This window comes from Drosophila suzukii, chromosome X (assembly GCF_043229965.1).
Source record: "Drosophila suzukii chromosome X, CBGP_Dsuzu_IsoJpt1.0, whole genome shotgun sequence".
Taxonomy (NCBI): Eukaryota; Metazoa; Arthropoda; class Insecta; order Diptera; family Drosophilidae; genus Drosophila; species Drosophila suzukii.
The window spans coordinates 31,429,419-31,501,507 of record NC_092084.1 but is presented as its reverse complement, the minus strand read 5'-3'; the positions used below and the strand labels follow the sequence as shown (position 1 = coordinate 31,501,507).

The 72,089-nt window shown below is 37.8% G+C and overlaps 4 protein-coding genes and 1 long non-coding RNA gene across 6 annotated transcripts; 3 read left to right on the top strand and 2 right to left on the bottom strand.

Moving 5' to 3' along the window:
• Positions 1-12,495: 12,495 nt before the first annotated feature.
• Positions 12,496-50,784, bottom strand: LOC118878273 (uncharacterized). Its single transcript, XR_005014777.3, has 3 exons — positions 49,329-50,784; positions 18,553-18,927; positions 12,496-18,458 (listed from the first exon to the last, which is right to left on the bottom strand). It is a non-coding gene; the product is annotated as an uncharacterized lncRNA (long non-coding RNA).
• Positions 37,487-43,550, top strand: LOC108011207 (uncharacterized). 2 transcript variants are annotated; one of them, XM_017076298.4, is made up of 4 exons: positions 37,487-37,702; positions 42,441-42,759; positions 43,023-43,173; positions 43,294-43,550. In XM_017076298.4, the coding sequence occupies exons 2-4, from the start codon at positions 42,466-42,468 to the stop codon at positions 43,446-43,448; spliced, it is 600 nt and encodes a 199-aa protein (XP_016931787.2). In that variant the 5' UTR covers positions 37,487-37,702; positions 42,441-42,465; the 3' UTR covers positions 43,449-43,550. The 2 variants fall into 2 exon arrangements, with proteins under 2 accessions (XP_016931787.2, XP_036676056.2); XM_036820161.3 differs by lacking the exon at positions 37,487-37,702 and having other exon boundaries at positions 41,145-42,759.
• Positions 50,785-59,602: 8,818 nt separating the features above from the next.
• LOC108013840 (NFU1 iron-sulfur cluster scaffold homolog, mitochondrial) lies at positions 59,603-60,270 on the top strand. The gene has a single exon (XM_017079827.3). The coding sequence runs from the start codon at positions 59,618-59,620 to the stop codon at positions 60,164-60,166; it is 549 nt and encodes a 182-aa protein (XP_016935316.1). The 5' UTR covers positions 59,603-59,617; the 3' UTR covers positions 60,167-60,270.
• Positions 60,271-61,409: 1,139 nt separating this feature from the next.
• Positions 61,410-65,352, bottom strand: LOC108013839 (double-stranded RNA-specific editase 1). Its single transcript, XM_017079826.4, has 4 exons — positions 65,209-65,352; positions 63,487-63,847; positions 62,623-63,206; positions 61,410-62,568 (listed from the first exon to the last, which is right to left on the bottom strand). Exons 1-4 carry the CDS (start codon positions 65,269-65,271, stop codon positions 62,368-62,370), a joined length of 1,209 nt encoding a protein of 402 aa, XP_016935315.3. The 5' UTR covers positions 65,272-65,352; the 3' UTR covers positions 61,410-62,367.
• Positions 65,353-67,884: 2,532 nt separating this feature from the next.
• LOC118878272 (double-stranded RNA-specific editase 1) lies at positions 67,885-71,826 on the top strand. Its single transcript, XM_036820159.3, has 4 exons — positions 67,885-68,028; positions 69,390-69,750; positions 70,031-70,614; positions 70,669-71,826. Exons 1-4 carry the CDS (start codon positions 67,966-67,968, stop codon positions 70,867-70,869), a joined length of 1,209 nt encoding a protein of 402 aa, XP_036676054.2. The 5' UTR covers positions 67,885-67,965; the 3' UTR covers positions 70,870-71,826.
• The last annotated feature ends 263 nt before the right edge of the window (positions 71,827-72,089 follow it).

The following is a 72,089-nucleotide window of genomic DNA, read 5'->3' as shown; positions in this document are numbered from 1 at the left end:
ATTCCGATTGTTCAAATCGGAGCATTCATTAAATAGTTACAAGAAAGGAAGCTAACTTCGGCAAGCCGAGGTTTGTATACCCTTGCAGTTAAAAAAATACAACAAATGATATTCCCAATAGTATAGATAATACGTCAAGAAACACCGAAGCTTTAATTTGTTTCATAATATTTTCCCACCAATTTTTCGACCCTTCCTATGGCAGCTATACGATATATAGTCCTCCGATTTTTAAAAATTAAATTCGAAATTCAGAACTAATTAAAAAATGTTAATTTCCGACCGTAGGAGGTCAAATGTTAAAGAACAACAAAGATATAATTTTTTAAAATTTTTTTTCCGATTATTCCAATGGGAGCTATAAGACATAGTTGTCCGATCCGAATGGTTCCGACCTTTATACTACCTGCAAAAGAAAGAAGACTTTTGGGAGAGTTTCAGGCCGATAGCTTTAAAACTGAGAAACTAGTTTGCGTAGAAACGGACGGACAAACGGACATGGCTGATCAAGAACATAAATACTTTATGGGGTCGGAAACGTCTCCTTCAATGCGTTGCAAACTTCTAACTGAAATCGTAGTACCCTCTGCAAGGGTATAAAAAGTGCAATTCTGCTAGCTATAGGAGCTATGGGAATATAGCGATTCCTCTTGCTTTGTTTGTCAGTTTGTCTTTAAACGTTATTTTAGGGTCCTTTTAATTTAGGATAATGCTAGCCAGCTTAATTTAAGAAACTTTAGTTACACCCTTTCTTTTGGAAAAATTGTCTAGTTTGTCGGAAAAACAGCTATAAAAGGCTATATGTCATTGGAATGGTATTTTGAAACACTGTTGACGTCTTCCTAACATGATTTGTCTAAATACCATGGTTTAAAAATTATGGGAAAAAGTGTTTTTATTCCGATTTTAAAAATTTGTTTTTTCATTAGTCAAAAACGGCTTTACCGATTTTAGTTTAAACTTTAGAATGTACAGCCCTTGAGATTTTTCAACTATTGACATACAACACATTGTAGTAAAGAGTAACGTTTAAAAGTAATTAATCAACAAAAATTTAAGATGACTTCGCATCTGGGGATGTTATGCTTAGGTAACCCGACTACAAAAAGGCATTTGATCTAACGACAGATGCCTCAGTCGATAGCATTGGCGCAGAACTTTCCCAAGACGGGCGTCCAATGACAATGATTTCAAGGACATTAAAAAACAGAGAAATAAACTATGCCACTAATGAACGGAAGCTTTAACCTAAAGTATGGGAACTGTTAAAAATATAAACATCCATACATCAAGGCGGAACGTAAAAATAAAAAAAAGTGGATATCGACGAAACCGGGGCAGGAATCTACTACAAAACAAAAGTGAAATACTCATTTGAACTTACTTGGTGTACATTTTGGAATCATTGGAAAGGTCATTTAGGTTACTGCAATAGTCAATCATATTTTAGTGTCAGCCAAAATTTCACAAATTAACTCTGGTCACTGTTATGAGGCATTGCTCAAGACGAGCCTGCTCGGAATAGGATGATCATGATAGGATTAAAGAAGTTAATGCTCGCGATAGCGCTTGGAAAAATCAACGTAGTTAGCCCAGCATTTTTGAGAGAACTATCCACGACATCCTACGGGATGCTATGTTTACGTTGACGACGTAATCATACTTTCAGAAGATGAAAACTCTCACATCAAGCACGTAGATTGGGTTCTAAAGAGCCTGTACGATGCAAACATGAGAGTATCGATAGAAAAAATCCAGCTTTTTTAAAAAAAAGTGTGAGTTTCCTCAAGTTTAAAGTCACTTATAATGGTGCCACAACAGACCCAAAGAAAGTAAAGGCTATTAAAGAATTTCCGGAACCTAAAAATGTTTTCGAGATACGGTCACTTCTAGGCCTAGCCAGCTACTACCGATGTTTCATCAAGGACTTCGCAGCAATAGTAAGGCCTGTTACTGACATCTTAAAAGGGGAAAACGGAACAGTTGGTATACACAGGTCACGAAACATTCCGGTCAAGTTCTCTAAAGCCCAAACCAAGCGTTTCAGGAACTACGAAATATCTTGGCGTCCGAAGACGTGATGCTAAGATACCCCGACTAAAAGGAGGCATTTGATCTAACGACAGATGCCTCGGCCTATGGCAGTGGCATAGTGCTGTCCGAAGAGGGACGTCCAAAAAAATGACGGCACATTGACGAGTCCGGTGCGCGTATTTATTACAAACCCGGTAAAGAAAATCTTGTTGCCGATGCACTTTCTCGGCAACAACTTAATGTCGTGGGGGAACAAGAAGATGAATGCGCGCAGCCACTATACACAACGAACTCTCCCTGACCCACACAATTAAAACAACGGATACGTCTTGAATTACTTCCAGAATCAAATAACTCTGGAGGAGGCACGCTTCCCATTAAAACGCAGCTTTGTCCTCTTTGGAAACAAGAGACAGCATGTGATTAACTTCTCCTGCAAAGAGTCAATACTTGATAAGCTTTCAACCATGACCTGCACACGCAATGATACAGGTCGAACTGGTTCGCCAATTGCCAGCCACAACATTTTGGCATTGCAAAATCGTGTGACCGATAATTTTGCAGTCGCGGAGAGACGAGAAATCCTCACTGTCGAATACAATAAGGCTCACAGGTCGGTTCAAGAAAATGTAAAACAGGTACTCCCCGAATACTACTTTCGATCGTAGCGAATTGCAAAGCACGCGCAAAAGCCAAATACGACAGGCACCCAAAAAAACATGAGCTCCGCGAGACGCCATATCGACATTTTTTCTACGGACAAAAAATTCTTTCTCACCTGCATTGACCAGTTTTCGAAGTTCGCCGTCGTGCGGCATGTCCACTCAAGGACAATTGAAGACCTAAAACCGACCATACAACAACTCATGCATTTTTTCCCTTGGGCTATGGTAGTCTATTGCGATATTGAATCATCATTAAATTCGCACACAATATCAGCCGTGCTGGACAACCATTTTGGCGTTAGCACTGCAAATGCACCGCCACTCCATAGCCTCTCAAACGGACAAGTGGAGCGCTTTCACATCACCCTGTCGGAAATTGCTCGATGCCTTAAAATCGACAAGGATTTAACCGATACTGTGTGAGGAAAAAGCCATTGAAGCGAACCTGGGGACCACGGTCCTCATTAAGGGGAGGGGGTCCACAAAGACAACATCAAATAGAGTTAGTTTTTCTTACACTTTTTTCATCTTCTTTCCTTTAAGCCACTTGGCAATTTGTTAAATTATTTAAGTCTTAATGCTATACATTGTTTAAGTTAGATTAAATTTGCTGGATGGTTTTAAAAAAAGAAAAAAACATTTTCGGAAAAGTATACATGTAAGGTTCATTCCACAGGTGCGGATTTATTATCCTACTGTCCCTGTCATTGGCGTCGGCGCACATCTCTGACTATTCGCAAGCGAAATATATTCCCATCATTGATGATACGTAACACACACGGAATCAGCAAACATGTGGGATATGTTTTCACAGTCGCATATCAAAAAGTTGCTGGACGTAGACACCGCACATATACGAGAACTTCTGGAATCTTTAGGCTTGCACCACAGGATCGCCAGAAACTTGGGGTCGATACTAAAGGTGGTAGCAGCAACACCGGACGCCGGTGATTTGGAGAGAACGAGATTCATGAAAATGCAGCTAACAAACGCAAATAACGGACAGGTATCGATTAATACTAAAGTTCAAAACAAAATCAACCAATTTACCATCACAGTAAACCAGGTTCTCAAAATTGCAAAAAATTCACAAGTCGACACAAGTAATTTATACAAAACTCTCCTCGTCAGAAATAGAATGCTAGTGATGGAATTGCAAAACCTAACGCTTGACAATACACTAGCCAAAGTTAACATTGTCAGTCCTAATATACTTGATCACACAGACCTGAAGTCAGTTTGGCTTGAGGAACCCACTAACACCCCCATCGGGGAATTTTTGTCCGTAGCATCCGTAAAGATATTGCAATCTACCAATTCCTTACACTTTATAGTTAAATTTGGGTATATGGTACTTACCGCGTTACATTCGAAGATCGTGTCTCCGTCAACGAAATCCTCTACGCTAATCACAATAAGGCCCAAAAAAGAGCTCCAGGAGTTGCAAGCTGACCATTGCTTAATATCACCGTCAACCAAGATATACTTAGTCTCCCTTACCTTCGACGATTGAACAAACATAACGTGGAGCTTATCTGGAGTGCGACAAAGACATCGACACCAACCTGATGTACCGTCTAGCACTCATTGTGGGAATACTCTGCTGCGCGACGATCTGCATCGGTATGACCTATCTGCATTTGAGCATGGCAAGAAGATTTACAGCCCAACTGAAAAAAGTCATTGCTGAGATAACGTCGGGCGGCATTAATCCTAAAGGGGGAGTAGTTAACATAAGCAAACAACGGACTAGCCGCTGACTTCTGTCATTCACTTTACTCCGGATGAAGCACTCGGGCCGGACGCTCGTGCACAGACGGCAGACACTGCTTATTTGGGTAATCGCTGCGAGTCTTAGTTAGCTTTCTTTGATTTCTTAAAATAGTTCGTTTTTGCATTTCAATAAAGAAGGAGCACTCAGCTCTTAAGTCGATACTCCGGCATCGCCGATATTTATTATTTGAAGTTGGTTATCGTGATGATAACGGAGGTAGTTTCTCCCATTATAGACTTCTACCAACAGAAGGTAGACAGGGTATCCGCCTGACTCACCAGTTGCAGAAAATGCATTCGCAGCAAACCCTCCCCGACCGCTGCAATCCCAACTACGGCGCGGGACTCCATAATTTGTATATGAGTGCTTCTTATATAATATAAGAGATTGCGTTGGTAAAATCATCCAGGCTAACAGTACTGGCGTTTATGAACAGGGCAACGTGAACTACATGGGCCATGGCAACCTTGAAGGCCAAAGCAACTGTGGCAACCAAACACAGAAATGGAGCGTACACCCAGGTAACCACGAACATGGGGAACAACAATAATCCCAGAAACCTCAATAATAGGGGCTAACCCGAGATGTTTCAAGCTCAAAATACCCAGGAAGTAAAGGTGACCAAAGAACGCAAACAAAACAGCGATTCTTTGGATGAGTATGAATTCATTGCCTTGGCAAAAAACACTGTGGACGGCATTACACGTAGTGGCGAAGAGAGAGACAGTGTGCCAAGGCGAATACCATATGATAATAATAAAGTGATAATCCAGTCGTGTAGAGTGCCGAACAAGAAAAATGTAGAAAGTCTATTTATTTCGTGGATCGTAGGTATAATAAATTTCCGTCTCAAAAGTTGATATCATAACTTTTGATTGTTAAAGGTACCATCGGCACTAGTTTTTTAAATCGTTAAGAGGTGTTTTTGTATGATATATTCTTGACATATTCCTAGAGCAAATATAAACATGGCTCAACAATTAAAAAAGATTGTTAAAAGTCATTAATATTTGACCCCAACGTAACTCGATTTTTAACAACTGTTTTAGCTGTCTATTTTTTTGACTTTACCTTTAAAAAATATATTTTGAAACGAGAACGTGTGACAAACTTTTTTTACTGTTTGCTCTCGGCTAGCTTATAGAACTGTGTGTTCCCACCAAATCTGTATTGCGTGACTGCCCGGGACCCAAGAAAATGCCAGATATCTGATTGAGACAAATCGGAAAGCGTTATGGAATTGCTGGAATTGTTTCACGCCTGATCGGGGTCGCGTCTTCCTTGGATCGTGTCTCACTAGTGTCTCCTGCGGAGGAGTTCCTTAACGGCGTCGCTACTCCGGCATTGTTCCGATCACGCAAGTCTTGAAGGATGCAAGGTGTTGTGCAACCTTCCTGACCGTGTTCGTCCAGCATAACCGTTAGGTAACCTGTATCGCTAGACTCCCGAATACGGATAGTCCGGCAGGGCGATCCAAGGATTCTCCCTTCATCGTGTCGCCAAACACCACGCATGGACTCCACTTCCACTCTTACCCTGCCGGAATGTCGTTCTCCTCAAGGACTCGGCTGTTGCTCCAGTCTGAGCATGGTAGCGTATTGACTCTGGTATCTTGACCCTGGTGGCTAGGCACACGGTACTATTGCGACCACGCACTCGATTGACTCCTCGCACTTGTACATTGTTCTTCTTCTCGCACTTGTACATTGTTAATTAACTGCCCCTAGGCGCGCTTGCGCCGTCTCTTTATAGGCCGAGGCGGTCCCGTTATTCCCCTTTTTCACACGGCACGAACCGGGTCAAAGATCCACCAACGTCCAGTTGGTTCACGGTACATCCTCTTTGTGCTGCCCTAATGCCGCACATTTACCGTTCTACTTTTCTGCCCTTGTCGGCGAGAGTCCAAGGTCTAAAGCAGTACCGCTATTTCACGGTATATTTGCTTGCTTGGATGCAAGGTCCATTATTTACCGGTGGACCTGGATGCCCTTTGTCTCTCCCGCATTCTCGGCTTCTTGCTGTTGCGCTCTCCTGCCTCGAGATTTGTAAGGAGTTTTACGACTCCTCACAAGCGGAAGGTTACTTGTTAGTACACTTTGAGATTTTGTGACGTAAAATGAGACTAAAATAAGAGGTTAGTATTTTTGGCTAGGCAAATATCTTGAAAACATAAAACTTGTACCTACTTAAGCCTACAGTTCTTATGGTAGCTATAGGATATAGTCGCCCGATCGGTCATATTTTTAGTTATGTTTTAACTTTTTTTTTACTAGGAAGATTGGCTTATTTTAACCTATCGTTTCAATGTGATACAGTCTTCCGCTCGGCGCACGCTACTACCTTGATCAAGGTGTGCATAAAAATTACGAATTTTAAACATATCAATAAATGTATCACTGCTCAAAATTTCATCAAATACATAGGATTAAGTCCTCTGATCGGGGTGGTTTTTAAACTTGACCTGAAAAAAAAAGATTAAAATAATTGATTAATAAATTTCTGATTGGATTTTTTATGCCACTTTGATTTTTTTGTGAAATGACTATTATAGACGGAAATTAAGAAATTCCAATTCGATTTTGGTCCAGCCATAAAAGGGAAATTAAAATGGCAAATAAAATTAATTTAATGCAACATCACAAATATTCCTTAGTTTTGCAGTTTGTTTCTTTTTGGCGTTCCAGATGCGCGGTAAAGTTCTAGATTAGTTGGCGAGTCTCGCAATCGCAGACCCTCCCAAACCCACGGCCATGGACCGCGACCAGCTTAAGATTGTCATAGCCGTCTGCCGTTAGCAAAGACCTACACCGAAAAAAATCAAATGTCAATGAGTGTCAAAAAATCTCTGATGCGAAATTAATCGAATTGACCCACACGCCATTTTCAGGCTGTCATAATTATTAAAAGCAAAGTCAGGGGTGTTACAGTGTTTCCTTTGGAACGCTATTGAACGGGCAATGCATATCATCGAGCAGGAGCTTTGCACCTTAAGACAAGGGGTAAAACTTACTACAGTATAATGACGAGGTAGAGAAAATACTTACCTTGCTAACCAATAAGGTAAGCATGACCTATGATTCAGGGATGCCAACAATCTTATGCGATTATTTATATCAGGACTTAGACGAAACTTCACGGATGTGCTCTTCGCAGAAAAAATGCCATACAATTTTTAGGGAAAAATCCTTGCTACCTGTCATCAGACGAAGAGTAGCGGAAATATAAATACAGTTTTTCATCGACACTGGGGCGTCAAAGTACTTTATCCGACCCAATGAAGTGTTGCGAGGTGTCGGCTAAGTGGAATACCCTTTTCGATCCACTCAATTCATGGTGCAATAACAGGAAAGTGCTATGGCTCTGTATTCAGCGTTCTTTATACTACCAGACTTATCGTCTTTTGGTGGAATAACCGGCATCGATATGTTGAAACAGGCAGGGTTATCTCTATACTTGGCTTCTGGTCATCTCAAATGGGGCACCGAAGTTGAGGAAATTTCATTTCACAAGGGCCCTGATGTCAACTTCACTTACATGTATTGCTCAAATGCCGACACATTGGTAAAAAATGCATTCTTAGAAATGGTAAAAATAAGAAAAATGCCTTCGCAGACCCAAGCGAAACTCTACCCTGTAAAACCTAGTTGGTAGCCACCATCAGAACACTAAAAGCTAAATAGTTGTAATTTCCTTAGCTTCTCATTCAGCGCAAGATTTTTATCCGAATCTGCCCACTCTAACGCCCACAATCCTTTACAACGCTAAGGCTTGCCATGTTTCGGCTTCCTAGTGCCACGCCCACTCTAACGTCCAAAAACGCCCGAAAGTTCTGTCCATTTGCATTTTTCACGCTGGATACAATTTTACATTCAGATTCTACATGATCAAGCCCATGTTTGCTTCCGCCTAGTACCGCGCTCTCTCTAACGCCCACAAATTGATTATTCCATCAGCTTTTCGAATTTTCGTTGACTTTGTGAAGTACAGGTACATTTTATATTTATTCAATTTATGTTAAAAGGTGTACGGCTAACCAAGAACCTACGAGTCACAGACGACTATACTTATAATATTATTATTATATATTATTATATACTAAATACGCCTGCTAAAATATAATGAAAATTAATGTTGTTAGGAAAAGGAAGTTGGGAATGGGTCTATGTTTAAATGTTGCTTATCCTCCGACTGCACTATTCCGCAGTTTCAAGAAAAGTGCCTAATAATATTATTTGCTCACATTTTACTTTGTTAGTATAAATTAGCATGCTGCGACAAATAACTATACACTTCTCAGATACAAAGCATCAAAATTGACTCGGGAAAGGGAAAGCATCGCAACATTAAATTTGCAATTTCATCCCTAGATTGCATTCGCAAATCTCAAATACTTGTCTTTTAGACTGCGCTGTTCAAAGGAACTAATCGCTTAATATATGCATATTTGCAAGAAATGCATTACAAATTTACTCCAAAGCAGAAAACTATTTTGCAAATAAGTTATCGTGATGTACCAGGCCACTGCAAGTTATGTTTAAAATGATCTTTTTTAGTGCCTTAAATGACCCATTTTTTGCCCACGGAGTGTCAAGGCCTTGTGTCATTGCCGTGCACTAATGAAATGCGGTTTCCACTGTAGTCCCGATTCAATTTGAGCGCTTGATATAAAGGAAGCGAGAAAATACACCATCAAGGCCAAAAAGAGTGTTGCAGCTTCCATCTGAAGGCCACTGCTATTGCTAGAGGCCAGTTATGTTAAAATATACTCACCACTCAAACGTTATATAACAATATACAGATTACGAGTATACCCGTTACTCACCTAACAAAAAAAGCGCCACCTATCGTTCAATCCTATTGACTGAGATTTCACTAACACACCGCATAACGTGGCGCTAATGAAATATCGTAAGCAACTGCTAATTATTTATTACTGTTTGGTTATAACTTTTTAATGAATGGTCCGATAAGAATATTTTTAAAAGGATATGGGTATTGATAATAAAAACAAAATATCATTTAAAGGTTTACAAAATATTACAAAGTGTGGGCGATGGACGGCATTCTGCTGAAACAAACTTGCGCTACGCAGGAAGTCCAATAATCTGAATGCTTAATCCCAATATTCTAGCTCTTATATACTATGCTTATGCTAAAAGTTTCATGATTTCTTGAAAGCGTGAAATAAAATTTGCTCCTGTTTATGCGACGCGGCCGAATTCATGCATTTTATCAATCTCAGCTGACAGAGATGCCGGACCGGTGGAAAAAGGTGTAAGCGATAAATAAACCGAAAATTTTTTTAGATTCGCGTGAAATAATCTTGCTAATATTAAGGATAAAGTGTGTTCAAGCCAGTATAACATTTTTTCTACCATCAAAATAAAAGGCACTGATTGAAAAAATAATTTGTTAAAAGTAAGGTGAATTTATGTATTTATATCGATCTGGCAACTCCGGTAATTATATAGAGTTACCGGATTTTAATTGTGACCATTTCACGCTTTCAGGTTGAATTCATAGTCAACTTTCGTGTGTTGCCGAATTCACAAAATGGCGTTTATGCACACACGAATCGGCTGAAATCGCGAAATGAAAGCGTGAATTCGGCTTCGCATAAACACAGTAATAGTTTCCGAAATCTCAGCGTTCAAATGGGGTCAGAAACGATTCCTTCTACCTGTTACATATTTGCCGACGAATCTTGTATACCCATTTACTCTACGAGTAACTGGTATAAATACAACATTTTGAAAATCCGACAATTTTGACTTAAACAAATCCCGCGGACACCTTTAAGCCGAGATTCATCTCTCCAATATTATGCAACCTCTCACAAAAACATTTTCTTCTGGAACAAGCGCGTCTTCTCCAAGCTTCCACTTTCTGTCTCTTCGTAATATTTGTATTTATTAAATAAAATATTCCGTTTTTAAGCTAACCAAATGGACGCTATGGTCGAGTCCCCAGACTACCATATACCGTTCCTTAGATATCCAATAAATCTTATTAAATAATGGTCCGACTTAATGGACTTCTAGAATCTACACTGAACATGTTAAATTTCTAACCTTAAATGTGTGCTCCTAACTTTTTAATAAATAGTTATGAGTATTGATAAACAAAATCTACAAAATCTATTTATACTTTTACAAAATCTTAAAAATCTGGCGCTAGACAGACTTAAGCGTTGGGGCTGTAGAGTGGGCAAGGCAACCTATTTTTAGGTCAGTCGAAAAGTTTTAACGAAGCCAATACATTTCTGTTACATTTTTCATTTTATAACTGTGGGCGCCATAAATTTTGACCGTTTGTGGGCATTGAAGTGGGCGTGGCACATTTGGGTTTAACGGTTATAATAGTTGTTAAAAAAATAGAGTATTTTGGCTGACTTTGCCATTTTTGGCACTTAGTCTCTTAACCAACTTAAAATTAAATATATTTTCGATTAAGTGCGGGGGAACATCCACTTTTACATGTTTAGTTTTTTTACATTTTTACATTTTACACTTTACATTTTTATCCAAAGGAAGTTTTTTGTTTGATTATGGGGAAAAAGTTTCAAAATCGATACGGAAACAATATAAGACAATACCGTGGAAGGATAAGATAAATTTAGGTTGTTAATCACTTTTGGAAAATAATTTTATTAGAACAAAGTTTGGTTTGATTCGAATGTTAGGAATACTGTTTCCAGAGCCTTCATTCGATCAGCTTGCTTTGCCAACATTTATCAGCTCTGTTTCTTGAAATCGCACTTAATCATAAAAATGCGATTCTTTTTCTGCGACAAGATAATTGTTGAACTAACTAAATGTTTTAACATTTTCGATTTCAGATAAACCAAGGACTTTCAATCAATAGGTGTCCGACTGTTTGGCTAAAAAAGTTGAAAAAAACAGATTTGGATTTTTTCTTAAAAAAAAAATAACAGAATTCTATCTACTTTATTGTGGTGCAAGTGTGTATAATTTCGCAACAAAACAATAACGAAAATTTATTTGAAAAGACTGAAAACAAGTCAAATAAAATTCAATATTTATTCCATATTCGAAATTTCTGGAATGAAAAACAAACTCGTCTCAAACTCGTCGACGTTTTCCTAGGCACCTGTATACTCTATCAGCTGGGATTTCATTCCTCTGTACTAAATTGGATTAAATCGTACCTAAATCAGCGGAATTGTTGGCTCAATATAATTTCTTTCATACCATTTTCATGCTATTTCTGGCTTTGATAAATAATAATTGGCCCAGTGTCTTATGAATTCTGAGTACCTCCTCTATGCTGATGATAAGCAAATTATTAGATCTATTCATTCAGTGGCAGGCACTGTTCTAAAGTGATTTTAATTCAATTAGTACATTGTAAGTGCTTTTCTAATTTCGTGTCGCACAATTTAAAAATTTTCTACAATATTAAGTACAGCAAGCGTATTTTTATGTTTTATTGAGGTACCTACGTAATACAATTATTACCGCATCAACAATAGTTAAACAAAGAATCATATATCACAGTACTTTCTGCCAAATCTTCAGCAATCTGCCAGTACAGCGAAAGTGGCTGACACTATAATTTATGTATACCACTTATGACCTACTACGAAATATGAGTGTTAAAAATCTTTTATTTTCCTCTTTCTATTTATTTTGTTAGCCCAAGCACTCTTTCACCTATAAAAACAGTTATGTTTGTTCAGTCAATCAGTCTCCGAACTACCAAGATCTGTCCTACATCTAAAATCCCAATTAACAGAGGCTGTCGCTGTGTCTTCAAATCCTTACTTTGCACACCAATTTTCAAGGTCTGCCTAGTTACAGCCAACGAGTAGGCAGTTCATGTGCTGTACGCTTACCAAAATACCTACAAAGATATCCAGTGAGAAGAAACTTAATCGTTACTCACACATATGATCCTTCATTTGAAGCAGGACGCATTTTCGTAAATTAGTTAGTATTTTCCAAAACAAATGAGAAAAAATCCTCAGGGCTTAGAATAAGCGAGTAAATATAAGAACATAAAATCGAATAAAAGACTCTATGCTATCAATAAGTTGCTACTATGGCTAGTAACAATGATACTTAGTTGATGGCTTACCTCAATGGGTCGTACTGCAGAGCTTCAAGAAGGACCATGTAATGCAAGTTATTAACAAAGATCAAACTTAATTTGACACTTTGGCTCCACAGGCAGAGGCGTAATATAATCCAGTACTCAAGTAATAGACCTCCTTCACCTGTCCATAATACGATAATTAGTCCCTCCGAGTTGTTTAATTGAATGAGAATCCCCAACGTTATCTGCTTAATGCCATCTTATGATGGAAACCATATATTTTACAGGAATTTTGTAATAGCGTTGTGGAAGTAATGTTGATGATTAGGATGACTGATCAGACACCTTATTGCCAAATATTAATAAGGGCAATTCGCCAAAAAATTCAAGGAAAGGCCAATGAAGCGGTTATAGTATCCGGAGCAGGTCTAAACTAGGATGAAGTCAAGGCATTTTCAATTCCAACTACAAGGAAGGAGATTAAGTTCTTCTTAGGATTATTGGGTTACTACAGAAAGTGTATTAGGGATTTTGCTAAGATTACTACGCCCATGACAAAACAATTAAAGGGCAAGGCGGTAGTAAAAATTACGGATAAATTCAAAAAATCATTAGAGATGTGCAAAACGTTGCTATGTAATGACTCTTTGTTAAATTACCCAGATTTTAAGAAACCTTTTATTCTGACAACAGATGCCAGTAATGTGGCAATAGGCGCAGTGCTGTCACAAGGGACCTCAGGGTCAGATCGACCTGTATCTTTTGCTAGTAGGACTCTAAACGACAGAGGAGCCAATTGTTCTAAAATAGAAAAACAGATGTTAGCAATTACTTGGGCAACCAAATACTTTAATCGATACTTATTCGGACAAAAATTTCAAATAATCACAGACCACAGACCCCTAACGTGGTTAATGAATTTTAAAGAACCTAATTCAATTTACTACGTTGGAAACTTCAACTACTAAATAACGATTACGAGGTATATATAAAAAGGGGTCACAAAACGTAGTGGTGATGCATAAAGTCGCATCACAGTGGACCCAAACTGTATTTCTAATCTTCAGCAAAACCAACCCAAAAGTCCGAAACCCATTATTTTATACGAGAAACCATTAAACGAAACCATCAATTCGCAATAAATCTTTGAAATGTGTAAGGAAAGTGATTCCGAGAGGGTGGCTCAGAGTTTGAGCTTAAAAAAATTGCATATGAAAAGTATTTTAAACATAGCTATAACTACAAGCTAATTAGGTGTAAATTGATGTTAACGGACGTGACCACTAAAACTTTCTTTGAAAAACTATTTCAGTCTTTTTGGTTGGAATTTTCCGGCAAGATATTTGTCGACTTCCTCGCACAATTCGGCAAAACGACCCATGTAACCTCATTCCAACAGTCATCAAGTAATTCCCCGGTAGAGAGACTTCATTCATCTCTAACGGAGATATACAGAATCGTTCTCGAAAACACAAAAGCTCAAAAGCTGGACTGTATCTATAAGAAAATGTTATATGAAACACTAACAACTTACAACAATTCCATAAATTCTGCGACTAAGCTTACACCTTTCGAATTGTTCTCAGGGAGAACACACATTTTGTCTAGGGATATAAAACTGAATTCAGAACACGATTTCTATCAGAAACTAAATGAGTTTCAAAATTTATTATACCGCAAAAAAAAGTCACAGTTAGAAGAAATAATGAATGCGAGAATTGACTCGATGAATAAAGACAGGACAGTTATATTGCCAGTGGAAACAAACAACAAAGTTTTTAGAAAAGAAAATTGAAGAAATAAAATAACCCCTAGATTTTACAAACAGAGGGTACTACAAGACAAAGATATAACACTAATTTCCACAAAAAACAAAAATTACACAAAGCAAAGATTAAGAGAAATATTAAAAAGAAAAAAATAGTATTAATCCCATTAACCTACCAGATGCACCATTGTATCCCAGAGTTTAAGTGTTCAAGAACTGGATAAAAATAATTCCTAGTTAAGATTAAGTTAGGCCAGGCAAAAATAATACAATCCTAAAAAATTCTAACTCACCAAATTGATTTGCGAGTTTATCAATGCGACCGTTAATTTCGAAATTGCTGTAGAGGAGCTCAAGAAAATATCATATTCCGTTGAGGCCATTGGCATACTGGACACAAAGATAAAGCAATTAAAGATCAGGGTAAATGTCTTGTTACCTAAGGCTCTACAAAGAAGAGGGTTAGTAAATGAATTAGGTAACATAATAAAAATAGTAACTGGAAACTTATTTGAGGCAGATGACCATAAATTCGAAAACAATTTCAAAGCGATGACGGATAATGAGAAGGAACTTATGAAAAAGGCTAGCAGGCAGACGATTTTAACAACAACAACATCAAAGCTAGATTTTAAAATATAACAAACCACATTAATAGATAACAACAAATTATTAACAATGTTCGTACCCAAGGGTGCTCAACATGACCAGCACCCAACAAATCAAGCAGTAGCCAAGTTGGGAACAGTACCAGGGGCTCAGTAGCACCCACTGCAGATGAGAATTGCTGATCAGCATATATACCATAAGACCTACTTAAGAATATAGCTTATTTCACTAATCATTACACTAAACTTCCGTGTTCCAAGTAGTATTAAGCATGTTTCAAATGAAGAATAAGTCAGTTATCAACGCAACTTATAACTCCGCGGTTCTACTTCCTACTTATCAATGCAGTTCGTATTAGTGGTGCGGTTTCACTCTCTTTAAATTTTCAAGGGCAGCATTATGATGACTATTCAAAATGGCCAAAACTACATATTACTATATCAAATCAAGACATAGTCCAATTATCACATGCAAATGCGATTAAAGGCGGAATTGAAGCATATAGAGTTAGTGTTGATGTTATTAATCAAGCATATATTCCTCATATAATTGATAGTTATAGTAATTCAAATGAGAAGATATTATCAGTGTTAAAAGATGGTGCAAATAAAATAATTAACTTAGATTTTACAGATACTTCAGGCAGTTTTAATTTTGCGCCATTAGTGCCAACGGGGCGAGAGTGTTTTGATCAATACATCTTTCCACTTACTGATATTATGGGTGATTATGTTATAGGTAGTTTGTCAGATATCGAGGACCAAGAGGCACCTTCCTTAACAGTTTTGCCCTCAAATTTAGCTGTTGATACGGGCACCATTGACAGTTCATATCGCTTAGTGTATACAGATGGTACTCAGAAGCTTTTAAGGCGTGATACGAGTATGTCAAGTGAACTATGTATATTTACTAAGAATCTATTGTATACCGATAAATTAGAGTACCAACGTGATTTGGCTCAAAGATTATTTGATTTTTTGTCAGTTGAGCACACAGTATCACAGGAAGAATTCAATTTAATAAGAAAAAAAATGTCCGACGACAACATCTTTAAATTACTAGAATTAGTGACATTCATGGTAGGCATTAAGATCACGTTTAGAATAAAATACCAACATTTAACAAACTCCATTACGAGTTCTTGGACATTGTTCCACTACCTATTGGTCAAACAAGATTTTTAATAATGTCCAATTATGTTACATACCACGATTCAACTGATATGAAATACCTTAACGATTGATGGATCAATATTGAACATTTAAATATTTGCGAAGAGATGGAATCTAGTGCTAGAGATTTTAAGTCGAATTGTCTCAGCGGCATTCTCTCTCTGGAAACTGCACTTCAAATGCACACACATATATGCACATTTATATTAGTATGTAAGATACATAAAATAACTATGTATAACTTTATACAAGAAATCTATAACTCATGAGAACAGAGTTATTACTAAAACTGAAAGAATTGTGTATCAATGCTGTTCTTGCATCTCAGGAAATCATTTTCAAGGATATTACCCGATTAAAAGCGCACTTAGGGCTGTGGCTACTATATTTCACAACGATTGTGTGAAATATATTTGCACTTCGACCGATCAAGTTTGTCGATTACCCATCATTAACATTACAAAACAGCAACAAAGCCAATAAAACAAATCAGCGTTACAAAACACTGATATTATATCAACTCTTTCTGAACTTACTAAACGTATTAGTTCAATGCATTCACGGCGTTCAAATTAATCCTAAAGTACACACGCTCGATACCAATTTTCCTGTCGATAGTGATATTTGCATAGGTGTGAGCAGTACATTTAAATTACATTTACAGTAAATCACTGTAGAACAGTTAGTATATTTGCTGTTATAACTAATATCACCTTTACTAATACATCTTTACCAAGCCGCATATTTTACGATGTACAGAAAACTAACAGCAACGTTTCATAATTTGTAAATATTACAGTAGTTTCCGGTATAACAAACATGTTTTTTACTATCCTGAAGCTAATAAGATAATGAATATCACGTAACCCAAGTATAATGATCTGTCTTATGACCATCGATATAATCATACACTCTTATCTGAAATATAAGATTTTAAAGTTGATCAATTCGTTGCACGTGTAAAAGAGGACTTTGTCTCATTCGAAAACAAGTGCCTTTAATAGATCTACTGAGCGTCAAAACGTTTATACATGCATAGCACATCTAGGAATTTGTAATTACCAATTCAAACTTTAAGGACTATACATATGCAAGTCAAAGCTTCGTCATTAAACCTCTGAAGTGTGTTTAAGCTAGGATAGTTGTCCGTCTAAAAGCGATCTGCCTTAAGAAACATTTTGGAAATATTCTATTCTACTCCTTTGAACAACAAAGAACCCAATTTACACTATTAGAAAATCTTCAAAAATGTGGTCGCCAGGCACATTTTTGCGCTAGGGCATTTAAGTGAGTATCGTAGGATTCCGTAGAGTCTTAATATTTAATCCAAAAGCTAGAAACTTTTATAGTTTTCAAGATCTTTTCCAATTCCAGTCCCAACATCCAAAAGATTGATTTTGACTACCTGTGCTATCGTATTTGAATTATTTTCTTAAATTTCAATAAAGAGTGTTCAATAACGGTTATTACTGGATGCGTAAGTTTTTTCAGTGCACTCAAAAAAAAATCAAAGCCAAACGGGGTCATAAAGTACGTAAGAGATTTGTTTAATTTCCTTACTTTTGTGTGTGTATTGTTAGAATTTATGTACTTTGGCTATTATGCTGATGACAAAGAATTTATTTATTATTAGTAGAGCATTTAAACATAAGAAATTATATTTTAATAAAACTAATAATTCACACTCTTTTTCTCGCATACTCGAACCTGGACCAGCTGGTCCACCAAACGAATTTTTCAAGTACGGACAATTGGGACACTAGGCCTACATACATGTTTTCATGAACGGTGTTGATAATTAGAGAACGGTGTTCTCTCCATTTCTGTCAAGGCATTTTTCAGTGATGCGTTTATAATTAAACCTGAATGTTTATGGTCAAATCATGCGGCGTTTGTTTTGTATGAATGCAACATAGCGAACGGATTGAAAAATGTATATGATTTTTTTCTTTTTCTTTTTCTGGGTGTGTTTATCTATTCCAGGACGCAATTCCGGACCATCAGTTTGGTTTTCATGTCCTGGAGGCGAAAATTTATTGTTACGGAATTTATTTAGATGATGGCTGCCGTCCGGCTTTTGAGCTCAGCCTATCCTTGCCCCAACATACTTTAGTCTCATCCATTCCTTGATGACAGAACCTTTCAGATGGATGCTCGAAGGTCTAAGTCTGCTTCACAGCCTATACCCACTGGAGTCCCACAAGGTAGTGTGCTGGTCCATGACAAATATTTTATCTACTCCTCGGACCTTAGTCTAGAAGCAGGTGGCTCCAGCAGCAACAAATGCAGATGACACTGCATTTCTGGCGACGAGTGCTCTGCGAAGAGGGAGCAGAAATGGTGCAGGACATGTTAAATGAGGTTGAAGCCTTGACTTCAAGCTGGAATATATGGAGCTGTTAGTCCTGAGAAGTCTTAGTGTGCACTCTCCATCACGGCAAAATCTCGCCTGCTTAAGGACATTTTGATGCCAACCTTTTATTTTTATCGACCGTTGGTGCACTGCAGGTATTCATCCAACATATTAATTCCTGTCAAGCTACATTTTTCAGACAAACGGTAAAAGCGAGATAAAAGGAGAATCATTCCAGACACGGACGCATAAACTGTCACACTGCCCAATTATAGTAGTGGTCTTTTCCTTTTATATTACTATAACTTTACAGTGAGTGAAAGTGAATTGAGTTTCACGTAATACATTTCAATATTCCTATTGATTTACTTATCGAAAAAAGGGTTTACGGACAAAAAATACCGTAATGTTGGTCCAATTTTTCAGTGTACGGTCACACTAAGGCCTATTCAGTGTATCCTCGTAATTTCCTCCAGTGGTAATGTGTCAAGTGTTTTCTAGAAGTAAAGAAAATTAATAAAAAAATTACGTTTTGCAATAATTTGATGAGGAGGGCTTAACTATGTTTGCCTCAATAAGTTTTAATTTAATCACTGTGGACGGCAGTACCCGTAGTGACGAATCGCACCGCAAGTGTGCCCAAGGAGACTACTATCATCAGCCAACTAATACACCGATCGAAAGGTATTGTAATTTTCTTCAATTTTTAGTGCTAAGAACTTTAATAAGTCAAATGGTTCAGGAAAAATTGCGGTACACGTAGAAAAATTTAAATTTAGAAGATTTTATCTGGGAAAACCGGAAAATCAAAAATGTAGCGATCTTTAATTTATTCATATTCTTTACCGATATTCCCGTCGGTTGGTACCAAAAACATTGCAATACGATTTTCTATAGCAAAGTTTTGTTTTTGAAAAAAAAAATTATTTAAATCGGTCGACTTTATCTTATTAATGCTGTATAATGGCTTATTTCGTAGGGAATTTCGGATCTTTTTTAAAATTAATTTATATAAATCTGAATGTGTTAGAATAGGGGCAGACGTGTGTCACACGCCGACAAGATTTGTATACCCTTGCAGAGGGTATTATGATTTCAGTCAGAAACGCAGAAACGCAGTGAAGGAGACGTTTCCGAACCCATAAAGTACATAAATTCTTGATCAGCATCACTAGACGAGTCGATCTAGCCATGTCCGTCTGTCCGTCTGTCCGTCCGTCCGTCCGTTTCCACGCAAAACTAGTCTCTCAGTTTTAAAGCTATCGGGCTGAAACTTTCCCAAAACTCTCATTTCTTTTGCAGGTAGTATATAAGTCGGAACCAGCCGGATCGGACTACTATATCTTATAGTTCCCATAGGAATAATCGGAAAAAAAAATTTTAGGAAATTATTTCTTTGGTGTTTTTTAACATATAACTTCCTACGCTTGGAAATAAAATTTTTTAATTAGTTCTGAATTTCGAATTTAATTTTATCAAAATTGGACAACTATACGATCGGAAAATTGGTGGAAAAAGAATATGAAACAAATTATAGCTTCGGTGTTTTTTTGACATATAGCCTCCTACGCTTGGAAATAACATTTTTGAATTAGTTTTGAATTTCGTATTTCATTTGATCAAAATCGGACGACTATATCATATAGCTGCCATATAAACAATCAGAAAATTGGTGGGAAAATAATATAAAACAAATTATAGCTTCGGTGTTTTCTGACATATATACTAATGGGAATATCATTTTTTGTATTTTTAAATTTAATAAATATAACTGCAAGGGTATACAAGCTTTGGCTTGCCGAAGTTAACTGCCTTTCTTGTTTTATATTTCATTAAATTCACTGTAAAGAAATACTTGATAACCATCCTAAATAAATACGAGCTCCAAACAGCAATAAAGTGATATAAGGAACTGCATTTTATACACAAAGAAAGGAGAATGAAGGATTGCAAAATTTGACAAAACGGCAACGCCACATTGGGCTAAGCAACACGGCCAAAACAAAGGCGGTAAAACGGCAGAACGGCTGCAGATGCAGCAGAGGCATCTGGACGGATGTAGATGTTCCCAGGGAATTGAATTAAAAGAAAACTTAACGAACCATGCAGCGAATACTTTTACATCATGATGGCAATTGGAAGACGAGCAAATATCGATTAGCCATCTATCAATTCTTATATTACACACGGATTGAACCAAAGCGACAGCACGAAGCTATGAACCTTCAGACATATTCAGATCTATTCAGGTCTCTGAACAATATGAAAACGTTACAAACACTGCAGTCCCTCTTCTCAGTCTGTTTACACGAAAGGACAAGATGTAGCAGGTGGGGAGGCTAATTCCAAAGGACCGAAATGATTTAATTGTAGCCAAATTGATCACATATCTGCTAAGTGTCCAGACCCGCAGAAAAAGCCACGATGTTCAATCTGTTGGGCATGAAGCTAAAGATGGCAGGGTTAAGGTACCCTCAAGTAGACGCAGCCAATACTAAAGAGTATCTACCCATAATGAAGACTTCTCAGCTCGGAGGAAAAGAGTTTCCAGCACTTGTCGATACTGGCAGCGATCATGCGCTTATTAGAGAATCGTCGATATCAAGTTGCATTTTCAAAAAGGGATGCGCTCCGATCTCAGTAAGATATCTTGCTCAAGCACAACATTATCAGTAAGAGCACCTCATCACACGCGTTAACGGCGATATTAGTCCGGAAAGCAAACGGAGAAAGTCAATTGTGTATCGACTAAGAGCTCTGAACGCAGTCACTATGAAAAAACGATATCCAATGCCAATTGTAGAGTCTAGAATCTCGTACTGCACAACTCTGGACATGACTTCAGGATACTACCAGATTCCTATGGATTATACCACCATTGGTATTTCCGGAGGTCATCATTAACTTGCTACGTCATCTAGAACACCAAAGCAACATAATAAGTTATGTAGATGAAGTCATTATGCCATCGAAAACAGTTGAGGAAGGACTTGTCATTCTAAACCAGTTTCTGCATGCTATCCGATCGGCTGGACTAACTTTACGACAAAACCATATGCATCAGCAATTATGGAACGCCTCAAAACGATGGGGATGTACGAAGATCTCTCGGTATCACTGGATTCTTTCGCAAGTTCGTCAAGGAATATACCATGATGGCAGCATCTTTGAGTAAGCTTCTGAAAAAATTCAAGAGTTCCTGTGGGAAGCAGAACAAGAAATCCGAGCTTGTAATGGTGACCGATTGCAATGGTGTAGTAACGCTCATGGAGTCTACGCTACAAGAGTTTGAATTTAAATGAAAGCATATACTTCCAGATCTCAGCGTTCAGACGGACAGACGGACATGGCTAGATCGATTCGGCTAGTGATCCTGATCAAGAATATAACCAAACTAAAATCAATTTAGATAATAAGTTAGAAAAAACACTAACCTAACTTTAAAACTTAATTTAACTTCAAAACTTAAAACCGATGCTTAAAATTATTCAATGGAATGTACATGGTTACAGAAACCATTACATAGATCTGCAAGTACTTACTAAATCCTAAAACCCGCAAATTATTGCCTTCCAAGAAACACACATTACAAGCCGTTGCTCCCTTCCTACCCCTATAAACACCCCTCTACACCAGCAAAAATTACCACAATAGTTTTGGAGGCACCGCCCTTCTAATTCACAATTTCGTGCCTCAGAACGAAATCTCCGTCAGCTCAGACTTTGATGTGGTCGGAGTTTCCATACAGTCCAACTCCAAATTTAACATTATTTCAGCGTAAATCTCCCCCTCCAATCCCTTTAACGCAAACCACTTGGCAAATATCCTTGATTCCCCGAACGCCCAAACCCCAGTGTTAGCTGACTTTAACAGCTGACACCCTTTTTGGGGCTCATCCAACAAAAGAGGAAGAACTTTAACCAACTACATTGACCGTTCTAATTTCATATTACCAAACTACAAATCTCCAACACATTTCTCAACGCACAACACATACACACACATAGATCTTTTCTTCGCCTCCGCCAGTATAGCTCCAGAAATCTCCTGGGAAGTGCTAGATAGACCTCCATGGAAGCGACCACTTTCCCATATTATTCTCAATATTCCGCAACCAAACTGTCCCAACCTTTACCGCAAAACTCTCATTTGAACTAAAAGATGCAGATTGGAACCTTTTCCTGGAAAATATCACGATATTCAGATTGGAAAGCATCCATAGTCTAAATGTCAACCAAGAAGTTGCTATTATCAAAAAAAATACTTATTCGAAGTGCCCACCAATCCATTCCCCAAACCTCTACCTTTACCCAACCCCGCACCATTCTCTGAGGAAACAGCGAGCTGTCTCTCCTCAAAAAAGACAAAATAAAAAAATGGAGGAAACTCAACAGAGAATTAAACACACATAACATTGTGGAATTTGAAAAATCAAATGCAAAATTCAAAAGATCAATCAGAGAAGTGTGGGGGCCAGTCGTAAATGAAAATAGAAAATTTTATAAGAAAGTCATTACACATGTAAATGCACATATGCAGAAGGCAGCGAGTATAGCTGACAAGCTGACCCGCTTACACATATAGTCTATCAGCAAAACAGCCAACTTCTCGCGTCAAGAGTTCTCGTTCACTTCGTTTAGGCTACTGCGGTAGTTAGAATAAGAACGGAAAATTACAACCCATGCGGTTCGGTTCCCGTTTAATTGTGTGTACACCGGGCAAGTCGATACTAACAGGAGGATCATTTACGTTTTTGCACCCAACTACTGGTAAATATAAATACACGAACTTAACCGCATAGGCAGGGTATTAAGTGGCGTGTATTTCTATGTATTTTTTTTGTAATAGGAAAAGAAAGGAGGTTCTGTCGAAGCCGGCCGAGACGAGACTTTTTCTTGGGGTCAGTTCAAGCGAACCTGCCACGGCAGGGTTGCCACCTGCGGACACGTGACTCGCTAGGTGCCCCCTGCGATCAGCAAAGGTGCGAACATTCTGGAAGGTGATCGAGGCTACAGATTGTCCGCGAACGGCGCGAATCTTTGGCCCGGCTTCCCACCAACCGCATGCAACGTGCGGCCTTGTAAGAACCGCCCTAGTCTAAGGAAGTCTACCTGGATGACAACTGTGGCTAGTGTATAACCTCACCAACACGCACCACGCGCGGCATCCACCCAGCTCTGGCTAAGCCATAGAGCGACATTTTGGAGGGTTATAGATTTATATGTTATAGGACCATAGATCGAAACCTTGGTTGTACTTGAATAAGGAAGTAAACGGATACCGGATGTGACTTTTCCTACCACACCTACATCGCCTCACCAATACGCGCCACGCGCAGCAACGGAATTCTCAGCTCTGTCTAGTCCAGTAAGCAGTATCTCGGAAGGCGGTTTGTAGCGCAGCAGACCCGGCACTTCGCCCGATGGGAAAAGCCTCTCCATAGGCGAATGTATTTGGAGGAGAGCAACGATTGAACAGACCTGCTGTCTGACATGCGAAGACGCAGATTCCTTCCCAACCTACGTAGAGTAATTTTTCGGTACTAGCTTATGTAGCGTACCTTTGTATTGATTTTGTAGTAGTTCTCCTTAAGTTCTGACAATGACCATCCGTATATGCCACGTTACTTATCTTGTCAGAAATGAATATGTTAACTTGTCTTAAAAGCATCCTTGCACAGGGTCTTCGATGGGCCCACCGAACCTGCATCGCCGGAGTTTTGCGTAAGTGAAACATTGTTACCACCATATTGATTCTTTGATATTGATATTTGTCCCATATATTAATGGTATTATTTCCGTGTGTGCCAAATCAAACGGACAGTTATTCGGTAAGCTTGAACCTTGTTATATTTTTAGTTTAATTTGATTTTTGAAGATGATAGAATTTAAGTTGTATTGAAATCATGATTGTATCTTCTGATTTTCTTTTGTTAATTGAAGTAGATAGTTCAACCATGGTTGAATAAATTTGTAACGCGGGATCGTGGTTGATCATACTATGCCGCCGCTAAATGAAGTAAAAATTTGAACAATGAAAGGGATAACCGCCAACAAATTCGCACGAGTTATCATCGTAGGGAGGGTACAGGAAGGGGCGGCAATATCATCGAGCCACCCTAACTCTTAATGATTCCTGATTCGCTTGGCCCTCAACGTCCGTCCGCGTACCTTGAGTCCGCTTACACCAGATATTTTTGTTTGAGCCTTTTAGATTACCGTTTAGTGCACTTAAAACTTTTTTTCGCGTAGTACGGTGCGTGTTATAGAGAAAACTAGGAAGATCCCACGACAATCCGACGAGCTTAGCACCGAGCAATGCTAGAAGTGCATACACTTCCTATACACTAGGTTATCCATAGTCTAGTGAACGCAGGTCTGTAAACCCTAAGGGGCAACTAATGGCCCTAGCTGTCTACTACAGAAGCCAAAAAAACAGTATACAACAATTTACCTCCAACATCAATCCATACTCAAACCCAAATAAAACATGGGCAAACATGAAAAGACTATGTGGGTTATACCCCCAAAAAAACATCCACTGCCTAAGCAACAATCGACCCTCAAGAAATCGCTAACTCTTTTGGTCAAGCCTCGTCAGAAGAAGCTAGCGGTCACAACTTCTCCGCAACTTGCCGTCTCAACAAAGAACTCCTTAATCCAACCCCAAACTACTTCCCTACCAAAACGGCAATAAAAATTAAAAAGGACATAACTTTCACAGAATTCTCCTCAGCGTTTAGCACACTGAAAGGTAGAACTCCAGGTCACGATCGCATATCTTACTGCATGATTAAAAACTTGCCCACCACTTTTAAATTCAGAATTATTAACCTCTACAATGAAATACTCTCTTCATATCCCCAAATCATTTAAACTAAGCCTGGTCCTACCCATCTTAAAACCACAAACTGGCATAAAATCTTACAGACCCATCTTTCTGAACTCATGCCTAGCCAAAATACTCGACAAAATAATTGGATAAAGATTTTGGTGGTTCTATTAAAACAAAAATCTCATTCATAACAGCCAATTCGTCTTTAAAAGAGGCAAATTTGTACTAGACAGTCTACTTTATTTAGACCACCTAGCCTCCAGATCCATTGCCCTCAAAAAACACCTAACAATTATTTCACTCGATTTTACTAAGGCTTTCGATAAAATTGGCATACACACAGTCAACCAGCAACTACACGTTTGGAAAGTAGGGTCTTGTTTATTCAACTATGTCAAAAACTTCATGACAAATTCACCTATCTCTCCAATACCTTCCCCCTTAACAATGGGATCCCGCAAGGCTCTCCAATCTCTATCGTTCTATTCCTCATAGCCTACAACTCCCTTACCAACATCATCTCTATCCCGAAAGAAATTAAGTTATGCGCTTACGCAGACGATTTTCATCTCCTTATAGAACACAGCAAACGCAAAAACCCCACAACGAACTTAACAGACACCTTTAACCAAATCGACGAGGGGTGCACTCACTCACGCTCAGTCCTTTCTAAAGACAAATGCCAGATACTTCATATCTGCCGGAAACACAATTGCATCGCTAAGATACTAACAAGAGACAACACTATACCAACCACCGACACCCTCAAAATACTAGGACTCACAATCGAACAACAGATACAAATGGAACTCACACATATCCGAGTTAAAAACCGATCTTTCCAAGTCATTAGGCATAGTTAAACACCTTTCTTTCCACAAATACAACACCAAAACCGCTTCTCTCACCCAAGTCATAGAATCACTTATTATTCCCAGGATAGACTACTGCCTTCCAATTTATGGACACGTACCCAAATCACAAATTAACGAAATTAAAACTTCCCTTAATTCAGCAATAAGAGTAGGTCTTGGAGCATTCCGTTTAACGCCAATAAATAACGTTCTCATAGAAGCCAACATATGTCCCACAGAACACAAGCGAGACTTCTTAACTGGAAAACTTGCCAAAAACCTTTTAAAATCTAATGAGACACCCTTAAAAAAGCTGACCAAATAGACTAAAAGGCACCATAGGCGCCATGCATCCAAAATCAACTCAATTCCTTACCTCCCAAAGAAAAACAATAAATGCCAAACATTTAACATGGATAGCATTATTAAAGCAACCAACACCACCCTGTCTAAATACAATAAAAGTACAACACCACCAACCATTTTCCATCAACTCTTTCGCACCCTCAAATCCTCGTATCCCAACCATAACTTCGTCTTTACCGACGGCTCCAAATCTGGAGGCATAACAACCTACAGCACCACAACCGAAACAGCAACAATCAAACTGGGACTTCTGCCTTTCTATTCCTCAGTCGTCTCGAGTGAGATAATAGCTATTCAGGAAGCCATTAAAATATACGTAAAGATGCCAGGCAAACACAGACTCCCTCTCCTCCATCTTCTCGATCACCAATCATTACAACCATTCGTACTATGCCATCTCAGTCAGAAACCTAGTTACCAAACACTTCCCAAAAATCTGTCTTGACTGGGTACCTAGCCACATAGGACTCGTAGGTAACAGAGCTCGCAAATAACCGCACCGTTTCTTACAGTCACCAAAAAACTGTTTTTTGCGCACCACTTGCGCAAAAAGTCAGACAAGAATGATCAGACTTGCAAACCATACTTGCTTTTGTGGATTCGTTGCGTTTGGAGTGCTTTAATTTTTGTGTCAAAAATGGGTCGCGATCACAACAAAAAAGTGCACTTTTTTTCAATTTAATGCAGAAGACAATAAGTCTAAGTGCAATGTTTGCGGTGTGAAGTTAGCAGGCTCTCACGCAACAAATTTAAAACGGCATTTAATTCCAAAACATGAGGAAGTATTTTATGAATTCGAGATTGACGAAGACAAAGTTCAACAAAATATGAAAAAAACAAGGAAGAACGTTATAGTCGAATACCTCGACTTTCAGATACCCGATATGCAAGCAGCAAAGCGAGATTAAAATGCTCCACCTACCGGCGGTAGACAGATTTAAGCGTTATTTGCGTTAGAGTGAGCGTGGCAAATTTTTTTTGGATCAATCGATAGGTATTGACGAGACCAATACATTTCAGGTAAAATTTTATATCTAGCATGAAAATTGTGGGCGTCACAGGCGTGGCAAACTATTTTTGGGGTCAATCGAAAGGTATTGATGAGAACAATACATTTCAGTTAAAATTTTTATTCTAGCATCAAAACTGTAGAAGCCACAGCTTTGGGCGTCTTGTGGGCGTTAGACTGGGCGTGGCACTCTGCTAAAACAAACTTGCGCTGCGTAAGAAGCTCAGGAATCTGCACGCCAAATCTCAATAGCCTAGCTCTTATAGTTTCCGAGATCTCAGCGTTCATCCGGACAGACGGATAGACGAACATGGCTAGATCGACCGGCTAGTGATCCTGATCAAGAATATATACACTTTATGGGGTCGGAAAAGCTTCCGCCTGCCTGTTAGATACTTTCCGAGAAATCTAGTATACCCTTTTACTCTAAGAGTAACTGGTATAAATAGCGTACCGTTTATTCGAGGTAAAGCAAGTAGGGCTACGTGTGTTTGAAGTTAAGGTTCTGTTTTATTGTTGTTAATTGCTGTTAAATGTTTTAACAAAGTATATTGTCCATGTCAAAAACTCACACTTATACTAAACTAACATTGCAAAAAATATGTTCTAATTTAGTTTTTATTTAAGGTGCATTCCCCAACACAAAGTGCGCCATCATGCGAGATTGATATCCAAGACCAGAAGAAGGAGCTCACATCCGACGGTGATAAATGTGCTGACAAAGAAGAGTCTCTTTCTTCCGCCTATTTGGATGGCGTACAGACAATCTCCGATATTAAAGAAGAGCCTGCATTTAAAAACTGGTCCAAATGCGAACATTTTGCAGTTTTTACCGATATAAAGCCCCACCTGAACGTTGTACTGGCTACACCGGTGACTCAGGTGTCTATTGAGAGGGCCTTTTCATCGCTTCATTACATCTTAATCGAGCGACGAAGCTCTTTAAGTGCAGAAACCCTAAATTCGCTACTAGTTGTAAAGCTTAATTCTGAACAAGTAATAAATCTAATGTTTAGATTTAATTAATACGTTCAAGTTGTTGCTAAGCGTTGTTCTCACTTAATTTTAAATTCAGCTTCTGAATCTATCTCCTTTTCTAATTTTCCTGTTTCAATCCCTTTTTTACTACTACAAGCACGCAAATTTTAAATCTTTAAAGAACATTTGAGCCACAGTTGACAGATCAGTTTGCAATTCTATTCCCACACCCTTAACAATCTGCCCTTCGAGAATTTTGACACGTTGTGTGTTACAAGCACTTTACATATGTCATATAAATTACAGTTTTGAAGTTACTGAGCTATATTTTGACCGAATAAAAGTAATAATAGTTAAGTCAATACAAATTCCCATTAAAGAAATAAAAACTGTATTTAATGACCTGAAAACAGCTTTCTCAGACAGAGAACTGCCATTACGAAAAGATCGTTGACGGTTATTAACATTCGATCTTTAAAATCTAATTGATACTGTTACACTAGCTAAAATTAATGTTTTCAATACTAAAATTCACGAAATGCACAAAATTTAATCATATTTTACCCTCTTGCTAACTAGCTATAAATTATGCCATTACCAAAAATCCAATAACATGTTCTAACTCACAGATTCCATGGACTACATTTACACTATATTGATAACATCGTCTCAAATAATTCATGGGCCGTCTTTAAAGGAACCAATAAGCGAAAGAAATTCTCACTACTGGACATGCAGGAAAGTCTTGTCCTCAGAATCAATTCCATTGCGGACTATGAGGAAAAGCTTCTGCAGCTAATTATTAAGTATTATATAAGCTCAGAAACGGTGCAGCCTTTTTTGATAGTTGAAGGTGAATGCATTGAAAATTTGACAGGATTTTTCGTATACTTTAATAAGTCATTATATAAGTTTGACTCCTTTATAGAGTCGTTATGCTTAAGATTTTTAATACATTGAACTTAAAATACCCCGTAGCGTCAAAATTTGCTTGGTTATTCATACAGCAATACATATATGATATATATACCCCATATGATAAAAAGTCTTCAAACTTAACTTCTTTGCTAAATTTTATGAGAAAGTAAACGTTATATTACTAAAGTAGAAATGTATTCCTGTTCCAAGTGCTGTCAGAGCTTTTCGCATACGGATGAATTAATACAACACTTAAAAATAAGTCACTTACTTAAGAAAGCGACCATAGAAAACCCGGTGAAATATAAATTTAAGTCATGCGACCACTTTTTTTTTAAATACGCCGTTTCAAGAAACGTACACCCAAAAAAAAATTTTTGAGGGTCAATTTGATAAGTGTGGGTGAAAATGACACTACACCTAGGATCAAATGTTTAGGATCAATTCGATCCTAAGTGAGTGTCAAAAGTATACTAGATTGTATGAAAAATCTTTTTTGATCCTAATTAGTGTCACTTTGACCAAATCCAGGGTCTCGTCGATACCAATAATTGTATTTCTATTTTCGAAATTCGAACTGCGCCTATCGTGCACCCAAAAAGAAATCGTCATCAATAGCAAGCATAGTTATCGATAAATCATTGTGAGGTCGACATTGCGAAAAAGACGTCAAATATTTCAGTGCAAGGTGCTAGTGTTTATTGATATATATATATATATATATACATTGACAAACTTGCAAATAGTTTTCTTTTTCATTAGCTCTTTTTGATTTTTTACATTAGGGTTCAAAACGTCTGGAATCTCGAAAAATTGTGTTATTTATAACTTTACAGGCATAAGTTGTATTTTCACTTCGTGAGGCATGAGTTCTGCTTTTCCTCTTTTAATTTTACGTACAAGTTTGTTTGAAATTGTATATGCCAAAGGACTTTCAAACAGATTTTTCTCTTTCAAAAACTTAAAAAATTTATACTCAGATTCTATCGGCTTAATTGGACTATTACAGAAATCAAAAACATAATTAAGTATTTCGTATGATAAAATTTAACTTGTCAGAGCATCTTTAACTGCACTAGCTATTGGGGCTAGCAGCTCAGCAATTTGTTTTTGTATAAACAGAATCTCATTTCTTGGCAGTCCAGGTCGAGCGTGCATGCCACAAGAAAAATAAAAAGACTTGTCTTCAAAATTGTTTTGATTAACTGTGCACCCAATAAAAAATCGTCATCAATATGCCATTATTAATGTGTCAATGTGATACTATTGAGTGTCAAAAAATCTCTGATACGAAGAACATCTAATTTACACTGTTTTGGTGTCATTTTGATATTTTCGAAAATATCAATTTGACACTATTTGGTGTCAAAAGGCATTTTTTAGTAAGAATATGTGGTTACACTGACACTATTTCGCAGTAATTTGATATTCATTCACGGTATAAAAAGGCCATTTTTAGGGTCAACTTGATACGATTTTAGTATCAATGTGACACAAATAAATTATTAAAAATTTTTTTTTTTTTAAATAAATTTCTTTTGCATTTTTTTTTATTGAAGTACATATATGTGTATTTTATAATATTTTTAATTTTATAAATATGCTGCCGTCGACGAAATGTACGTGGATAGGCGTGCCATCTGCATAGAAACGTTGTCCTCCATAGTGAACTTAAATGACAAAAAAAATATTGCATTAAAAAATTGCAAGCGATGTCACCGTCAGTACTTACATGCTTACATGCATTACATATATGTGCAGTGTGTATCTATGAATTCGAAGATCGCTGTAACGAACACATTCACATTCAATATTAATAATAATTTAATAAGCACTAGCACCTTGCACTGAAGTATTTGTCGTCTTTTACACAATGTCCAGCTCACAATGATTTATCGATAACTACGCTTGCTATTGATGACGATTTCTTTTTGGGTGCACGATAGGCGCAGTTCGAATTTCGAAAATAGAAATACAATTATTGGTATCGACGAGACCCTGGATTTGGTCAAAGTGACACTAATTAGGATCAAAAAAGATTTTTCATACAATGTAGTATACTTTTGACACTCATTTAGGATCAAATTGATCCCAAAAATTTGATCCTAGGTGTAGTGTCATTTTCACCCACACTTATCAAATTGACACTCGAAGATTTTTTTTTGGGTGTACCTCTACTTTTGCTAACAAGCTTTCACATTATATCAAATGGTATTATTATTCCGTTTAATTACTATGCCGATGAATTTCAAATTAATGATGCCATAGGTGCTCATGTTTCATCTACATGTGGCTGCTATTATTCTTTTCCAACATTGCCTCAATACTTGCAATCTAAGTTAGATTTTATTTTTCCCTTACATATATACCAAGTCAAGTATTTAAGGAAATAGATAATGATGTTGTGTTTTTTCAAATATATCAGATTTTAGAAGAACTAGAAAATGGAATTAGGGTAACAATAAGGAAAGAGTCATTTACTATATACATTGTATTAGATCTAATTTTAGGTGACAATTTAGGACTCAACTCGATATAAGGTTTTATAAAATCATTTAGAGCAAAACGATTTTGCAGAGCATGCAGGCGAAGCAACATAGAAATGAAACAAGACATTTGTGAACATCCAAATTTCTTAAGAAACAGGGCTTCGTATGAAAATGACCTAAAAGCACAAGACGTACTTGAAGCAGGAATTAAGAGCGACTGCCTGTTTAACGAACTTAAAACCATTAATGTAACAGAACATTTTTATTTTGATCTCATGCATGATGTCCTAAAAGGCGTATGTGTTTATAGCGTATGACAAACTCTCACAGCTTTGATAAAAAAAAACATTATAAGTTTAGACATTATTAATTATCGAAAGAAATGTTTTTCCTTTGGAGAGTTAGACATACAAAATGCATCGCGTCCTCTTGTTCTGAGTAAGTTACAAAAAACGAACTAAGAATGACCGCTAGTGAGAAACTTTGCCTAGCTAGGTATCTGCCACTTATGATAGCGAGCTATGTGCCCAAGAATAACAAAAACACATGCAGGTGTACGAATGTGGCAAAACACAAAAATGTGTGATTATAAAATACATTGAAGACTTTACTAGCTGCCCTACGCATATGTGTCATATAAATTTTAAGAGTTACGTTAAGTACAAATGTATTTAAAACAAAAGTAATGATAACGTGTTAGCATGGTAAAAAAAGTAATGTAAAAAAAAGATGAGTTTTAAGGCGGGCTATAATTATTTTAACTATAATAACCATGCAAATGAAATATTATATTTACTGGATCTCAATATGAAAACATTTAAATGAAATATAAAAATAGTTTCCTTTTTCTATGCAACATATTTAATTTAATTATTTTGTACTATTTTAACATATTTGATCGAAATTAAAAAAATCGTTGGACTTACTATGAGATTATTCAAAAAATAATCAACTATTTAACGTTTTCGTTTTATGATTTTCATGTTAGGATCTAAACCGCTGGGAAAAATAGTTGAAACGTTGGCGAAATAGTGACATTTTCGATGATTTTTCTACCAGTGTTCCTTACCCAACTTATAAACAACTATAACAGGGAACTTCTTACTCATATTCCTCTATCTAGTTAGATTTCCTGTTTCACGCATATTTATACCCGTTACTCGTAGAGTAAAAGGGTATACTAGATTCGTCGGAAAGTATGTAACAGGCAGAAGGAAGCGTTTCCGACCCCACAAAGTATATATATTCTTGATCAGGATCACTAGCCGAGTCGATCTAGCCATGTCCGTCTGTCCGTCTGTCCGTCTGTCCGTCTGTCCGTCTGTCCGTCTGTCCGTATGAACGCTGAGATCTCGGAAACTATGAGAGTTACAATACTGGGATTAGGCACGCAGATTCCTGAGATTCCTGCGCAGCGCAAGTTTGTTTCAGCACAGTGCCACGCCCACTCTAACGCCCACAAACCGCCCGAAACTGTGGCTCCTACAGTTTTGATGCTAGAATAAAAATTTTAACTGAAATGTATTGTTCTCATCAATACCTATCGATTGACCCAAAAAAAAGTTTGCCACGCCCACTTTAACGCCCACAAACCGCGAAAACCTGTGACGCCCACAATTTTCATGCTAGATAAAAAATTTTAACTGAAATGTATTGGTCTCGTCGATACCTATCGATTGATCCAAAAAAAAATTTGCCACGCCCACTCTAACGCCCATAACGCTTAAATCTGTATACCGCCGGTAGGTGGCGCATTTTAATCTCGCTTTGCTGCTTGCATATCTCCATATAGCTGAGTAACGGGTATCTGATAGTCGAGGTACTCGACTATAGCGTTCTTCCTTGTTTTTTCTGTTACCCAAAATATCTTTTACAGCGTTGGATCAGGCAGTCGAATTTTACAACGGGAAAGAAGCGGTAACAATTCTGTTTGGCAATTAAGATACTCGTGAATAGGTGGATCTGTTGAGGCGGTGGGGATAAGTGCCCCAGATAATTAGCCAGGTTTTATTCTTCTTGAGAATACGCGTCGACTGACATTTGCGAAAATCCAATGCTCTGTTTAAAAGCTATTCCGAAAAACAGATTTTGGGGGCTTTCCAAAATGAAAATTTGTTTCCGTTCGTTTACAAAGCTTTATAGACCCGTTAGAACTGTAAGACGACCTTAATCACAAACTTGAAGCAACAGCAATATAAATATTAAAAACAAAGATTATGGGCAACACAAGACAGTTAACAACAATCGAAAAAACTATTAGAAATATTATATACATATTAAGAAAATATATAAAAGGAGAAACAGTTCAAGTTATAGAAGCCAGGCTAATGAATTTAAAAAAAAAGGAAGAACGCTATAGTCGAGTACCTCGACTATCAGATACCCGTTACTCAGCTAAAGGGACCAAAGGGAAATGGAGATATGCTAGCAGCAAAGCGAGATTAAAATGCGCCACCTACCGGCGATAGACAGATTTAAGCGTTATGGGTCACACAATTTTGCGGCTTGTGGGCGTTAAAGTGGGCGTGGCAAACCTTTTTTTTGGGTCAATCGATAGGTATTGATGAGAACAATACATTTCAGTTTTTATTCTAGCATCAAAACAGTAGGAGCCATAGTCTTGGGCGGTTTGTGGGCATTAGAGTGGGCGTGGCACTCTGCTGAAGCAAACTTGCGCTGCGTAAGAAGCTCAGGAATCTGCACGCCAAATCTCAATAGCCTAGCTCCCATAGTTTCCGAGATCTTAGCGTTCATCCGGACAGACAGACAGACGGACAGACGGACATGGCTAGATTGACTGGGCTAGTGATCCTGATCAAGAATATATATACTTTATGGGGTCGAAAACGCTTCCTTCTGCCTGTTACATACTTTTCGACGAATCTAGTATACCCTTTTACTCTACGAGTAACGGGTATAATAAGCTAGTATGTATCATAAGTAACAGAAGTTGATAACTTAGTCAAAGCTTTAAACCGAGCATACACTCTAGTTGCCATAAGTATTTTGACAAAACAAAAGTAAAATATACTCAAAATTGCAACTTACTTCATGTATTGTACATTTTGGCATCAATGGAAAGGTCGTTTAAGTTCCGTTTAAATAATACAAGACTTTACTTAACACATTGTTGATGATGTGTATTTAATGCAAAAAGTTTATACAATCAAAACAAGTAGTAACTGCAAAAATATTTTTTTTTAAATCTCTTCACTTGCCTTTTTTTAAACCCTTGCTGGGAGTATAATGATTTCAGTCAGAAGTTTGCAACGCAGTGAAGAATACGTTTCCGACCCCAGAATGTATATATATTCTTGAGCATCACTAGACGAGTTGATCTAGCCATGTCCATCTGTCCGTTTTAGCGCAAATTAATCTTTCAGTTTAAAAGCTATCTGGATGAATCCTTTTTAAAGATCTTATTTCTATTGCAGGTAGTAAATAAGTCGGAACGAGCCGAATTGGACAACTATGTCCTATAGCTCCCATAGGAACGTTAACAAAAATTTGTTATGTAAAAAAATAATTACTTTCGTGTTTTTGACATATTAATTAATTAATTGGGAATTTCATTCTTTGAATATTTAGGAAACTCGGACGACTTTCATCATATAGCTGCCATAGGAACGATCGGATAATTAATGTCAAAATAATACAAAGACCGTTATATTTCAATTTCGGTAAGCATATACGGTATTAAATGAAAATGGAACACTATCTTAATATTTCTGCAATTGATTCTTAAGTTCCTAACATCGGACAGCTCTGTACATTCAATGCTCCTAACTGAACGACCTGCAAGGGTTTAAAAACTTCGGCTTGCCGAAGTTAGCTTCCTTTCTTGTCCTCTTTGTATAGTTTCGAGAATTTTTTTGCGTCAAACAATTTTTGTTCCTAAGCCGTGGAAAACTGTTTAAAAATGTAGGCTTTCACAAAAATTAATATTAAGTATTCGCGAGCATGTGCCGCCTATGATTCAAGAAGTAACTGTCGTTATAAATGAGAACTGCGGATGGGGAAGGAGTATAGACAATATTGATTAGTTAATAATTTATCTTCCTGAAAAAAAACTTACAAGAGCAAACACACTACGTACTGGGCCAATGTCGCACATATACAGGGTTGCCCATATTCGACGGACCCATTTGACGACGCCATAACTTTTGACAGAGATGCCAGATCGCTTTATGACATACCGCGTTTGAAGCGTCAGTCCAAGCAGATTTTTACCATGGAACAATACACGCCACGCGAGCGCTCTGAAATAGTTGAAATTTACATTCAACAGAACAAGTCAATTGTGAAAACTCAACGTGCTTTTAAAAAATTAAAAAATGTGAAAAGTGCGCCTTCTAAGAACACCATTAGGCGTTTATACGAAAAATTTACGACTGGTGAGGCTCTTTCTAATCCGAAGAGGCCAAATAAAAGTCGACCAAGGCGATCGGACGAGAATATCGCTGCCGTACGAGCCAGTGTTGAGAGGTCCCCAAGAACATCCCAAAAACGCCGTTCTCAGCAGTTGGGCATGGCTCGGTCCACTTTACAACGGATTATTCGCGTTGATTTGCATTTGTTCCCGTACAAAATTCAATTGACGCAAAGATTGTTGCTTACGGACAAGCCTCGTCGATTGGAATGGGCCCAAAGAGTCATCGAAATGGCCGAAGATGACGATCAATTTTGGAACAAAATTATCATGTCCCATGAAGCCCATTTCACGTTGAATGGGACCGTAAATAAGCAAAATTGCCGTATTTACGCCACTGAAAATCCTGAGAAGATTCAAGAAGTGCCTCTTCACGACGAAAAAGTCGAAAAAGCACAGTTTGGTGCGGCGTTAGATCGAAAACGGTAATTGGGCCGTTTTTCTTCCAAAATGAAAATGGCCATGCTGTTACCATCAACCAGGAGCGTTATCGCGACATGATGACCAATTTTGTGATGCCAACTATTCGTCGAAAGCGTATGAGGCAGTTCTGGTTTCAACAAGACGGCGCTCCACCGCACACAAGTCGCATAACAATCGATTTTCTGAAGAAATTGTTTCCGGGCCGTTTGATGTCGAAAAGTGGTGATTTGGACTGGCCACCGCGTTCGCCCGATTTGACGCCGCCTGACTTCTTCTTGTGGGGTTTCAAAGGTTTACGTTAACAAGCCAAGGACCCTAGAAGAGCTCAAGGACAACATTCGTGAAGAAATAGCCGCTATTCCGGCCGAAATGTTGGCGAAAACGATGGAAAATGCTGCAAAAAGGGCACAATACGCCATCAACGCCAGAGGCGGCCATTTGAAAGATATCATATTCAAAAATTGATGTAAACAAATCTACTTGGAACAAATTAAATGATTAAGATTGCCAACCGCCAAATTTTTATTTTTTTCTTTGATTTTTAAAAAAAAAACATGGGTCCGTCGAATATGGGCAACCCTGTATAAGGTTCGGAAAACCGAGCATTGTATAAGTTAACCCGACTACTGTCATCGATCTGGGGCCAACACCGAATGCACGAGTAAGCGGGAATCCGGGCAACGAAATCCGATCCAAGCCATGCAAGCGCTGAGTGGTTAGCTCACGAGACGCAGCGTCAACAAAATTCGACCAGCAACGGCGGCATCAACATCTTATTTTACTTTGAGTTTATAAACAGAGCTCAAACTGCCCAATCGGGCTATCAATAAAATATAATAAAATAATTGTTGCTATAATTTTTACAAGTGGTGGAAGCAGACAAACACATGTGAATTCTACTTGTAGAATTCTTTACCATTCGCGTTTTAGGTATCCATGCATTTTAATACAACTTGTATTAAGTGTAGCCAAGTAAGTTCATAGTAAAGATATTCAACACAAAAATTTTGAACATGTCTTTATTAATTTGTATCACTGTGGACAACAGTCCACGTAGTGACGAAGGCGACTACTATATATAGCCGCAGAATTGAAAATCTGCTGCAATGGTCTGATAGTAACGAATGAAACTAAGAAGATTGCATACCAAATTTTTTGAAATATTAATTGATTTGGAAGAAAGAGTGGTGAAGCTGTAAAAGTGAAAGTTTAGAAAATGTGAGCTATTGGGTCTGGTGGGGATAAATGCTCCCGGCTATTAACTATTCTTACTGAGAATACGCGTTGAATGACACCTCATATGCTAAAATCCGATGCTTCGTTCAAAAGTTATTTCAAAAACAAGATGTTGGATGACTTTTCAAAATGAAAATGTTTGTCCCTTTGCTTGTAGGCTTGTATGAATCCGTTTTAGGATCTTTGGTTTGGTTTAGGATCTTTATGTGCGTTGAAAGCTCAAAATAGAAAACTTTTGTTCTACTATTTTTGGAAAAACCCACTAGTTTGGCGGGAAATCCAATAAAATAGCTAGATTTGAAAGACTTATAGTTTCTAAAGAACTAATCCCACTGATTCGTGCTACTAAATAAATACACTTTCTAAAATGTTTTCATTCGGCACGCTACAAAAGAATATATAAACATTAATAGTTAATTTTTTGACTTATCAATATGGACAAAGCTCTAGGTATCCCTATAGTAACAGCTACTATAACAATTATAATCGAAATAACCCTAATAATAACAGATACTATACTATATATATATATAGCAGATATACTATACTTTTAATACAAATTTTAATAGCTACAACAAAAAACCAATACAAAATCTTTAAGCAAACATTTGATACACCTACGCAAACAGAAATAATAATAATAGTAACAGCAACAACAGAAACCTATGGCTAGCTAATGAAAACGCGGAGCAGGAAAACTATAAAGGACCTCTGATACTAGAAAAAAAACAAGAGAAAACGCTTTAGTTGTCAAGTACCCGTTACCCAGCTAATAGCGGTGCGCTGGAGATATGCAGCAAAACGACTATTCACAGTTGCACACCCCGCAACAGGGCCAAATGCAAAACTTCAAGCTTTTACATTTTTCGAGATCTCAGCGTTCATACGGACGGACAGACAAACAGACAGACGGACAAGCCCTATCCGACTCTGCTAGTGCTAAACGACATATAGCACATGTCTGTAGCTTTAGTCGTTTTGAGTTCTGGTGTTCTGCTTGAGGCTATTTGTAAGATATTATCTCTAAGCTAGCAGGTTTTTCCAAAAGTATTTGGCTGTTTAGCACCAATTAAAGAATTCCAGGACCTTAAAATAGAGTTGAGATACGCACAAACAAAGTTCAATGATCAGGCAGCGTTAGTTGTTCTGAGCTGGTATAACTTTTGAACGGAGCGTCGGATTTCAACAATTGAGGTGTCATTCTACGCGTACTTTCAGTTAGAATTTAACTAGGTTAATAAGCTGTAGCATTTATCGCGGCCCCAACAGATCAAATATTCTTAATTTTCACTGCTCTTTCTCCCAAATTAAATTAAAATTTAACTCCCTATTTTTTTTTATTTTATTTACATTCTTAAATATTTAATTTAAGTAGTACAACTTTACACATTTTAATGTATGATAATTAATGAAAATGATTAGAGTTTAATAAATAGATATGGAAAATCTTTATTATCAAATTTTCATATTTAGTTAAATTGATAGATAAATGTGATAAATTGTTTAATATTTTCTCATTTATTAGAGTAAGCTAACGGTGTTGTGGATTATGATTGTTGTTCTGCTTCTGCCCGCACTTTCCTGCCAAACACGTCTCAGATCCAATTAATTTTCTTAAAATACTGACTAAACGTTTTATTTAGTTCTTAAACATAATTTTATAAGTACAAAAAAATGTTTAAACATAAGTCCGTGTTTGAAAAATAAACTATTTTAAATTCCGACTTGTCATCAAGCAGTGTTAAGCCGATGACGCTTGCCATCTGCACGATATCAGCATCACAATTACGGAGGTACACCATTTACGTAAATGAGAGGGAGATGGAGATATGCAATCAGCAAAGCGACTGTTCCCAAGATTGCACAGCCCACAACAGCGCCACCTAGCGATGGTTCCTTTATTTGCTTATAAATTTCTAATTGATGGTCCTATTTGAACAACTTTTGGCATAAATATCACTGCGGACGGCAGTACACGTAGTGGCGAAGCGCACCAGAGAGTGTGCGAAGACAGCTACCATATATAGCCGCAGAATTGAAAATCTGCTATGATGGTCTGATGGTAACGAGTGACACACCAATTGAAAGGTATTGCAAAAACTATTGCATACCATGATTTAGAAATTTCAATTCCTTTGGGAGAAAAGCAGTGAAAGTTTAGAAAATTGGAGCGTCTGGAGTCGGTGGGTATAAATCACCAGCGCCTTTTAACCTAGTTTTATTCTTACTGAATATAAGCGTCGAATGACACCTCATTCGTTGAAATCCGATGTGCCGTTTAAATGTTATTTCAAAAACAAGATTTTCTTCTTACCAAAATGGAAATGTTTGTCCCTTTGTTTGTGGCCTTGTACGTTTGATTTTAGGGTCTTGCAAACCTGATGGGTGTATTAAGTCGCTAGATATAGAACATTTTTGTTCCACGACTTTAAAAAAAAAACAGTTTAGCGAAAAATCTAAAAAAAAAGATTTGAAAGGCTTATAGTTTCTAAACAATTAACAAACAATACCGTGATATATGTCTCTGAAAAGGTAATTTAATTTGCTTAAACTCTGCCTATTCTGAAATTGTCTTAATATAAAAGATTTAGAGTTATAGCAAAAAGTTTTATTTTAAACCCACTTTTTGGCTATTTTCTCAGAATTAGTTCACCCGATTTCCTTTTAAATTCTCAATCTTACTGCTCTTGAGATTCCTCAACTTTGGATCTGTAACACTTTTTGTCATAAAAATTACGGTTTAGAAAATATTGAGCGATAAAAAGTGCAACCTTTTTTAGTTCAGCATTTCATTGCTTACTGAAATGCAACAGTAACTTGATGAGAACAAATTCTTATAAGATATTTTTTTTAATTAAAAAGGAGGCATTTAGAAATTTGTTATCGACTAAAACTTTTTGTAATAAATAAATTATTAAAAGGACGAAAAATTTGATGTAATGCTATTACCATACCTCATATATGAGTATTACAGCAAAAGTGAATGGAACTCCCATTCAAACAAAAAATTTTTAATTTCAGCAAGAGTTTTCCGATTTTTAGAAAACTAAAATTTCAATTTACTACCGTATATGTTTGCCGAAAACGAAATAAAACGGTCTTTGTATTATTTTGACATTAATTATCCGATCGTTCCTATGGCAGCTATATGATATTGTTGTCCGATTTGTATCGGATCGGACAACTATATACTCGTATAATAGCTCCCATAGGAATAATCGGAAAAAAAAACTTTAAAAAATTATATCTCTGGTGTTTTTAAACATATAACCTCCCAAGCTTGGAAATAACATTCTTTAATTAGTTCTGAATTTCGAATTAAGTTTAAACAAAGTCGGCATATAGCTGCCATAGCTGCCATAGGAACGATCGGAAAATTGGTGGAAAAATGATATGACACAAATTATAGCTTCGGTGTTTATTGACATATCATAATAAATTATTCGGAATATAATTTTTGTACTTTTAAGAATTTTTAAACTAAACTTAATAATTATAACTGCAAAGGTATACAAACTTCGGCTATCCGAAGTTGACTTCCTTTCTTGTCTTAATTTTTTTTCAAAATTCTGAAATATCAAAAGATTGATATTCCCAAGAGTAGAAGTTAATATGTTATTGTTTTAGAAAATGTATTTATTTAGTCGAATGTACAAGCATTATTCGTCACAAAAGTCGATATCAGAACTTTTGTATGTTGAAGGTGCGACTTAAGGTTAAAGGTTGAAGGCTGCTACCTAAACTAAATTTAAAACATTCCACATTACAATAGAGGTAGATGTTTTGGAACGTATTTTTTTGGTTTCTCCAAGGACCTATTCCACAATGTCAATATTTAATTGAACTCTTATATTTTAGTTTCAAAATTTTATAATTTCTGCAAGACTTTCCTATAAATGATATTTTTGGATTTTCCCACTGGTGCTAGTAAACAATTATATTAATTTGAAATAATGTAGCGTATTTGTTTAAACATATATATGTATTTTTTTAAACACAGGAATGCAATTTCAATTTGAGAATAACAAAATGAGTTTGTAATTTGAAGTCAGTTTTGTCCTTTCAAAGGATATTTATTAAAGCCATTTAAGATTTGCAAATGAAATATTTTTAACAAAAGGATATAGTGGGCATTATAAAGAAAAGCTGTAAAAGCAATTTATATTACTCACACAAATTCATACATATATGCACACACACGCACGCATATCTTAAGATATTTATTATTATTAATTATTATTTATTACGTAGATCGTTTAATACATTTTGGTCACAAAAGTTGATATCAGGACTTTTGTTTGGTGTAGGTGCGATCGTCACTATATTTTAACCTCGTTAGGAGGTGTTTTTGTTTGATATGTTTTATAGCTGCAATAGCAACGATCGGCAAGAGTGTACAAACTTCGGCTTCCCGAAGTTAGCTGCCCTTCATATTTAAGATCATTTTGTAACATATTTCTTCCCTCTTTTTGAGAAAATTGAATTTCATTCTCCACGAAATGCAAAATGTGCCTACGCCATCTAAAGAGAGTAGGTCTGCGGGGCTGGATGGACGAATCCAACGCCTGGAGGAAGAAGTACGTGCGATGGGGAGTGAGGTCCGAAAAATGCGGACTGATCTGGCGGAGTTGAAAGCCGTGAACTCTGCCATTCTCGACTCCACGGCGCAAATGTTGGCTCTCTGGAGGAAAATGGCACCAGTCGAGCCAACTCTAAAGGCCGACTTCCCCATCCGGTCGCTGGACCATTTAAAGGAGGTGGACGATAAAATATACGGAAAAATGGAAAAATATGTAAGCTTCCCAAATCGAAACGTTCACGGACAGACTTTAACAGGAATAACACTTACTTTAAAATTCGGAAATAATAAAAAGTTATATTTCTTAAATCAAAAGTTTACAACGCAATGTAGGAGAAGATTCCAGCCCCATTAAATTATCGTCTCCTACATTGCGATGTAAACTTTTGATTTAAGATATATAATTTTTAATTATTTCCGAATTTTAAAGTAAGTTGTTATTCATAGTTTCTAGTAATTTTTATATTTTTATTTCAGGTACCGCTCTTTAAATCCATTTTGGGGAATAATTTGATAAAAAACTTGGACCAAATAATAAGCCCTGAAGTAATCATTCAATTGAATTACAGTGGGTCTAGACATAAATATGGACTTGCAAATTTCCATAATTTGAATTCAGTCCTGCAAGGTACGTCCATTTTTTTGATTAAAAACTTTGTGACGTTTTCTTTGTAATAAACAGTAGCCAATACTAGAAATAATATATTACATTATAATAATAATTTTCAATGTGTTCATATCTTTGCAGAGTCACAAAAAAGGGAAGGTTATGCCTTATTGGACTACGTGAAAGACATCCGGTTGGCATTCGTGAGGCAAAAGAACAAAATTTATAAAGGAAAAAGCGCCCTAAAGAAGGCCAAACCGGAACCAGGAGCCGAACCAGAGAGCGATTCTGATTGAAAATAAGTAAATAAAAATTTAAAATTTAAATCCAGATTTATGTATTCCTTGGGAAAGCTTCCAGATATTTCATTTTTTAATAAAAATATAGATTTAAATTCAGTTTTATGTATTCCTGGGGAAAACTTCCCGATATTTGATTTTTGAATGCTTCTAGGTGCATTCCTACATGTTACAGGTGCATTAAAAAAGAGTACACCCAGATGGTGTTTAGTATGTTACTTCCAGGTGAATTAAAGAAGAGAGCACCCAGAAGGAGTTTAGTATATTGCTTCCAGGTGCATTAAAAAAGAGTGCACCCAGAAGGTGTTTAGTATGTTGCTTCCAGGTGCATTAAAAAAGAGTGCACTCAGAATGTGTTTAGTTTGTTACTTCCAGGTGCATTCCAGATATATGCTTCCAGAGGCATGCAACGCGTGCATTCTTCTTTGTTCATTTCATAATGAAAGAACGCATGCTGGAATGCTGTCATTTAAGACTGGGCATTTACGACTGGGTTGTTTTCAGTATTCTTGCTTGTATTAGTGTCCACCTGAGTGAGATTTATATTATCTTTGTTCAATTAAACACCTTTTTAAAAACGCTTTTTAAATATTCCATGTGATATTCTGTTAGTATGCGGTTAGACTTAACGGCTTAGAAAATGCGGTAGGTAGATAGGTTTATGCGTCATGGGCGTTTGTGCCCGTAAGAGTGGGCGTGACGCCCAAACTTTCGCTGCGCAAGAACCTCTAGAATCTTCATGCCTAATCCCAACATTCTAGCTTTTATGGTTCTCGAGATTTCAGAATTCATACGGACGGACAGACGGGCATGTCTAGATTGACTTGGCTCCTAATCAAGAATACATATACTTTATAGGGTTGTATACGTTTGCTTATTTATATTTTGCTCTACAAATAAAAATAATAACATCAAGTCATAACAGATTCCCATTAAAGAAATAAAAACTGTATTTTATGACCTGAAAACAGCTTTCTTAGACAGATAACGGCCTTTACGAAAATATCTATTATTAGCATTCTATCTTCAAAATCTAGTAATAGTATCAACTAGCTAAAATTTATGTTTTCAACACTACAATTCACGAATAGCAAAAAATGGAATCACATTTTCGCCTCTTGCTATTTGAGAAAAATAAGTTTGAGAAAAAATAACAGAAAACAAGAAAGGAAGGAATATAAAAAATAATCAATGTTAGTAACACCATGTTACATTTTTAAGGATTGTTGCTATATTTTTGTAAAATTAAATTCGTAATGCTGAAAATTTAAAATATTCTATATCCCAGAGTAAAAGAAATTACGATCAAAACCCAAAATCCACAAGGCAACATTTTTTTAAAATAATTATTTCATTATTTCTTTGACCGTTTCTTTGACAGCTATATGTTAGAGTCGTCCGATTTTTATTAAATTGAATTCGAAATTCCTAAAAATACAATAAGTGATATTCCCAATAGTATAAGATAATATGTCAAGAAACACCGAAACTATTATTTGTTTCGTATTATTTTCCCACCAATTTTCCGATCGTTCCTATTGCACCTATATGATATAGTCGTCCGATTTTGATAGAATTAAATTCGAAATTCAGAACTAATTAAAAAATTTTATTTCCAAGCGTAGGAAGTTATATGTTTAAAAACACCAAAGATATCATTTATTTACATTTTTTTCCGTTTGTTCCTATGGGAGCTATAAGATATAGTTGTCCGATCCGACTGGTTCCGACTTATATACTACCTGCAAAAAAAAGAAGTCTTTTGGGAAAGTTTCAGCCCGATAGCCTTAGAACTGAGAGACTAGTTTGCGTAGGAAAGGACAATGACTATATCGACTCGTCTAGTGATGCTGATTAAGAATATATATACTTTATGGAGACGGAAACGTCTCCTTCACTGCGTTGCAAACTTCTGACTGAAATCACAATACCCTCTGTAAGGGTATAATAATAAGAATATAGAAATTTTACATGACCAACATCTGATATAGTTTCCTTACCCAACTTATAAACAACTTCAGGCAGGGAACTTCTTAGTCAGCTTTCTCTATCTACTTAGAATTCTTGTTTCACGCATTTTGATTTCTGTGCACAGTGTAAACAAAGCTCAACCCACAATAAATTTCTGGGCAGTCCGTCGTCTGCAGCTTATAAACAAAGCTCGGTTCACCTTAAGTAAACATTAATATCCGGCGAGCCCATTTCTGCAGACTAAACGCTTTATTGAATTTCGCAGTCTAAAAGAATACCATCATTCATTTTTCCGACTCTCTTGACAATCCCAAAAACTCTGATACAAATGTAATATAATTTCCTCTAGGCTGAGCGTTGATTACTAATCAAATCCAATAGACCAGGCAGTCGAATTTTACTCCGGGAAACTTAAAATGTTAGTGTAAAGTAAATATTATTATCCGGAGAAGACAATGTTGCGCACTAAACCCTTTATTAAATTTCGCAGTCTAATTAAGAATTCCATCATTCATTTCATCGACTATATTGTGAACCCCAAAATATTGTTTACAAACTAATATCATTTCTTTCAAGCCAAACTTTGATTACTAATCAAAGCCAAGGGATGAGGCAGTCGAATTTTACCTTTGGAAAGGAAGGTTACAAGTCTGTTTAGTAATTAAGTGAATTTAAAATAAAATATACACAATTTTATACCCTTGCGGAGGGTATAATGATTTCGGTCAGAAGTTTGCAACACAGTAAAGGAGACGTTTCTGACCCTATAAGGTATATATATTTATTATCAGAATCATTAGCCGAGTCGATATAGCCATGTCCGTCTCTCCGCCTGTTCGACCGTCCGTATGAACGCTATAAAAGCTATAAAGTTGGGACTTGGCATGCAGATTTTTGAGGTTCTTGCGGCAGCGCAAGCTGGGTGCCACGCCCATTCTAACGACCATAACGCTAAATCCTGTGTAGCGCTCACATTTCTTAACATTTTGTAAAAGCGTAAGTGCTATTTTCTTTTGATTATTAATACCCACCTAAGTGCCAATAATTGTTAAGGTCTGACCACTCATTAAAAAGTTATAAGCAAAAATAAAGTGCCAAATCGGAAACAGCATTTTTTACTGCATGCAAATCTCCATCTTTCTCGCATTGCCTTTAACTGAGTAACTGGTATTTAATAGTCGAGACTGCCGACTATAGCGTTCGTTCTTGTTTGATATTTATTTCATACGTACCATTTAGCCTAAAATGGTCTGATAGTTTTAAATTATTTTTTAAGTATTAACAAACATTTTTATAATTTTCTCCCCGCCACTTCACCCTTTTTTTTATGCAATCCTTTTAGTTTTTGCTATACGTTTCGATTGCTATATAACTCGTAACGATCAGACCATCACAGTAGATTTTTATTTCTTCGTGTATATAAAGTAGTCGCCTTCGCACACTCTCCTGGTGCGCATCGTCACTACGTGGAATGAAGTGTTTTAAAATTATCTCTTTATGTAAGTATGTAAAGTCCACTTATGAGTTAACAAAATATAAATAAATATTTAAACAAGTTTTCCTGCGACGAAAAAGCTTAAGAGAGCAATCCGTAATAGCAAAAAAAAAATGCTTTCTCAAGCTATGCGACTCGGTGGAAGCTGGCCCATGAAGGATAACAAACTCAAATTAAAAGTTAAAACAAAATCTTATTGACATTTCTTTATTTTCGTATAAACACATCTTTATGCCAAGAATGAATGTATGCCGAATTCGAAAAATGGCAGCTATCTTGTTTGAATGATACACAACTTTTCTTAACCCATTCAGTACTTATTGAAAATGCCGAATTTTTGGTAAAATCTACTTTTTAAATTTGTTTCACGTCTTCCCTAAACAAAAGTAATAGTAACTGCAAATAGAATATAAGCCAAACGACTTTTTAAAATTCTTGTATCATTCAAACGGAATTTAAATGACCTTTTCATGATGCCAAAATGTACATTTAGTAAGTTCAAATTATGAGTATATTCAACTTTTGTTTTATCAAAATACTTATGCCGACTAGTGTATGTACATTATGTGTATGGAACGTAAAACACATGTAAGTGTTTGCTTTCTACATATGAATTGTTTTTAAAGTTTGAACGCATTGAAGTGCAAGTTTCTTTTTCAAGAACTCGAAAAGGACGAATTCCTTCGTCTCCACGTGTGTTTATGTATTCTACATTCATACATATATACAAACATATCTACAAATTTATATAAATGGAGGTGAGACAGAGATTTCTTTGGGCGAAATTCAAGTGGGAAATACTTTTACATTATCACAAATTATTTACTTTAGATTTAAATAGTTATAAGCATGTATATATACCATAATGTTATAGTAATTATAAGCCTGTAAATAATCAAATATTAACTACTTATCACATCATAAATACATATATATTCCAATTAAATAAAAATATAATAGTTTCATATTTTTATTTAATTGGAATATATATGAACACTGAATATTCTTATCTTTGCTTTTTTTGGGAACTCTTTTTTTGCTTTCAAACTAATTTTAAAATGTTCTTTTTTTGATCCCAAATTCAGATAAAATCAATCACAAAATGTTATCATACTAAGATCAAAATGTTCTGGAAAACAGAACAAGAAAACTTATTCGTATGCCATTTGATCCAAATATGTTTTTCAATTAAAACCAAAATCAACTTGAAAATAGAACGAAAACAACTCACTTAACTTTTTTAGTTCCTACCAGTTCAAACTTGAATTAAGAACATTCAGCTAGAAATAAGAAGATTGGTACTTACACGGATTTTAAGAACGAATGTTCTCGATTCAATTACAATGTACTTAGTTTTTTCTCTCTGTATAGTCGGATGTTGGGCGCAATACGAACAAGGGGTAAAAAAATATTTTTTTTTCGCCAAATCTTGATACACAAGTTTATTTTTTAAGGAATAGTATATGTAAAACAAGTTTCATGCAAATCCAAAATGTAAAAAAAAATAATTTTTTAAGTCCATTTGGCTTGTAAAAGAACCGCCCATACATTCTCGTTTGTCACCAACGCAAACCCTCCGACTTACAAACTTCCGAACATACGGTTTCTGTAATACGAGTATACGTATGATTTAAATTGCATAATAAGCTTTAAGCTGAAAAGGTATTATTTATTATTTATTTTCCGACGTATGTACATATATACTGCAAGAGAAAGTACACTTTTGGGAAAGTTTCATCCCGATAGCTTGAAAACTGGGTGACTAGTTTGTGCAGATAGGTAGATAGGCAGTCCTAATCGAAACAAAATCTCATTTACACTTTTACAACACTCTTAAAAATCTGGACGCTAGACAGACAGACAGACTTGTGGGTGTTTGTTTACGTTAGAGTGCGGAATCTGAGTGTGAAACCAAACTAACTAGATCTAATAGTATCCGAGATCAGCGTTCACATGGACAGACAGACAGACAGTGATCCTGATTAAGAACATTTATACATTATAGAGTCGGAAACGCTTCCTTCCACGTGTTACATACTTTTCCCCGAATACAATTTACCCTCTTACTCTAGGAGTAACGGGCTTACAAATAGATGACCCACAGCTAAATACGGAAACATATCGAGTTCAGCCTGTTGTCCAAAAAAATTATTAGTAATATTTCTTTTTCACACTCCAAACAGCTCATACTGGAGGACAAGCTTATATTTCGTTAAAATGAAATAAGAGCAACAAACAATTCTTTCTAAGTGGTCGACAATCTCTGTCAACCGACACAAATAAGCACTTCTCCGAAAGCTGTTTCTCCCAACCTTAGACTCAAATGTCGCATGAATGCGCTGACTCCACAATTTTAAACTGTGTTCCATATGATATTTGAATTTATTTTAAGGGATAAAATTAAACTGTACCTCTTAGTTCTGGGAATTTCCTATAGATTTATTGAATCGAATGTTGAATTGTATATGTGTTTACTGATTTCATATTTTAGTTTAGTTGTTATGCATAGGCCCCGGAGCAGTGAATCTTAACGTGAAGTCCAAATTTCGTAATAAATTTAAAGTTTCTTCACTTTAAATTCTGAAAATGTAATACACGGATGTACCATTCGCATAGGGCTGTTTTGGGTAGAATTTTTTTATTAGTATACATGGGTTCCTACGACCGAATTAGGCGCGTGGTGATTTCTTTTGGACCCTCGATTGACCTATATTTGTAGAACAATCTTTTTACTCTTTATTTGTTATAAACATATTTCACTTTCTTTATTTGTTACTGAGCTCATTAAAGGTTATAATTATACCAGCACTTTTTAAAAGAGCAAACTGTCAATAACAGTATTTTTTAAATATTTCTTTTCATATATTGTTTGCGATGTGCACGCGCCCGCCGTCAAAAAGGAACTAAACAAAATGAAAAGCAGTCTGGCAGAGAGAACTCGAAAAGCTGCGCGCTGCCGCACTCGCAATCCGAGGAAGAAGCGCTCCGGGAGAGCCGAGAAGGCGACTACTATATGTATATCAAACAAATTACCACACCTGAAACCGTAATATTAAAAAATATTAGTTAAACGGTTGTCTGAAACAAAAAATGATAAGTAAATTAATTCAAATTCTAAAACTTATTTTTGACATGCAACATTTTCTAAAATGAGGATTTCTCTGTAGGTAAAAAGCTTAAATGCCGAAATGGGTGCAGCTGGCCGAATAGAATTATTTTGAAAATTTCGATTTCGGCCATCCAAAGTTGCAGGTTACACATAACATTTCAAAGTTGCATACCACGCAAATCACTGCGGACGGCAGTCCACGTAGTGACGAAGCGCAGCAGGGGAGTGTGCGAAGGCGACTACTATATACCCGAAGAAATGAAAATGTGCTGTGATGGTCCGATCGTAACGAGTGATAAACCAAACAGGAGGTATCGCAAAAATGAAAAGAATTGCATACCAAGACTTTAAGAAATGCAATTGGTTTTAGAAAAAGGAGCGGTGAAAGTATAAAAGTGAATTATTAGAAATAAGAGCTTTTGTGGGGGGGGAAGCATTTTATTAGACTCTTTGGATTCTTGTTGACAGTACGCGTTGAGTGACACCTTTTTAACGCAAAGACTGATGATCCGTTCAAAAGTTATTTCGAAAACAAGATTTTGGGGATTTTTAAAAATGAAAATTTTTAGCCCGTTTGTTAGTTTGTGTGCTTGTCCGAAAACGTTGATTTAGCGTTCTGAAAATTTTAGATGGTGGTTGTTGGGGCGGGGTGGCTTGATCGTTGCAATAGGTGAAGCCCCAAGATCGAATGGTACCCAAAACACACGGGAGTACTTTGGGGTTTTTACGCGACGTGCGTAGATGTTTATTGGATCACTTTGAAATAAGAACTGCTTAAGCCTAACTTAACTTAAGCGCTCCAGAGCAGAGCGGAGACTTAGGGGAGAGATGGAGAGGGAGAGCGGACGGCAGTGCGAGCGCGCGAGATGTAGACATCTGGATAAAACTGCCGCTCGACACTGCCTCCTGAAATTAAACGCCCTTTTGACGTAAGCAGTGGTAAACAGCTGCATCTAGGAAACGTTAGTTTTACCACTCTTGGAAAAACCCGCTAGTTTAACGAGAAAATATCTTTAACTAGCTTTGCCATTTGGTGACGAAAAATTGTTCTACATCTAACTAAATTAATACATTTTCTAAAATGTTTTCATTCTGCCCGCTTCATCAAAATATTTAAGCTTCTTCCCTACAAATGTACACTGTTGCCAAAAGTTTAAAACTTAAGCTACAGGGAGGAATCAGCCATAGTTGCTATGACTTTCGGCCTGCATACAAATGTATATTCTATTGTAGTGTTCCGAATGAAAACATTTCAGAAAGTGTATTTATTTAATCGAAAAATGCCACACAATTGTATATCAGAACTTTTGTATGTTGAAGTTGCGATCGTCACGACCCCTTACCAAGGTTAAGAGGTGTGTTTGTTTGATATCAGAAGTTTTTGTTTTAAACATCAATCATAAAATGGGAGATCTATACACTTTTGCTGTAATACTCATACCCGTAATGTATTAGCATTGTTACTGAATGCCGCACTATACTCAAGTATAGAAACCGTTTTTCTAGGAACTTAAATAAAGTATGTGTAGTTAGACATCGGAAATTCAACGTACAAAAATTTTTTTTAGTTTTGATAATTAATTTATTAAAAAAGATTTGTAGTCTTTAATTTTCGATGACAAACATCTAAATGTTTTCGATTTACTTAAAAAGTTTCTAATAATACTTTACTGTTGCATAGTTTGGGGCATTCAACGTAAGCAAGAAATGTTTTTCATACTGCACTATAACGGATTGCACTTTAATCACTTTATACATATCTTCCAAACGGTAATTTTTATAAAAAAATGTGTTATAGATCAAAAGTTAAGGAATCTCAATGGCTATATAGTTTAAAATTTAAAAAGAAAAAAATGTTATATATAAAAACGTTTACCTATAACTTTATTGTGTTAAGAAAATTTAAGCAAAGGTAGCGTGATTTGCAAATTATATTACTTTTTTAGTGACATAGCATGTAGTTGTTTAGAAAGTATAAGGTTCGGAATATCGCGATAATGGCTGTCTGCAATTTAAAGAAATGCAAGTCGTTAATTTCGGCTGGACAACAGAGCATTCCGTGCCATTCGTGTGAGAATATTTTTCATGCAAAATGCCTTGGCTATTCGGGCCTGGTACGCGATGCAATCGACATGAGAAGTGGCTTGCGCTACTATTGTGATGAATGCATTGCTTATGAAACCCAGGCACTCTCTATAAGGCGGCTTACAAAAAGCACTGTTACGGAATTAATCCGGAACAGCCGTAAAAATACGGATCTGCTTGTGGCGCTTGAGTCGCAGCTCACTAGCCGTATGCTATCTGAGCCCGATTCTCCTAAGCGTAAAAAGATCGCGGTCGATAGACAACCCACGGTAGCCGCTAGTGTAACTCTCTCTGGCGATCCGGGGTCTGCAGCACAGCAGTCGATCTCAGCCGCCGCACAAATGGTACTGAGATCGAAAGCTAAAAAAGATTCGGTTTCCGAATGCAAAGGACGCGAGATTTTGCCGCATGAGACGCCCGAAAAATCTGCTATAAGCAATACTTTAATAATTCCAACGCCGCATGTTGACTTAACGTCCGGAGTACCGAATGAAACTGGTAGTGCAGCCGTAAATGCGGTAGTACCTAAACCTGTCACATGCGTGGTACCTAAAACAGTCACCTGTGTACCGCAGCGGAAACAAATTTTTGTTTCTCGGCTAAATCCTGACCTTTCATCGCTGGACATTACGGCCTATATCCGTAACAAAGTTCAGATTGATGATCTAAAGGTTGAACGATTTAATTTTCCATATGCTAGGGAAGTATCATCTTTTAAGATCGGTGTTCCCTGTGCTCATTTTGCAACTATGTGCTCAGCCAATTTTTGGCCTGTTGGCATTTTTGTTAAAGAGTACGAAGCTAAAAAAAAGAAAATTCGTTCAAAGGAAGTTGGAAATCCCTTTAAAGAGCCATCCACATCTACATCCTCATCTATCTCAAAAAACTAGATTCTTTTCTTCAGCTTTATTATCAGAATACAAGAGGTTTACAAAGTAAGTTGACCAAATTGTATACTGATAGTTTTTCCTTGTCTTCCCATGTTATTGTTTTTACTGAAACCTGGTTAAAACCGGAAGTTCTAAGTTCCGAAGTTTTTCCAAGTAAGTACACAACTTACAGGCTTGATCGTCCGTCCCGACGTGGAGGTGGAGTTTTAATTGCAGTTGACTCAGAATTAACGTCTGAAGTAATAACGTCCGACGAAATAAATGACATTGAATTTCTGTGTATAAAACTATCCTTTCCGGGTATTTCTATATACATAACATGTTCATATATTCCGCCATCATCGGAATTCCCGACATATGCGAATCATCTGTCCGCTATCCAGTTTATTTCAAGTAAACTATCAGATAGGGATCAGTTAATAGTTTTAGGTGACTTTAATATACCTAGGGCGACATGGTCCACCGTCGAAACCTCAAATATATTGTTACCTTCAACGCAGCATGATTTTCTTGACTGTTTGCTTGATATTTCATTGTCTCAAGTAAATCATGTATTAAATTTCTTAGGACGATTACTGGATCTATGCTTTGTTTCCAGTCCAGATTGTGTCTGCATAGCTAGAACCTCTGCAATTACTTTACCAGAAGACCCTTATCACCCAACGCTAGAGCTGACTATTGACACGGGTACAAAAGTGTATGAAGTATCTGAAAAAATAGCTAAACGCATCCCCTGCTTTCGTAAAGCGAACTTTGCACTCATTAATAGCCTTATAGCTTGCTCGGATTGGTCCAATCTGTACTTAAGTAATAATATAAATGAAGCGGTTAATATATTTTATAACATATTAAACGAAGTTTTTGATACATGCGTTCCTACGTATTATCCTAATATTTCAAACCAACCTCCGTGGTTTAACAAAGAGCTGGCACGACTTAAAAATGTAAAGTCTAGACTCTACAAAAAGTTTAGAGCTTCAGGTTCACAAGCTGCCTTTTCCCGATACTTAAGTGCTCGGTCCGATTTCACCGTGCTTAACGCTCAGTGTTATAAAAACTATTTAGCTCGTTGCAAGACCCAGTTTACACTGGATCCAAAACAGTTTTATAATTTTGTTAACACAAAGCGTAAATCTTCTAGTTACCCATCATCACTTAAATTTGAAAATTCGGCTGCTAACACTGATCAAGCCATAGCCGATCTTTTTGCACAGTTTTTTCAAACCACCTATTCAACATCAAGTCCTCCAGATCAGTCTTACCCATATGTCATTCCTAAATCAAACTTTATTTGTTGTCCTGTTATAAGTAAAAGCTCACTTCTTTTAGAATTGCAAAGGGTCAAACCAGTCTACTCTCCGGGTCCTGACGGAGTCCCTGGATGTGTGCTTAGGTATTGCGCTGAGACTTTGTGTAGACCATTGCACAAACTGTTTACTTTGTCTTTAGAAACATCCGATTTCCCACACAGATGGAAGGAATCGTTTGTTATCCCGCTTCATAAAAAAGGGAGTAAATTGAACGCATGTAATTACAGAGGTATTTCAAAGCTATCAGCTATACCGAAGCTCTTTGAGAACATTATTACGCCTCATTTACAACACAGTTGTAGGTCCCTTATTTCCTCTTGTCAACACGGATTTATAAAACGTAGGTCAACGACAACCAACCTTTTGGAGTTTACTTCATTTGTTATAGGAGGTTTTAGAAAGAATCGTCAGACTGATGTGGTCTACACTGATTTTAGTAAGGCGTTTGATTCTGTAAGTCACCCGATTTTAGTCCGGAAATTGGACCTTTTAGGGTTTTCAGGTGATCTTCTTAGGTGGATTTTAAGTTATTTGAATGATAGGACTCAAAGGGTCATTTTTAAAAACTCTTTGTCATCCCTAATCCGAGTTACTTCCGGTGTACCACAAGGAAGTCATCTCGGTCCGCTCCTGTTTACATTATTTATAAATGACCTTCCATTAGTCTTAACGAAGTCACGGGTTCTTATGTACGCAGATGACGTTAAGTTGTGCCTGCAATATAATGACCCCGCACAAAGTTTAGCTTTACAATCGGATCTAAATGCATTTCAAACATGGTGCATTGAAAATGAATTGAATTTAAATGGTTCTAAGTGTAAACTAATGACCTTTTTTCGTGTCAGCCCCCACTACTCAACGTATACTTTGAGTGGTTGTGCGTTAGATAGGATAACGCATGCTGACGACCTTGGAGTCTACATGGATCCTAGACTTAAATTTTCCGATCACATTACTACTATGGTAAATAAAGCCAGGGGCGTGCTTGCATTTATCAAAAGGTGGTCGAAGGAATTCGATGATCCCTATGTCACAAAGACCTTGTTTATTTCATTAGTCCGACCAATTCTTGAGTACTGCGCTCCTGTTTGGAGTCCCCAATATGGGGTGCATATAGACCGGATTGAGTCTGTGCAAAAAAACTTCTTAATATTTGCCTTACGGAGACTTAACTGGGATACAAGCCTAATACTAACATCCTACTCTAGTAGACTACTTCTAATTAACTTACCATCGTTAGCTAACCGTAGAACTATGCTTGGTATTACGTTTATTAGAAATCTTATTCATGGTGATGTAGAGAGTCCCGAGTTACTGGGTCGCCTGCATTTTAATGTGCCAAATAGATTCACTAGAAACTATATTCCTTTAGTATTGAATCACTGTATCTCTAATTACGCAATGCATGAACCTTTTAGAGTACTTTGCAATGATTATAATAGACTATATCATCTAATATCTACTACTGACTCACTTCCTATCTTTAAATCAATAATATTATCCTCCCTAGTAACTAATTAGTTTTACTTGATGTATTTTGTCTATTCGTATTGACCTGTATTTTTAATTGTCTATTGTTACATTGTCTTTTTCTTTGTCCGCGATTATGTTTACTCGCCCAAAACGGTGATGGGCTCCGCGCGTAACAAGCTTTGCTTGGTGTCGTAGGGCCACTTGTTTGTACTGACCATAGTGCATCAACGTCCAAGAAGTAAAACTAGCTATTTTTTTGGATTTGAAGCCAAACTGATTACGCAAATTCATCTCGCAAACACATTGTGTTTCAAAAATGCCTCTAATAATTTAACGTTTACAGGGAACATGCTTAAATAAATATTGTATACCGAATAAATAATAAATTTAAATTAATATAACTTAAAGCAAATAAAATTTGCAATACAAATATAATTGAGAAATGGAACTACGTGTGTCCTCACACGCAATAGTAAGCAAACGGATGTGTTCGACCAAAACATCCCCAAAACTTGGACAATTACAACTACCACTAGACGTCAGCTGCTGTAGTAGTAGGCTTTGTAGCCATGGATGTAACCGACGGCCCTCCCGAAAGAAAAGTCTACTCCTTAGTCATGGTTTTACAATTTACTATACATTCACAGGTTCGTCTCAACTCCCGGTAAGGAAACCCATCAGCCACCGCCCGGGAAATACCAGATGGGGTTATAAATAAGGAAAAGCCTGCTCCTAGACGAGCTCTCTTAAGTGGATTCCAGACTTGGAATTCACCATTTAACGCGATTATTGGTGTAGGATTTCCCGTGGGATTTACAAGAATCCGCTTAAAAGTTACCACGATAAATCGAGCGTGAAAATAAAATCAAAACTTGTTCGCAAGGAGCACCCCTAAATAACCATTTATAAAGATTATAATAAAATAATCGTGGCTAAATAAATGCCTGTACCATATGTACCTCGATAATTCGTATTGCATAATCACAGTGAGCAAATTGCCTCCATGGACTAAATATAACTATGCGTATGTGTGGCAATAAATAAATGGTTTTCTCGTATGATAACGTAAGAAAATAAATATGTTGCGAGTGCATAAATAAAATAAGAATGATGTTAAAAATATGCATTAATAGTATGCAGTAAATGGAATAGTATAAATCTTAAAAAATAAGTACATCCGCAACCTGTATATGCTGATAAAATAAGTAAATAAATAAATGTACGATACAGATTAAAAGATGCAAACTCTGTAGTTTCTCCTGTGGCCAATTCGGTTCGTGACGTAACACTTCAGCCGTGGCACGTTGTTCTAGACTCTAGAATCTAGAGTCTAGAATCTAGACTCTCGCCGGTTGGATCTCCAGCATTTCTGACCGTGATAACCGTCATTATTTGGAACAGGAGCCGGTAACAGTGGTAATGTCCCGTGGTGCCGGCTTGCATTCAGCCAACTCATGCTAATTACAGACTCCTTTTACCCTCGTTCTTCCCGTTTATATTATATTTTGTGAACTTAAGTTACCGTGTCACCCGTAAGTGATGTGGAACTATGTGGCCCTCGTATTCGGAGAAAACGACAGCCCTGGTCCAACCCGGCGCGAACTGTGCGTGTTTTTCAAAGGCCTGATGTAAACTCGGCTTAAGGTCTATTCACACAGAGGGGGTTTTCGCCTCAGCAACCAAATTCCGCTTCACCGACTTTTTCCTCCATTAAGCCTAGTACTCAGATAGACGAAAACCGGGAGCTAACCATAGGAGTGAGCGAGAGGCAAATACGCGGCTAACGCTTTTTGACGGGTCTGTTTTTTAGCGCGGTACTCAATAAGCTAAGGAAATACCAGAAAAAATACCAGATTTCGCGAGTGAATTTTCGATGAACGCCGTTAGCCGCGGCCCAAAGAATAAGAAATTTAATCTTTGGCGGTGTTCGTGCAAAGGCGATGTGGAAACTAAAAATTAAAAATGAAAGGAAAACAGCAAAATCGAATGCAGGAGCTCAGTGCAGATGAAGTCCAAGCTTATGCCCTTTATTGTGGGATTTCACCGACAGGAAGCAATTCCACAAAAGGGGAAAATTCCCAGAATAGTTGAAGTGCAGATCCACTAGAGAATCCCAGTGGGAAGGAACATGCACAGTGGGACTTTGATCTCTACATGGACATCCTGCCGGGCGCGTCCTCGCAAAGAAAGTAAGCTCTGGCCAAAAGAATTTGATCGGGTTGTACTAATAGAAGTATCCACCAGTAATACGATCTCCGACGACCTCTCCATTAGGACTCCGGACACCACCACCACCAGATACTTGGCAGCTTAAGCGGAGCTGGAGGACACGCTGGCTTTTATAGGGAGGAGGAAAATAGAGAGCCCGCTAAGGAACAGTTGGAGAAGCCATAGCCAGCCACTGCCAGGATGCTGGGCGACTTCCTGCGGCATCAGCGGATCAACCCCTTTCCCAATCCGGCTCCCACTTCCTCAAGGTCCAATATGCCTATTGAGACTCGGAGTTGGACTGCGGTGGAGCGGGAAAGATGGCGTTCCGTGGGACGAGAAGGAAGCTTTAAACTACTAATTTACATAAATAAAAACATTCGTCAAACATTCGATTTACTTTTATTTTAATTTCTTTGTGTACCAGCAGACTCCCCCTTTTTAAATTTTAATTTCAAACCCAACTGCTTGACAGTAAGACCATGCCACATGCATTGCGGGTGAACTTTGAAAACTTCGGTCACACTACAAAGAATAAGATTTTTCGAATAGTGAAACTCTTAGCCGATCTACTTTTAGAGTAAAAACAAAAAGTCTCGGAAACTATAAAGGCTAGAATGTTTGGATTAAGCATACAGATTCTAGGCGGTCTGCTTTAGCGTAGTGCTACGCTGATATAATGTTGGTCCTGCGCCCTAATTTTTTAGTCTAAATTGAAATTGATTTTATTTTTTATATAAGCACACAGGGCACATTTGTAATGCTACGACACTCAGATTTGATTTAATTTCCGTGCTAATTAATTTGTATGTTACAATACAATAATTCCGAAAACAACGGGTAGGCGTTGCGACACAGCGGGACATTTCGTATTAACTTCGACAGGAAACTTATTCACTAGTTTACATGTAAAACCCTTATAAATATGATTTATAACATATCGTTTTAGAAAGATATGCCCCTTTAAAGTTTAAAAATGTTTGGCTCTCAAAGATACTACTCAAAAACTAGGTATCGAATCATCTTACTCTTTGATTCCACAATGTACAATGGTACATACTATAAGTGGGTAGTTAATTACTAAAGGTGACACTTACCTGAACCAAACTAGTAAAAACAAAATTTCCGACGAAATGAATGGACCAAGCCAATCATTCTTCTTCTTCTCACTCCTTTGAACAGGAATAAAGTATAACAGAAACACCGACTTGGAGAACGCCGGATGCAGGCTAAGAACACTAGATTCCCATCTAGAAAGAGAGGGCAATCTGTAATATCTCTTTCTATTTCTTTTTCGATAATTTTCGTCAGCAGACTTTGCTAGAAGATAATAATAAAGAGGCTGTCTGCAATATCAGAATTTAACTTTAAATCAAAATCCTGACACAATTCCTAGATGCACAATACGTTATTTAAACCTCCGTCTAAAACTGGAGTTATTTTTTATTCGTTTTTTCGCAGTTTATTTGTTATAAAATATTTAATTTTTAAAAACACCTAAAAATGTAAAAAAAAAGATAAAATCAGACCAATTTAAACCCGTAATTGTTTGTTATTTTACCTAATTTCTCAATATGATAGTCGAAGCACTCGACTATAGCGTTTTTAAATTTAATTATAACTGAATGTGCTTTAATCAATCCCCAGCCAAATTGCTGTTCCGCGTGGAAGGCGTGCGAGGCGTGTTCTTTGGTGCCGATTTCGTCACCATCTCGAAACAGGAGGGTGCCGAGTGGAGCCTAATTAAGCCTGAGGTGTTTGCCGTCATAATGGATTTCTTTGCTAGTGGCTTGCCCGTCCTTCAGAACGCCGAGCCCAATGCGGACACCGAAATCCTCGAAGACGACGACGAGACGGTCATGATGATCAAGGAGCTGCTCGATACGCGCATCCGTCCCACAGTCCAGGAAGATGGCGGCGACATCGTCTTCATGGGTTACGAGGGTGGAGTCGTCAAGCTTAAGATGCAGGGATCCTGCTCTTCCTGTCCCAGCTCCATTGTCACTTTAAAAAACGGCGTGCAAAATATGCTGCAGTTCTACATACCGGAGGTGGAGTCGGTGGAGCAGGTCTTCGACGACGCGGACCGGATGGTGGACAGCGAGTTTGAGCGCTTTGAGAAGAATCTCAAGACGCTCAAGCAGCAGGAGCCAACTAGCGGCGTTCCTAATTAGAAGGACTCATTGTCTTTTCTCCTGTTTGCGTTGCTATTTCTCTAGTTGTATACATAATGTACATGTAGTTGATTGTTTAAATAAATTTACGGCTTTAAGCTTAACTTGTAATGTATAACTTGTAAGATGCATTAGCGAGCTGTTTATTAAGTTAAGTAAATAACTCTTTCAGGTTCATAAACACTTTAACAGGGTAATAGCTTTAAAACTATTTTGATTTCAGGGCGGAAAGGGTCTTACTTAAAATTTGTTTTTTCTTTAAGGGTTAATATGTATTGAACATACTGCCAAATTGCAGTATGTAACTTACACTGGGATGTCGCAGATCAGTGGCATTTTTGCCCAAAAAAGGCTTATTTAATAATTTCCAAACATGGTACACATCTATATAAAAAACAAGAGAAAATTACACAGCAACACAAAATGGACCTTTGCGAAATTTACAGAAACTATTTCAACTTGCCCATGGTCATCCCGAGTAAAAGCCCCACATAAACTTTATCCCCATCACCTACGGGTTCCGTGATATAGATGAGAATTCAAAACCGATGTTTTTCGACATTTTGAATTATGTGGCCTTTATAATTGATCTTATCTAAAATTTCGCTGAAACACACTCCCATTCAATATGGCAAAACTAAAATAGAGCCCCATCTTAAACCATTGCCCGTTTGATAGGTGTACTAATGAAAATAGTTATTTTGTTAATTTCCTGATATCGTGTCGAAAAATGATTAAACATTCGACTAAATAAATCCTTTTTTAATTTCCTCATAAGAAAATGTCTGTGTAGGCGCTTAAATATATTTATACAGCAAAGAAATGTGTTTTTCACCTCGTCAAGAGGTGTTTTTGTTTAATCAATAATATCCTAGCGCTACAAGTTTGAGATAACTTATCAGCATCCTGAAAATGTTTGTATAAGACTCGCATTTTCCCTTTTTGGGATATTTGCTTAGCGGTGTGAAATATTTTCATAAGCTCTCTTTTCCATTGTGCATTTTACTTGTGAAGTTTTTACAGAGACGGTAGCACATTGATGTAACTTACTTCGCAGCTCACGTGCTTTTTGTGCAAAGTACAGAATTTCCCTGTCCTCTATTCAAAAAAGCTATGTTTTTCATACGGAATCGTTCGACTGGGTAGCCAAACAAGGGTGCAACTTCCTTGATCTTTCAAATAAAAACAACGTACAAATGTTCTATATTTACTATTACTTAGACAACAAAATCAAACAAGTGTGTTTATTGTTTCAATAATTTTTATTAAATATTAAATACTACATCTATACCCTCCCTTAACGGCTGCCTTGTTTTGAAAATTCGAATTATTGGGTAATTATACCCAACACTATTATATTAGTGTAATTTAACTCGTTCGCATGTTGAACGAAAACTAGGGTTTAAACGTAGGAAACCTACGGAAATTCAAAGTTTAATACCTAATTTTAGTTTAACAAGCGTAAGAGGAAATAGACCTTTAAAATAATGTTTCTTAATCTAGTTAACTAAAAAAATATGTTAGTAAGTAAATTGCAGTCTAAAATCATTTATAAATGATCGATATTCAAATATGGTGGACTCCTTTACTGCGGTGCATAATTCTGACATTATACCCTCTGCAAGGTTGTAAAATCTTCGATGTTGGTGAATCATTCATTAATTTTCAAACAAATAATTGATAAAATTAACATGGGCAAATCCTACGCTGACATCAGTGACATATCCCTCAACTTATAATCGACAAAAACTGGGGCTTATCATCAACATTTATCTATTTTTTTTTTTTTAAAGAGAAAATGAGGTAAAGTGTTACCATTGATGTCATTTGTGACATGTGGAACTGCATGGAGATACCAATATATTGTAGTCCATATTTTTAGCACACCGAAATCTAAAAAGTGTATACTTTCATGAATGTTACTACTTTTCGTGTCATTACTTTTCGAATGCAACAGAAATACATACTCGTTAGATCCCGATTAATATAACGTAGTCTATTTTAACTAATCTCCATATAGTTATAAATTATAAATTCTGACCCAAAAGTCAATAAAAATTTTAAATACTCATCGCTCGGCAACCAATTTTTATCATAGTAAAGAAGCAAATCTAAAAACAGTTGCGCATTTGACTATACGGCCAAAATTTTTGGAGATGGAGCCGTTAAGAGGGGCAAAGGTGTGTCTTGCAATCAATGTCTTAAGATGAAGTGTCGCTATACGAGAAGTTGGTTCCAAACAGAGTGTTGCACACTTCAACGGCCACGTTGCGGCGTGCGATTTTCTTCGATCTGCCGCTGGCGGTGAACTCCTGGTCGTCCACTACTATTCCCAGATGTTGCAGGACATTGGGCTTGTCGCCAGAGGCCCCGTGGTCAACGTAGATGAGTCCCGGACGCATCTACAACAGGATTTATTAGTGACTGTACGCAAAACTGTCCGTAAGCTAGCCTACAATGCATAGAATAGTGGCCGGGTGCATGGTCTCCCAGCCTGAGGGCAACTCGGTGCGCACTGGTGGCTTCTTTGGCTCCTTCGGCACCGCTGGAACAGGCGGTACGTTTTCCCCTCCGGCCGACGGAGCACCACTGGCCGATGGATGCATTTCTGGCACGACATAGCCCTCGCGCTCCCACTCTGCAAACAGCTTGTAAATAGCAAACGAGGCGAGATTTAGCATGGGAAGATCATCCTCCTGTGCATCACCCTCATCCTCGTTGGTTTCCATGGGCTCTGGTCCATTTTCAGAGTTAGAATTACGCGTCCTGTTCGGCTTGGGTGTCATCTTTGCAATGATAAAGTCGCGCCAAGCCTTCTCGCAAGCCGCGTTCTTGGCGGACATTTTGGAGAGACCCTTGCCCTCGTACTGGACCGCGTTTACAGTAACTACGGCCGTAAACCCTCCGTCGGGATTGCTTTCGATGGTGAAATCGCTTATGGTCACACCTTTTACTTCGTTAAGGGCCATTAAGGCGTTCTTCGGCAGCATGGACTTGCGCAGCTGACGGTTCTGGCGCTGCTTCTTGTCACGGGTGCGTTCTACAAAAGGGGAAATGGGGAAACGTAACATTAACTTGTTTTTTAATGACATTGCTTATCCCGTTGATTGCTTATCATGAGAAGTTTCAAAAATCAAATAAGAAATGCTATTTTAACAAGTGTCATCCAGGGCTGCAAGCAAATAGGAAAATATTTTTACAACAAAGCCTTAAGGATTCGCAAGTAATTCATAAGGATGGCAAATTTCACACCTCGAGTTCAGCAAAATATCAAAAGGTATTGCATATTTACATTTAGCTTATTGGTTTTGTCCGCTTACCAGACGACTTCTTGCGCTTCTGAAAGATCTTCTTGAAGGGGATCTTGCCCCCCATGCCGGAGCCGGAGCCGGAGACGGTGCCGGTGCCGGCGCCGCTGCCGTTCTCCTCGCTGACGTCGACGGGGAGATCGTCGTTGGGAACCGCTTCCTCGATAACGACCTCTTTCGGCTCCTCCTTGACTATGATTGGCATAGGCAATTTGGCTGCGATGTCGGCCGCATCCTGCGAGGCCGCCACTGGAGCCGAAACTGAGGCAGGAGCCGGTGGCGATTGATCAGCCACCGGAGGGGACTGCTGCTCCTGGTCATTAGAGGCCTGCAACGGCTGTTGGATCAAAGGCTTGGCGATAGCATTGGGATTCTGCGTTTGCAAAAGAGTTTCATTAGTTGATTAGTTAAGGCAGGGAACTTGTTTTCTTCGTGATGTTCCCCTGGATAAAATCACTTGCAGCGGGCTAATCCTGTGGGTCAACAAAAAAGGAGACTCGCTGGCCGACGGAAACCATCAGGTCGTCAGGTAACCCGGAAGCGTCAGGCTGGTCGGCTGGTCTACTAAAAACCATAGTTCAGGAACTAGCCATGGCCATTCCTGCGACCCGAGTATCCCGAAACGAAGCTCTGCGCCGGCGGAGCCACGTGCCCAGCTAGTGTGGATTCTCCGGTCATAGGATACAGCCAAGGACTTGGACAATTTTACTGTGCAACCACAATTCACCTTGTTCGTGCATAGTAAGTCCCTACTTCTCTGTTGAATTTTGGGAACTACTTTTCGAATAATATTTTACAGATATTACTTTTGTCAGGGAACTGGTAAACATTTTTAATTTTGTTTAATTTTAATATTTTTTACTTTATGACCAGGATAATTGAATAGAATTTTGAAGATTAAAGTCTTACAAAAATACTTCGACAATAAAATAAAAAGTAGAATTTTTAAATATTAAAATAGTTTAAAAATATCGCCGGGAAACATTTTATCAAACTGGTAAATAAAACATCACCCGGCTGAGCACAGAGAAATTTTGGGGACTGCATCCTTCAGTCCTTGGCTAAGTTCTTTATCGGCGTCTCGTTTCGGGCACTTTCGGTGGAGTGAATGGGCATTGCTATCTGACGCAAAACTAATAATTTTAGTTACAATTTCGGGTGAATGCATTTTCAGTAGCCATAAAAGTTAGCGATAACCGCAAGTCCAGCTTGAAACTATCGCAGTGCTGGTCATATCTAGTTGTTCGAAAGCACGAGCAGAATGGAGTGGCAGACGAGGATGGATGAATTGGAATGGGGAGGTGGAATGTGAGTGGAGTGTGAGTGGAATGTGGGTGGGGAGCCTAGAGGAGTGGGGATGCATTGTGGACCGTGACTTGTGGATGCTGGTGGAATTCGGACAACGTCTGCACTTTCGATTAACCCGCTTTTAGTGGCTATTGCAAATGGATTCACAATTGGGGTGAATACACACACTTTCATTTTGTGCGCTGCAAATTATAGAAACGAAAACGAAATCTCTGTTATTTCATACATGTATGTCAAATATGCAGGAGTCAATCAGAATGGTTTTTGTTGTTTTTTCTCATTTCTGTTCACTTGGGGTACACATTATCGTGACGTCACAGGGCACTCAATACATACACAAACTGGCAAAAAAACCAATCGATTCGAATGGAGGCGATTTTTGGTTGAAAATAAAAGAAAGGCAATGGAAAATAGTTGGATTCTTACATAAATTCCGCCGGAGACGAATGGTTTGTTGGTGGCAGCAGTTGGTCGACGAGTTCGCTTCATTTTTTTTCTTCAAAAGATTCCGTCACACGGTTGTAAGTGATTCCCCAGTGAAAACTTTTCCAGAGTGACGGAAAATCGGAGCTACAAAAAGACAGTTCATGAAATATGTACTAAAAATTACCACGAAATAATCATGTTTACTAAGATTGAGCATTTTTGTGTCCGTCAAAATAGCGACGTCGATAGGCGGCAAAAACGGAACGGTGGATTATAAAACACAGAGACGGTTTTATTTTTAATTATATTATATCACACCCAAAGGACTTGCTCTCACACTACCCAGATCTATGAATAGATCATGACTTATGCCCCTTCCCATAAAGTCCATCCGTTTGAAACGTTTGGGATCTATGACAAATGTCACACATGTCCGATTCGCACAGGGCACATCCACCATCTACCATCCGATAACAGCTGATCTGAAGACCTGTTACTAATCAAACCAAACCTGTTGCTGGAGGCGCAGATCCCATTTTTAAATGTGAAACTCCGATTCGCACAAAGCACATTTACCATATACCATTCGGTAACAGCTGATATGGCTAATCGAACCAAGCCTGTTGCTTCTGTGCCTTCCATTTTCGATTGTTCCCTGTCATCATTGTTTACGTTTTCGTAGTGAATGTTTCAATTTCCACTGTCAAGAAGAAGAGCTCAGAGTTGCACCGAACAATCATCGCCTTACCATCGCATAAAAAAGTACGTCAAATTTGAAGAGGGAACTACTGGGAAATTTTCGAAACGGCTAAACCTTATGGACTATCCGTTCAACGGAAGGCGGATGGTGGATGGATCTCTGTGGGAAGACTCTATTTCAAGATTGCACACATTACAGAATTGGATATTTCGATGGCTCGCAAGTGGCCACTCTGCCCAGTTTTTGTAATGGGAAAATATTTGTAAACAACGATAATTAATAGCTTATCCATTCATGCGAAACAGTTGGGATTTTAGACAAAGGTGAAACTCCGATTCCCACAGAAGACATCCACCACCCGCCATCTGATAACAGCTGACGAGCACAGCTGTTGCCCATAAATAAAAAAAAGGCATGTACTCTCTAAAACTAACGAAAAATTTACTTTTTCCTGGTCTTATTTTATAAGATACCATACCGCTAACTGCATTTGCAACAGTTGTAATATTCTAAATCTTTTTACCGGCATTGGTTTGTAAATGTTTTCGTTGTGGGTGTTTCAATTTTCCCTCTTAGGTCTAGTACTCAGATCGGCTAAGAGTTTCACTAGTCGAAAAATCTTATTCTTTGTAGTGTGACCGAAGTTTTCAAAGTTCTCTCGCACTGCATGTAGCATGGTCTTACTGTCAGGCAGCTGGGCTTGTTGCCAAATGGAAAACAAATCAATTGGAACAATATAAAAAAGTAGAGTCTGCTGGTGCACAACGAAATTAAAATAAAAAAAAAAATGGAATGTTCAACATATGTTTTTTTTATGTAAATTACTAGTTTAAGGCTTCCTTCTCGTCCCTGCACCAACAACAATTTCCTTGTAACGGCGCCATTGCAGTTCAAATTCGTTTCCTTCTCCTTATCACCTAGGCACATACAAAATACTAAAAAATATACTGGAATACTAAATCGATTTGCGTTTCGGTTCCCTTATTCCGCTGCAGCGAGTTGAAGCGACTTTTTTTTCGTCTCTTTCCTGCACGTGTAGTTCTTATAGCCTTGTACTCAGATCGGCTAAGAGTTTCGCTAGTCGAAAATCTTAATCTTTGTAGTGTGACCGAAGTTTTCAAAGCTCACCCGCAACGCATGTAGCATGGTCTTACTGTCAAGCCGTTGGGTTTGAAATTTAAATTTAAAAAGGAGGAGTCTGCTGGTACACAAAGAAATTAAAATAAAAATAATTGGTATGTTCAACGACTGTTTTTATTTATGTAAATAAGTAGTTTAAAGCTTCTTTCTCGTCCCACGGATGCTTCGCCATCTTTCCCGCGCCGCCGCAGTCCAGCTCCAAGTCCCAATGGGCATATTGGACCTTGAGGAAGTGGGAGCCGGATTGGAAACGGGGTTGATCCGCTGATACTGCAGGAAGTCGCCCAGCATCCTGGCAATGGCTGGCTATGGCTCCTCCAACTGTTCCTTAGCGGGCGCCCTATTTTCCTCCTCCCTATAGAAGCCAGCGGGTCCAGCTCCGCTTAAGCTGCCAAGTAGCTGGTTGTGTACGGAGTCATAATGGAGAGGTCGTCTCAGATCATATTTTTGGCCAGATCTTACATTCTTAGCGAGGACACGCCCGGCGGGATGTCCATGTAGAGAGCGAAGTCCCACTCGGCATGTTCCTTCGCACTGGGATTCTTATTCTTTGGGTCGCGGCTAACGGCGTTCATTGAAATTCACTCGCTAAATCTGGTATTTTTTCTGGTATTTCCTTAGCTCATCTGAGTACCGCGCTGAAATACAACCCGACGAAAAGCGTTAGCCGCGTATTTGCCTCTCGCTCACTCCTATGGTTAGCTCGCGGTTTTCGTCGATCTGAGTAGGCTTTATCGACGTCGCTATTTTGACGGACACAAAAATGCTCAATCTTAGTAAACATGATTATTTCGTGGTAATTTTTAGTACATATTTCATGAACTGTCTTTTTGTAGCTCCGATTTTCCGTCACTCTGGAAAAGTTTTCACTGGGGAATCACTTACAACCGTGTGACGGAATCTTTTGAAGAAAAAAAATGAAGCGAACTCGTCGACCAACTGCTGCCACCAACAAACCATTCGTCTCCGGCGGAATTTATGTAAGAATCCAACTATTTTCCATTGCCTTTCTTTTATTTTCAACCAAAAATCGCCTCCATTCGAATCGATTGGTTTTTTTGCCAGTTTGTGTATGTATTGAGTGCCCTGTGACGTCACGATAATGTGTACCCCAAGTGAACAGAAATGAGAAAAAACAACAAAAACCATTCTGATTGACTCCTGCATATTTGACATACATGTATGAAATAACAGAGATTTCGTTTTCGTTTCTATAATTTGCAGCGCACAAAATGAAAGTGTGTGTATTCACCCCAATTGTGAATCCATTTGCAATAGCCACTAAAAGCGGGTTAATCGAAAGTGCAGACGTTGTCCGAATTCCACCAGCATCCACAAGTCACGGTCCACAATGCATCCCCACTCCTCTAGGCTCCCCACCCACATTCCACTCACACTCCACTCACATTCCACCTCCCCATTCCAATTCATCCATCCTCGTCTGCCACTCCATTCTGCTCGTGCTTTCGAACAACTAGATATGACCAGCACTGCGATAGTTTCAAGCTGGACTTGCGGTTATCGCTAACTTTTATGGCTACTGAAAATGCATTCACCCGAAATTGTAACTAAAATTATTAGTTTTGCGTCAGATAGCAATGCCCATTCACTCCACCGAAAGTGCCCGAAACGAGACGCCGATAAAGAACTTAGCCAAGGACTGAAGGATGCAGTCCCCAAAATTTCTCTGTGCTCAGCCGGGTGATGTTTTATTTACCAGTTTGATAAAATGTTTCCCGGCGATATTTTTAAACTATTTTAATATTTAAAAATTCTACTTTTTATTTTATTGTCGAAGTATTTTTGTAAGACTTTAATCTTCAAAATTCTATTCAATTATCCTGGTCATAAAGTAAAAAATATTAAAATTAAACAAAATTAAAAATGTTTACCAGTTCCCTGACAAAAGTAATATCTGTAAAATATTATTCGAAAAGTAGTTCCCAAAATTCAACAGAGAAGTAGGGACTTACTATGCACGAACAAGGTGAATTGTGGTTGCACAGTAAAATTGTCCAAGTCCTTGGCTGTATCCTATGACCGGAGAATCCACACTAGCTGGGCACGTGGCTCCGCCGGCGCAGAGCTTCGTTTCGGGATACTCGGGTCGCAGGAATGGCCATGGCTAGTTCCTGAACTATGGTTTTTAGTAGACCAGCCGACCAGCCTGACGCTTCCGGGTTACCTGACGACCTGATGGTTTCCGTCGGCCAGCGAGTCTCCTTTTTTGTTGACCCACAGGATTAGCCCGCTGCAAGTGATTTTATCCAGGGGAACATCACGAAGAAAACAAGTTCCCTGCCTTAACTAATCAACTAATGAAACTCTTTTGCAAACGCAGAATCCCAATGCTATCGCCAAGCCTTTGATCCAACAGCCGTTGCAGGCCTCTAATGACCAGGAGCAGCAGTCCCCTCCGGTGGCTGATCAATCGCCACCGGCTCCTGCCTCAGTTTCGGCTCCAGTGGCGGCCTCGCAGGATGCGGCCGACATCGCAGCCAAATTGCCTATGCCAATCATAGTCAAGGAGGAGCCGAAAGAGGTCGTTATCGAGGAAGCGGTTCCCAACGACGATCTCCCCGTCGACGTCAGCGAGGAGAACGGCAGCGGCGCCGGCACCGGCACCGTCTCCGGCTCCGGCTCCGGCATGGGGGGCAAGATCCCCTTCAAGAAGATCTTTCAGAAGCGCAAGAAGTCGTCTGGTAAGCGGACAAAACCAATAAGCTAAATGTAAATATGCAATACCTTTTGATATTTTGCTGAACTCGAGGTGTGAAATTTGCCATCCTTATGAATTACTTGCGAATCCTTAAGGCTTTGTTGTAAAAATATTTTCCTATTTGCTTGCAGCCCTGGATGACACTTGTTAAAATAGCATTTCTTATTTGATTTTTGAAACTTCTCATGATAAGCAATCAACGGGATAAGCAATGTCATTAAAAAACAAGTTAATGTTACGTTTCCCCATTTCCCCTTTTGTAGAACGCACCCGTGACAAGAAGCAGCGCCAGAACCGTCAGCTGCGCAAGTCCATGCTGCCGAAGAACGCCTTAATGGCCCTTAACGAAGTAAAAGGTGTGACCATAAGCGATTTCACCATCGAAAGCAATCCCGACGGAGGGTTTACGGCCGTAGTTACTGTAAACGCGGTCCAGTACGAGGGCAAGGGTCTCTCCAAAATGTCCGCCAAGAACGCGGCTTGCGAGAAGGCTTGGCGCGACTTTATCATTGCAAAGATGACACCCAAGCCGAACAGGACGCGTAATTCTAACTCTGAAAATGGACCAGAGCCCATGGAAACCAACGAGGATGAGGGTGATGCACAGGAGGATGATCTTCCCATGCTAAATCTCGCCTCGTTTGCTATTTACAAGCTGTTTGCAGAGTGGGAGCGCGAGGGCTATGTCGTGCCAGAAATGCATCCATCGGCCAGTGGTGCTCCGTCGGCCGGAGGGGAAAACGTACCGCCTGTTCCAGCGGTGCCGAAGGAGCCAAAGAAGCCACCAGTGCGCACCGAGTTGCCCTCAGGCTGGGAGACCATGCACCCGGCCACTATTCTATGCATTGTAGGCTAGCTTACGGACAGTTTTGCGTACAGTCACTAATAAATCCTGTTGTAGATGCGTCCGGGACTCATCTACGTTGACCACGGGGCCTCTGGCGACAAGCCCAATGTCCTGCAACATCTGGGAATAGTAGTGGACGACCAGGAGTTCACCGCCAGCGGCAGATCGAAGAAAATCGCACGCCGCAACGTGGCCGTTGAAGTGTGCAACACTCTGTTTGGAACCAACTTCTCGTATAGCGACACTTCATCTTAAGACATTGATTGCAAGACACACCTTTGCCCCTCTTAACGGCTCCATCTCCAAAAATTTTGGCCGTATAGTCAAATGCGCAACTGTTTTTAGATTTGCTTCTTTACTATGATAAAAATTGGTTGCCGAGCGATGAGTATTTAAAATTTTTATTGACTTTTGGGTCAGAATTTATAATTTATAACTATATGGAGATTAGTTAAAATAGACTACGTTATATTAATCGGGATCTAACGAGTATGTATTTCTGTTGCATTCGAAAAGTAATGACACGAAAAGTAGTAACATTCATGAAAGTATACACTTTTTAGATTTCGGTGTGCTAAAAATATGGACTACAATATATTGGTATCTCCATGCAGTTCCACATGTCACAAATGACATCAATGGTAACACTTTACCTCATTTTCTCTTTAAAAAAAAAAAAATAGATAAATGTTGATGATAAGCCCCAGTTTTTGTCGATTATAAGTTGAGGGATATGTCACTGATGTCAGCGTAGGATTTGCCCATGTTAATTTTATCAATTATTTGTTTGAAAATTAATGAATGATTCACCAACATCGAAGATTTTACAACCTTGCAGAGGGTATAATGTCAGAATTATGCACCGCAGTAAAGGAGTCCACCATATTTGAATATCGATCATTTATAAATGATTTTAGACTGCAATTTACTTACTAACATATTTTTTTAGTTAACTAGATTAAGAAACATTATTTTAAAGGTCTATTTCTCTTACGCTTGTTAAACTAAAATTAGGTATTAAACTTTGAATTTCCGTAGGTTTCCTACGTTTAAACCCTAGTTTTCGTTCAACATGCGAACGAGTTAAATTACACTAATATAATAGTGTTGGGTATAATTACCCAATAATTCGAATTTTCAAAACAAGGCAGCCGTTAAGGGAGGGTATAGATGTAGTATTTAATATTTAATAAAAATTATTGAAACAATAAACACACTTGTTTGATTTTGTTGTCTAAGTAATAGTAAATATAGAACATTTGTACGTTGTTTTTATTTGAAAGATCAAGGAAGTTGCACCCTTGTTTGGCTACCCAGTCGAACGATTCCGTATGAAAAACATAGCTTTTTTGAATAGAGGACAGGGAAATTCTGTACTTTGCACAAAAAGCACGTGAGCTGCGAAGTAAGTTACATCAATGTGCTACCGTCTCTGTAAAAACTTCACAAGTAAAATGCACAATGGAAAAGAGAGC

Coding starts and splice junctions, on each gene's coding strand:
- LOC108011207 (XM_017076298.4), top strand. CDS start 42,466: ATGCAAAATGTGCCTACGCCATCTAAAGAGAGTAGGTCTGCGGGGCTG. Junction 42,760..43,022: donor ACGGAAAAATGGAAAAATAT/GTAAGCTTCCCA, acceptor TTTTTATTTCAG/GTACCGCTCTTTAAATCCAT. Junction 43,174..43,293: donor TTTGAATTCAGTCCTGCAAG/GTACGTCCATTT, acceptor ATATCTTTGCAG/AGTCACAAAAAAGGGAAGGT.
- LOC108013840 (XM_017079827.3), top strand. CDS start 59,618: ATGTGCTTTAATCAATCCCCAGCCAAATTGCTGTTCCGCGTGGAAGGC.
- LOC108013839 (XM_017079826.4), bottom strand. CDS start 65,271: ATGAAGCGAACTCGTCGACCAACTGCTGCCACCAACAAACCATTCGTC. Junction 63,207..63,486: donor GAAGCGCAAGAAGTCGTCTG/GTAAGCGGACAA, acceptor CCCCTTTTGTAG/AACGCACCCGTGACAAGAAG. Junction 62,569..62,622: donor CGGCCACTATTCTATGCATT/GTAGGCTAGCTT, acceptor ATCCTGTTGTAG/ATGCGTCCGGGACTCATCTA.
- LOC118878272 (XM_036820159.3), top strand. CDS start 67,966: ATGAAGCGAACTCGTCGACCAACTGCTGCCACCAACAAACCATTCGTC. Junction 68,029..69,389: donor TCGTCTCCGGCGGAATTTAT/GTAAGAATCCAA, acceptor TTGCAAACGCAG/AATCCCAATGCTATCGCCAA. Junction 69,751..70,030: donor GAAGCGCAAGAAGTCGTCTG/GTAAGCGGACAA, acceptor CCCCTTTTGTAG/AACGCACCCGTGACAAGAAG.